The sequence below is a fragment of the Lemur catta genome, chromosome 3, assembly GCF_020740605.2.
Source record: "Lemur catta isolate mLemCat1 chromosome 3, mLemCat1.pri, whole genome shotgun sequence".
Lineage (NCBI taxonomy): Eukaryota > Metazoa > Chordata > Mammalia > Primates > Lemuridae > Lemur > Lemur catta.
The window spans coordinates 15251264-15312211 of record NC_059130.1 but is presented as its reverse complement, the minus strand read 5'-3'; the positions used below and the strand labels follow the sequence as shown (position 1 = coordinate 15312211).

Sequence of the window (60948 nt, the reverse complement as noted above, 5' to 3'; positions counted from 1 at the left end):
ATGTCTCGAAATCCTGGCCTCAAGTGATCCTTCTGCCTTGGCCTACCAAAGTCGTAGGATTACAGGTGTGAACCACCATGCCTCGCTGCTTAATTTTAATATAATTTAATTTCTCAAATTTTTTTCCATTGGCTACTGCTTTGGCTAACTTAATAAATCCTTTCCTTCCCTAACCTAAATGCATGAATATATTCTGATCTATATTCTTTCCCCAAAGCTTTGTAAGTTTGTCTTTCCCATCTTAGTATTTAATCCACTTGGAATTGATTTGTGAATTGTTATAGTATGAGATAGGAATCAAAATTCATTCTTTTTACATAGAATGTCTGTTTTCCCAGAACCATTTGTGATAAAGATCATTCTTTTACCATCTCTGAAAGGTCATATCTAATATAATTCAAGTGTCATATTGGCATTTTTGAAGATAAACAAAGTTGGACACTAGTTAAAGCAGTAAAGACAAAGTTTATTCAGTAATAACTATTGCAATAGGGGATAGAACCCAATGTCACTTGAGCTCAACTTTGTTGAAACAAAAGGCAGGAGACTTTTTAAGGCCTGGGTATGCTAAAGGAAAGGCACTGAAGGGTGGTAAGGTGGGTTGCCCCATGTAGGTAGGCCATCTGGGTTTACTAATTGGCACATAACAGGAGGGAGGTGCAAGTTGAAGCAAGATGCCCCCTATAGTTAGGCCCTTATTCTCTCACAGAGATTGAGATCAAGAGTTATTTCCTTCAATGTTTGCATTTCAAAGAAATGGCTCTCAAATCCTTGAGGAGACAGTTCTGCATAGATTTACATCCCAAAGAGCAGAGAAAGGGTTTATAATTGCAAGCTTTTAAAGTCAATGCTCTAAGAGGAAGTTCTCATTATTCACCAATGTCATGATTGTGAAAAAAGAAAATCTGAAAGCATTTACAGATAAACCATAAAAATTAATAAGAAAGTTTGGCAATGTTGTTGGATACAAAATCAATATACTAAAATCAAGTGTATTTCTGTACACCAGAAACAGAAAATAAAAGATATACCATTTCTAATTGCATCAAAAATAAATCAAATACTTTAAAAAATAAATGTGACAAAAATTACCAATCACTAGGTCTTTGGACGAAACAAACAGAATTTTCCTGTCACACGTTCGTTGTTGAGCTTTCTTAGGCAGGTCTTTTAAGGTGATTGGAGTCATTTTAGGGGCATGGCTTTAGGCTGCTAGAAACCATGCTAGAGTTTGGTCGAGCCTCTCCGTGCAGGGATTTGGATTCAGTTGTTATATGCTGAAAGTTCTTTTGTGGTTTTCAGCAAGGATCTCTTTCTAAACTCTCTAATCTATTCTACTTGCCTGTTTATTTAGCTCTCCAATAATACAAACTATTATTATTGCTATAACTATTATAACATTACAATATGTGTCAATATTTACAAAGCAAGTTCTCCAACATTGTGCTTTTTCTTTAAGAGCATCTCAGGTGTTTTGTCCCTTTGTATTTCCATACAAATTTTAGAATCAGCTTGTTAAGTGCCACCAGAAAAAATCTGTTAGGATTTTTATTGGGATTTCATTGAATCTATAGCCCAATTTGGGAAGAATAGACATATATAAAATATTGATTCTTCCAATTAGTGACAATGATAGTTTCCTGTGGGTATATATCTTCATGATATATCTCTCTTCTTTAGCATTCCAATGAAATTTGAGTATTTTTTGTGTAAAGGTCTTATACATCTTTGTCAGGTTTATATTTCTAAGTATTTGATTTATTTTTTATGCAATTAGAAATGCTATTTCTTTTTAATTTTCTGTTTCTGGTAGGTAGGAATAGAGTTAATTTTAGTATATTGATGTTATATTCAACAACATTGCCAAACTTTCTTATTAATTATTAGTTTATCTGTAAATGCTTTCAGATTTTCTGTTTCCACAATAATGACATTGGTGAATAATGAGAATTTTTTTAAAAATCGTTTCCATTCTTCCTACCCGGTTTCCTTTTTTCAATTTGATTTATTGCACTTCTAGTAACTTTGGGAATAAATGGAAATCTTACTCCTGATCCTACAAGAAAGCCGTCAGTAAATCACTATTTGGCTTGATACTTGTTATATGGGTTTTAGAAATACATTTTATCAGATTTGTTTGTTTTGAGACAGGGTCTCACCCTGTCACCCAGGCTAAAGTGCAGTGGTGGGATCATAGCTCACTGCAGTCTCAAAATCCTGGGCTCAAAAGATCCTCCTGCCTTGGCATTCTGAGTAGCTAGGACTACAGACATAGGTCACCATGCCCAGGGAGTCAAGAGACCAAAGAATGACTCAGACAACGCTAGCTCAACAAGTTAGATGAGTTTATTAGAGGTTACTTGACAAAGGTGCTTGCTCCTGGGCGGCACAGGAATTTCTTCCACAGGAGTATTCTTGCATGCAAAATCCTCATCTGCCCACCTTATGGTGTTGCCTTAAATGTCTTCCTAGAGAGAACTCAGAGTAATGTAGAGTTTTTAACATAGTATTTTTGCTTGTTTGCAGTGAAACAAATCACAAAGGCACAGTACCATCACCATATGCTGTCATGCAACCCATGTTATGTTAGTGATATTACAGTTTTCCACTAGGTGGAGATTTTGGTATTACAGTTAGCTAAGGGGCACTATAGGACAGCTAAAGCAGTTCTAAAGCAGTCAGGGCTGCTTCAAAGCAAGAAAGCGCTGAGGTATCCAAGAAAGTGCTGGGCACTTTTCCCAGGCCCAGTAGTTATCTTGGTACCTGGCTAGTCTACTTTGTAACAATTTTGCTGAGCATTCCAGGCTGGCGGAGTATTTCTGTTATGTGGTGGGGAACCTGCATTTTTCCCTCAGTACTGTGGAGATGAAACCCAATATTTCATAATTGTTTTCCCCTTTGGACATTTGCCTATCTTGGATGCAGACTAGCAAGTTAGTATCTGGACAAAGAGCCCATGCAGACGGCCACTATCAAAAGGCAGAGAAATAGAAGAGCTTTTAGCAGTATCATGGAGCTAGAAAGACAAAAAATAGAGACTTGAGGGACAGAGAGTCCCAAGAAGAAGGGACAGATGGAGAAATGAGTCTGACTTTGAACTGGTTTTTCCTGTAAGCTGTTTGTTAAGTTCCAAAGCTATACAAAGCAAGGTACTATAACGTTTTAAAAGAAAAAAGAAAAAAAAAAAAAAGAACCTCTGAAAAGCACAGTAGAATTTCCCACAGCCTTGTGGTGCTAAAAAGAAAAGGATTTCAATTCTGGACTAGTCAGGAGGTGGGGTTCCAGGGAACACACCTGACTCTCAGGTGTGTGAACTCCTCCTGAGGATTATGATATAGCAATGGAGGTGAAACATATATAGTTAGAGCCTTACCAAAAGGTCCCCAAGTTGAGCCCATGATTAGATTAAGATGGTAGTCCTATTATAAATGTCCATTAGAGAAAAATGTTTCAGCCCCCTGTGAAGAAAAATAGCATGATATGGAGACTTCTCAATTTTTAATATATAATGTTTGGCATTTGTCTTCGTCTGTGTTGCATTGCTATAAAGGTATACCTAAGGTGAGGTAATTTATAAAGAAAGAGGTTTATTTGGTTCATGGTCCTACAGGCTGCACAAGAAGCATGGTACCAGCACCTGCCTCTGGCGAGAGCTTCAGGCAGCTTCCAGTCAAGATGGAAGGTGAATGGGGAGCAGGTGTGTCAGAGAAGCAGTAAGACGCAATGGGACGGGCACAAAGCTTTTAAACAACCAGTTCTCATGTGAACTAATAGAGCAAGAACTCACTCATTACTGTGAGGATAACACCAAGCCATTCATGAGGGATCTGCCCCTCATGACCCAAACACCTCCCACTAGGCCCTACCTCCAACCTCAAATTTCAGCATGAGATTTGGAGGGGAAAAATATACAAACTATATCAGTATATAAACAAAAAATCCTTGACATACCAAGATACACAGCCAAATGACCCAAAATCAAAGGAAAATACAGACAATAGAAATAGACCTAGAGGTTATCCTAATATTGGGTGTATCAGACAAGAACTTTATAATAACAATGTTGACTAAAATAGAGGAAAAGATGAAGAAAATAAATCAAAATCTGTCATTTTAAGCCACTGAGAATTTGCCTATTACTATAGCATTATCTAGCTTATTCTGGTAGATGATCCTCTTATTATCTGTTTAATGTCATCAGAGTATCTATAGTGATGTCCTTTTCACTCCTGCTATTTTCTATTCTTTCTGTTTCTCTCTCTCTCTTCCCCTCTCTCCTCCCCCTCCCCCTACCCAGTATCACCAGAGTTTTGTCAATTTTATTAACTTTTCAAAGAATAAACTTTGGGCTTTATCTAAGGTTGTTTTCTAGTTTTTTACTTCTTTTCTTTAATTTTTCTTCCTTCCATTTAAAAAAAAAAGTTTAGTTTTTTTTTCTGTTCTTTTTCTAACTTTTTGAGATGCTAACTCATTAATTTTTGGTCTTTCTTTTTTTCTAATATGTACATTTAAAGCTGTAAATTCTCTCAAAGATTTAACTGCTTCCCATAGATTGTGATATGTAGTATTTGTGTTATTATTCAGTTTAAAATATTTTCTAATTTCTATTATGACTTCTATGATCCATGGATTTTTAGGAAGCATATTTCTTAATTTCTAAATATATGCAGATATTTTTATTTTCATTTTTTGTAGATTTCTAACCTAAGTAAATTACGAACAAAAAATTTATTCTGTATATTTTAAGTCCTTTGAAATGCTATTTTATTTTATTTTTGTTTTGTTTTATTAGTGGGTCTGTGGAAGGAAATTTTAGATATCTCTCTTATAGTTGGACTTATTTTTTTAATGCAGTGTGACAATTTCTGTCTTTGATTAGTTCATATAGCCATTTACATTCAATTTAATTACTGATAAATTAGGATTTTTTTACCTTTTTATTTTCTTCTTTACATTTGTCAAATGTGTTAACTGTTTTCTCTCCTTAACTTTTCTTTAACTGAATAAATATTGTTTTATTATTATTCTATTAAAAGTTTTAAGCTTTTTTGTCTCTTCTTGTGGTGGCTACCATAGGAACATAGGAGACATATTCCAGGGTCTGCCTTAATGTGGGGACTATAAGAAGAGATCTTTTTAGGTCAGAGACTCCAAAGGGTTCTACTCTTAGTGTAAGAGTGAACTAGAAATACCACTCACTTTCACCAAACATTACATGAAAATCTGTCTGAAATTTGGCAGTTTAGCAGACGAAAGCAACATCCTTGAAAAGTTGAATCCATAATCTGGCTATCATGTAGACTTAAAGTGCAAAAGATGTAGATTTCCCTATAGACAACCACTGAAATGACCAATTTTCCTTAAAGGGAGGTGGGAGATCCTACACAAAACTTCAAGAATAGAAACCAGTTCTTCTTTATCCCTTCTGACTTCTCTATATTTGGCCCTGTATAAGTGTCCTTCTATGGGGGAAACTAGCTGCCATGTCATAAGGCAACCCTGTGGAAGGGCACATGTGGCAAAGATCTGAGGCCAACAGTCAGGTAAGAGAGCTTGAAAGTAGATCCTCTTCCAGTCGAGCCTTGAGATGACTGCAGCCTGGGCCAACATCTTGGTTGCAGTTATGTGAGAGACAGTGAACCAGAATGACCAAGCTAACATGCTCCCAGATTCCTGACCCACAAAAACTGTGAGATTATAAATGTTTGTTGTTCTCAGCCACTAAATTTTGGAGTAATTTTTATGCAGCAATAGATAAACCACCTGGTTTGCTGGCAGGGCAATCAAGCTGAGCCAAGGGAAGACTGTTTGGTACATAGGAATGAGAATGTTGTGATTGAGATCATAAGCTATTTTATTTATTGAAGAGTTAAAATTGTACATTACCAAAACCTTATCTGATAGAGATATAACACTAGACCTCTTCTTAATGTGATTATTAGCTAAGAGACTGGTTAAAGTCAGGATATGAACCACTAGATAGTTTTTTTCTAGAAAGACTTAAATCAATAAGACCTTTTCATAAGAAAATTGACATGAAACTTTGCCCTTTGTAAAAAATATACTCTGTCATTCTTATAGCCATAGCCCTAGTCAAAAAGAAACAGAGGGTTGTGACAATGATCTAGTGAGTCTTGACCCAGAACTCCCTTTAGTTTGTCTCTTGCTTGACTTTGGAGGGTATACTGGGCATGATTTAAAGGCTGGAGACTAATTTGGCAATGGGAAAATCCAAAAATTAATATCTCGGACCCACCCTTTGATCTTGAGCCATTAGTGTCACAGGTTCTCTTGGCCTCTCATGTCCAAAAAACACTCAGGTATTAATTTTACCACCTTGAGAGACATGGCTGCTGCCATCAGTGGGTAAAAGGTTGTCTTGCTGTGTAAGATGGGAAGTGCCTGGCCAACACCCTCTTCTCTGGTTGTATGTGACAGGGACCTAGGCAGGGAAGAGATGGAGGAGGGCAAAGATGCCAGTCCAGCAGGTGATCTTTTAAGACTTCATGCTAGAAATGGCTTTGGATTTCCAGAGATGAAACAAGTCTCTCCAGCACAGAGCAGTTGCAGGTCACAGCCCTAGGGCCTGGCTGGTTTTATCAATCTGGCAGTTCAGGGTCAGTGCAAAGGACATCCCCAATACCTGCAGAAAGAGTTGGGAAATGTGAAGTCTTTGTAAGAGAAGTCATTTTCCCATGACCCCTAAGATTGGCTCGCAAGAAAAAGAACATATCCATCACACTGAAATCACCCTTCCCACCATTACTTCCAATTTCCTCTCAGGCATTTTCTCCTATAGTTTTATAGCAGTGAAGAGAGAAATGGGGGCAATGATGGCAAGATAGTAGGATATTAAGTATTGGGACATCTTTTGTCTTCTTAGGAAGTCACAGAAACTCTGCTGCTAGTATAGCCAAGTTCTACTCACTGAACACTGTGCAGTGAGTCACCTCTGCCCATGTACTATGCTTCCTTGGTTTCCAAGCAGAGAAAAATCATTTTTCTCTGAGCTTCTTGATTGGGGTCTTAGCTAATCTGTGGTATACCAAACACTTGGATAGAAAAATGTTAGAAATACCACAAAATAAAAAAGGACACAAAACTACCCCCAATTCACCCTTCATTTGTCAAACTAAGCACAGAAATAAAAAGAAAATTGATTATATTTTCATCATCAACTCCTTAGCACACAAGGTCAACTTTTCAAGTGGAATGGTTCATCAATCACAGTCTTTTACAGACCAACTGAGTAAAGGATGTAAGTGGGGTTCTGTTTGGCAACTTTTAGTTTGACTATGAATCACTCATATCTTTGAGGAATAAATTGACCAGATAGACATTCTTAGCCTTAAATCAAATTGGTAATAACATCATTTGTTACTTGGCTCATATACTAATAAAAATAGCTAACATTATTGCCCACATGGTACTGTTCTAAAACCTTACATGATTTAACTCATTTAATTCTGACAGTAGTCCTACAGTAAAGCTCTTACCTGGATCACACATACACAGATGGTGATGATCCCGATATACAGGAAATTGGAGTGGAACCACTGTCTTGCTTTCACATAGCAACCCTAAAAAAAATTACAAGTACAAATGATCCCACTCTATAATTCAACTTTATCAGGAGGATTATTTGGAAGATACAGTAGTTTGTATTTTGCCTTATATAATACAAAGATACTTGGGTCAGGTATTGTACTTTTATTTTCTTTGCATGGATGAGGACACAGGCATGAAGTAGAGAACATTAAACTAAAGATTTTTCTAGTGTTGTTTTCATTACAGTGGCATCTAATGTAGAAGTCCTAGATCCTTACTCACTGAGTTAAACTAGCTCCCATTAGGCAGGACACAACAGATGTCCTGTGTTCCTTGAACACTCAGTGCTGACCTAAGATTCACAAATGAGAATACAGGCTAAGCAATCTTAAAATGGTGTGACTTTCAGTTTTTGCTTCAACAGTCAGTAAATCTATCACAGCCCTACCAAGCTGCAGGGCAGTTGTTGGTCAGTGGGTGTCCTAGTCTTTTTCCAAAGACCTGAAAAATTATGGAGATTTTCAAACAACCTCGGAAGTGGGTAAGATGGGGTGACAGAACTGTAGGGATTTGGTCTAGTTCTAGGTGGAAGATGATTTTGGCTTCTTCTTGGAGTCTATTGTTCAGGTCCAAATTAAGTGGTCAGGTTGTTTCAGCAGTTCCACCAACTCTTTCTCCTCCAACTCCTTACTCCTTCATTTATGATTCATTTCACTAAGGGGCTGGATCCTGCCATCTCCAAGGAGAGAGAACAGAGAAACAGGTGCAGGGAGAAGCTTTTCTATCTCAACCCTATAAATTTCACTTTCAAATACAAGGAGACCTACTTCTTGCTCTAGAAATATCTGAACACAACCCTCTGCCACTTTCACACGAACTGCCCTTCTCTAATGTAATCATTTAGTGTAGCAAGACTAATCACAGTGTCCCTAGTCTAAATGATTTGTTCCAAGTTTTTTTGTTTGTTAATTTTTTTAGTTAACTTTGTGTTGTCACCCTGCTCTCTCTTTTATTCAAGTTTCCCAATTTCTAGATAGGAGGTCTAGGTCCTCTATGACTGCAGTTTCCAAGGCAATTAAAAATTTAAACAAAGAAGCTAATAACAGAAAAGTTGACAACAAAATTACCTTCACTAGTGGATCTGAGGGGCAAGATGCTGGCGGGGCTCCGCTCCAATCACTCGTGCCATTTACACCACAGCATTGTAGCTAAAAGCCAAACCCCCAAAACCATGATGGTTAGAAAGTCAACAGAAAAAAAGATGTGGATGTTGGAGGAAAAGGTGGGCCCTTCACATCTGACTCCATGGCATAAAGTCCAGAATTGGCCTGACTACTATGGGCTCCTTAGAACAAAGTGCTTTCAAATGGTTATACCATTTCATTCATAGAAGACCCCTGTGAAGTAGAGAGGGCATGTTCAATTTATTCACATTTTATAGATCAAGAATAAGGCACCTAGGAGACTTTACAATGGAGGGATCAGGATGATCACACCTGGACCCACCAACCAGTCTTAAGATCACAGAAAGCAGGACCATCAGACATCATGTGCCTGCTTACGTGATGCAACAGGAATTACCAGCTATGGTAGCCTTACCACAAAACAGAAACTACATCAAGCTTCTAGATTCATGGAGCATATGGGAGGCAATGACTCTCTGACACCAAAATACTTTGAGGAAGCCATTAGCCAGATCTATAAAGTGGGGAATTCTATAGGACCTAATTTCTTTCCACAAACAAATTGCATGACAAAGAGGGATCCTACTACAGATTAGAAGAGAATTAGAGAGACATATCTTTCAAATGTAACATCTAGACCTTGTTTACATCTTGACTTTAACAAATCAACTAAAAATTTTTTGAGAAAAATAGAGAAATTAAATTATAGACTCTATTAGTGATATTGAGGAATTATTAAATGTTAGGTTATTAAAAAGAAGTTCTTATTTTTCTATTTAATGAGTAAAATGATAAAATGTCTCATATTTGTTTTAAAATATTATAGCAAAAAAAAATAGGGGATTAGATGAGATGATGCTAGCGAAAGGTTAACTGTTGAAGCTGGGTTTTGTGTACCCAGAGATCAATTTTTCTATTTTTCTCTTCACTTTTGTATAGGTCTGAAAATTATATAATAAAATGGTTTCTAAACTGAATTTTAAAAAGCAAAGAGGTGGGGATCTAGAGAGGTTAAGTGACTTTCACACAGCCACCTAATTCTGGTCTCCAGGATGTAACTCCTGTGCCATTTCTTCTACTCCACACTAGGCCAGCATGTAGTCATAGTGGTATTGTTGAAGACACAGATTATGCTGGTTCAAGGCTCCCTGACCCTTCTTTTTCCCCCAACACATCAAGGCAGGAGTGCAGAGCTAATATATTTGTTTGTGGGTAGAGAAGGGGCATGAAAAATAGGGTGCTGGGGGGCTAGGTAACAAGCCCAATTTGGGCAACTCAGGAATTCAATAGCAATTTTTTTTGTTTTTTTGAGACAGAGTCTCACTCTGTCACCCTGGGTAGAGTGCCGTGGCATCAGCCTAGCTCACAGCAACCTCAAACTCCTGAGCTCAAGTGATCAATCCTCTTGCTTCAGCTTCCCGAGTAGCTGGGACTACAGATGTGCACAACCACACCCGGCTACTATTTCACTATTTTTAGTAGAGACGGGGTCTCACTCTTGCACAGGCTGGTCTTGAACACCTGAGCTCAAGCAATCCTCCCGCCTTGGCCTCCCAGAGTGCTAGGATTATAGGTGTGAGCCACTGCACCTGGCCTAAATTTCTGATATTATATAATTACTGTTTTCAGTAAAATTTTGGAAAATATATAAACTAATACAGTGTGATGTGTTTGGGTCTTCTTCACATCCTAGTAGGGCTTGAACAATGGACCTATTTGAGTTGGTAAAGGGTGAAAGAGAGAACTAGACTGTACCAATCAGACTGATTACTGGGCTCCCCTGTTTGTGATAGCCAAGGCTTTATTCTGGACCTGAAGGCTGTGGACCTTAGATTCTGAAGCTTCCAGGAAAGGAACTAGCCCCCAGGGACTGAAGCTAGAAAATGAAGTCTGGGCTGATATGAAAAGGATTCCATCTGTACTCACAAATAACTGGATGGAGTCCCACGCTGCCTTCGTGCTGTTGTCTGAGTGGTAACGTTGGATGCTGTCCATCAGGCCCTCAGCCACATACTCATTCAGCTGGGCAGGGCACAGTCCAGCAGAGGAGACATTGTAAAAAGCATGTAGGTTCGAAGGAATAAAGAATTTCTAGTATAGGCTAGTGATTACACTTGCTGCTCCCTTCCAGAACTAGGGAGGCAGAAAGGGTGTTTATCTATGGGCAGAAGTGCTGAGGGTGAGAAGGCCTTGGAGGAAGAGTTATACAGTAGGTTCTTGTCCTTCCACAGGTCTGGCTTTACAAAGGAAAAAAAAGGGCAATTCAAGGAAGGGCTATCCTTGGCACTGAGACATACATTCTCTACTGCCAAACACACAGAGGCAATTAAGTAGGAGGAAGATATACTTGTTTTACTGTTTTCCAGTCATCCTTCAAGGCACCACTCAAATACAGTCTTCTTCATGAAATTTTTTTCTCTCCTCAATGACAATTAATCTCTCCTTCCTCCATCCTTCCACTTCATTTCTAACTCTATTATAGGACTTATTTTGTGCCAACTTTTTCACGGCATTCTCTCCACATTCAGCAATAAGACAATGAGTCATGTTCTTTACAACTTACCTTCTGTTCATACACAAAGAGCAGGATGGCCAAGATCACCTCAGCAACGAGAATAATCAGCAACAGGACGAAGAACTGGGGCGAAGCAGAGACAAGCTTACAGCACTGATACCCATTCTCGCCCCACTCCCACTCTGCCCTAGAAACATCCAGGTGGGTGTCTGCACAGGTGCAAACGTTCCTGTTTCTGCCTCCTCATTCCTTGCTAAGCCTTCTCTTATTTTGAGGAATATGTGTTCTTTTTTTGCAGCCAGACTCTAGAGGGCAGGTCACTGTCTTCTAACTTTGTTCTCTCCTACCTATTGTGACTGTCAGAGCACCATGCACACAATACATGTACAACATTATCTGTTGAATAAAGTAGGCAGTTTTGGCATGAGCCTACTGAAGCAGTTGAGCAAAAGGCCACTAAACTAAACTATGTGTCTTCAGAGTTTGGGGCCTGGTCCTTTCTACAGATCAGGGCTATCTTGAGGTGGAGGACGGGTGGTGGTGAAGGCAGAGAGGAGCCCCGTGCAGATGGAGAAGAGGGACTCTAACATGGCTCTGACTTATATTTGTTCCCAACTCTAGATGCTTACTCCTTTTATGCTAGTCACACGCAACAGAAAACATGCTTCCACTTATTCTTTCTCTTTTACCTTTTTTACCCCAACTCTAATGTTGGTTGATTGCTTAAAACGTTGACTCTACATCTGTTATCTCCCATCTTTTGCCATTAGTCTGAGAACAGGGACTGTTTTATTATTATTATTATTATTATTATTATTATTCTTTCTCTTGGCTCCAGTTTAAGAGTTGACCCATGAGGGAAAGAAGATTAACTGAATGACTTAAGGAGGAACAAAGGTGGTTAGAAACCCACACCTATGGATAGAGTGGCACAGTTACACCAAGCTCTGTTCTGGGCACTCTGGAGAAATGTAGAGCTCCCTTTTCACAGTGCTTACAGGCAAAACCTAAGCCTGTAAGCTTAGGCTTTATGCCTCAGGATGGTTAACCAACAGGGAACAACTGAAAAGCTCTAGCGTCTCTCACATTATACCTCAATGGCTGCACCGAGGTCCTCACATAAGTTGGGCAACTCACACTATGGAATATCCTGTACATATATGAGTTAAGGAGCCATCCTTTGACATTTTGGGAGGATTTTTTCCATCAGCTGGTGACTCTAAGTCAGATCCTAAAAGTGCTTACTAACATGAGGAGGGTTTAGGCAGATGGATGACTTGATTTCAACCAGACATAAAGAAAAAATAAAAGGCTAAGAAGGGGGATTTTAATGACAGAGGTCATTATTAACAGTGTAAACTGGATACCAAGGAGGAAAGCAATGCACTCTCCCACCTGTCCCTGGGACCTCAGTCAGAAATAAAATACCAGTTTTCTGGACAGACTTGAGTGATCGATCTGAGGTACCAATCCTGTGTTCATGTGATTTCCCTGTGCCTATAGGTGATCTACCAAGAAACATCTTGCCTGGGACTTAAGGCATCATCTCCCCCCGCTTTGTGGACCACATCTGTTATAAGGACTCACCGACATAAGCAGGCACTTGTTTTCCTTAATAGAGCCCATGCAGCCCAGGAAGGCAACCACCATGATAATGGAGCCCACGATGATGAGCACATTGCCCAGAGTGAGGGAGGGCAGGTTATGGAAGAGCACTCCAAAGTTGTTGTGGATCAGGAGGTAGATCCCAAAGCCCAAAATGCAGCAGCCACAGAACTGAAAGGAAGAATTCCACAATATTGAGAGACAAAAGGTGGTTCTTGAGTACCTCTTTATGTTCTTACTTCCTTGAGATCAGAATCACCTTTTTTCATTGGTTCATTCAAGAGTCTCATGAACAACCTCTTTGCCCAGCTTCCCCGTGCTCCTCAAATGGGGGCAATCCCAACTTCCTCATGTGGAGTCCCACTCACACCTCTTCTCACCCACTTCCAGATACCGAGGAAAGATCACTCCTAGGCGGGGCGCGGTGGCTCACACCTGTAATCCTAGCACTCTGGGAGGCCGAGGCCGGTGGATCGTTTGAGCTCAGGAGTTCGTGACCAGCCTGAGCAAGAGTAAGACCCTGTTTCTACTAAAAATAGAAAGAAATTAGCTGGACAACTAAAAAATACATAGCAAAAATTAGCCGGGCATGGTGGCGCATGCCTGTAGTCCCAGCTACTCAGGAGGCTGAGGCAGAAGGTTTGCTTGAGCCCAGGAGTTTGAGTTTGCTGTGAGCTAAGCTGATACCATGGCACTCTAGCCCAGGCAACAGAGACTCGGTCTCAAAAAAAAAAAAGAAAGAAAGATCACTCCTAGGAGCCATGAAATATCTTCACCATATACAAGCCTAATTTCATGCCTCAGATACCCTATTCTTTGTCTTCTCAATTGCCCACACATGGCCTGCCCTTTGGAAACCATGACCACATAGAGAAGATGCCCTGCTTGAGGAAGCTTATCTTGCTAGGCAGAAAACTAGAGAAGCCAAACTCATAGAAATCTTCTCATAGATACATGTGTACCAAGCCATCCTATATCTGAAATTCAATTGCTGAATTTGTTACAGTGAAACCTCCCCCCAAAAGAGTGACTTCCATTTCAATCAGCTATTCTTCCAAGGGGCCCAGAAAAATAAAAAGACAAGAAGAAAAGAAGGCCGGGTGCAGTGGCTCACACCTGTAATCCTAGCACTCTGGGAGGCCGAGGTGGGTGGATCGCTTGAGCTCAGGAGTTCGAGACCAGCCTGAGCAAGAGCGAGACCCCGTCTCTACTAAAAAATAGAAAGAAATTAGCTGGGCAACTAAAAATATATACAGAAAAAATTAGCCAGGCATGGTGGCGCATGCCTGTAGTCCCAGCTACTTGGGAGGCTGAGACAGGAGGATTGCTTAAGCCCAGGAGTTTGAGGTTGCTGTGAGCTAGGCTGACGCCGCAGCACTCACTCTAGCCCGGGCAACACAGCGAGACTCTGTCTTAAAAAAAAAAAAAAGAAGAAGAAGAAGAAGAAAAGAAGCACTCAATACCCAGAATGCAGAGTCTTGGGTTTCTCATCTATAGACGCTGTCTGTGAGCAGTAGTGGCCTAAAGCCCTCAGAGAGAAATGACACCTCTGTTAACAACTGCATTGGTACCTTTCAATTTTGCAGGCTTATAATATGGCAGGATAAGAAGAGAGGAGGAAATTATCACTCCTTTGTGCCTAGGCTGGTTGTGCTGAACATGACCCAGACATGTATGGATTGTATTCCACGCCAGCCTCTTCAGTAGAGGAGAGAGAAGCAGAGTTCAGCTGGGGGAAGGTGAGCTTAGCCATGCTCAGAAGAGACAAACTTACCCAAAAGAGTAAGTTGAAGAAAAACAGGACGTACTTCAGCAATTTCAAGCTACTCATGCCCATGCTGGGATGTTCTTAACCTGAAAGGCAGAGGGAGGAAGAGAGGAGGTAAGTGACCTGGCTCTGCAAAGTGGCACCAGAGAATCAGAGGGCACAAATGTTCAGGGTTCAAGGATCTCCAGCATCACCTTAGGGTTGAGTTATGGCTCTCCTCTGGAAAGTTTCCCCAAACTCTTTGCTCTCTTAATTTCTGAACTGTGCTACTAATTGATCTTAGACATTAACTTTTGCTCCAATTCAGCAAACCGATGATGTTTAACATTGAATTAAGCACTGTAGAAGAAAACAATACAGCCATTCTTAGAAGAGGATGACTCACAGTGACACAGACCAATCCAGCGCTGGGTCCATGTGCAGCATTAGTGCCTAGTGCCTGGGCACTTAAGAAGGCAACCCTCAGGGTCAGGGATGGACTGGTAAATCATGGAGAAAGCCAGTGGCTTGCTCAGCCAGTTCCTTAAATGCCCTGAGAGTCATATACATATTACATTTGGTCTGTAAACCTCTCCACATGAAAGTGGGGGTGGAGGGAAAATAGCTATGCATCATTCAATCTTTTGTTGCAGAAATATTTATGGTGTTTTCTGTTGGATGTTGTGGAAGCAGCAACCCTGACTAAGCAGTAGGTACCCTCCAGAAGATGTCAATCTCACAGCAGAAAAAAAACAAGCCAACGAATGTGCAATGAAGAAGTGAAAAGAGATAGCAATACAAGCTTGAGTTTTTCAAACAGAATATTATTTTCTCAGTAAGGACATCAATACCTGTGGGGTCTGGTCCTCAGTTCTGGAGATGTAGATAATTTTGAATTTTCTCTCAGAGGTAATGAGATTCTATAAAATGACTCATATTTAAATACTGTTCACCAGGCTGATATATAAAGCAAAATGTCTATTTATTGGATTTTCGTTTCCCATTGAAACTATGCCTTTCCCAGTGCATGGGTTGCTTATGTAATCCATAGTACCTTCTCTGCAGTGTCAGGGTATTTAGGACCCACCTGGTCTAGAGGGATAGTTCATCCAGGTTGTAGATAAGCCTGATGAGCTACTTCTATTCCACAATACACTTCTCTGTTGAAAACATCAAATGCTCATATCTATCTCATACCCTTTTCCTTTACTTTTTCCCCCTCTTTTCTATTTTTCTTCTTGCCTTGCTCCTCAGGATTATTCTTAAATCTGCATCACTGCTTTAATCAAGATAAAATTAATGAGACTATAAATGTATTTAAATATATTTGGGAGGTTAAAAAAAGGTATGATGATTTTGAGGTCAAACTTGAATTCAACTCTCACATATGCCACTAAACAGCTATGTAAGAATTGGAAACCAATTAATGTTTCTAGTCACAGTTTCTACCTCTGTAAAATGGAGCAACACTTAAGCCTCATAGCGTGGATGTGAAGATTACATGATCTTACCACAAAGACTGGCATGTGACATGACCAGCACTCAATAAATTGAACCCATGACTGTTTAGTCTTAAAGGACCACTCTTTATTAGGAGAGGATAATGAATTTGAGTGTTTCCCAGGCCTTTATCAGCATCACATTGACAAAATATCTCATAGACTAAGACACATCTATGGATAGATAATTGTGTTCATTTTATCTAGAATTTTAAACACTAATTTAACTCATAGAATGTGCCATTTACCAGTCCTCATTTCCAAATTCTCGAGAATCCTTATGGTTGCCCTTTGTAAAAGCTATATCGAGCAATAAGAGAAAAAACATGTCAAGTCCCAAACAACAGTAGCAAATGCTATGGAAATTCAAAGACTTTCAGCTGGGCTGATCAAGGAATATTTTATGGAGGAGGTAACGTTCAAGCTGACACATTCGAATGAGTATAGTCCCCTTGGGCAGCTAAACATCAGCTCTCATGATTCACTATACCGTAGACCTATGCTCTTTTAAAATATCAATAAAACTTATAAACTTCTACATAGATCATAAATTAAAAATAAAGAACAAAACTTATCAACATTAGGAATGAGAGGTAACAACACTACAAAATCTACAGATATAGAAAGTATAATATGGAAATATGATGAACAACTTATGCGAATAATTTGACAACTTAGATGAAATGGATAAATTGCTTGAAAGGCACAAATTACCAAACATTAATATCACTCAAGAAATAGATAATCTGAGTAGTCCTATATCTAATAGGAAATTGAATTTGGAGTTTAACAAAATTTTCTGTACAGAAAACTGCTAGTCCAGGTGCCTTATTGATGATTTCCACTAAACATGCAAGGAAGAAATAATACCAATTCTGTTCAAAATCTTCCAGAGAATAGAAAAGGAGGCTATACTCCCTAATTCAACCAGTGAGTCCAGAATTATCAGATACTAAAACCAGAGAAAGATATGTATATATTTTTTTTAAGACAGAGTCTCACTCTTGCCTGGGCTAGAGTGCCATGGCATCAGCCTAGCTCACAGCAACCTCAAACTCCTGGGCTCAAGCAATCCTACAGCCTCAGCCTCCTGAGTAGCTGGGACTACAGGCATGCGCCACCATGCCCAGCTAATTTTTTCTCTATATTTTTAGTTGTCCAGTTAATTTCTTTCTATTTTTTTAGTATAGACAGGGGTCTCACTCTTGCTCAGGCTGGTCTCGAACTCCTGACCTCAAGAGATCCTCCCACCTCGGCCTCCCAGAGTGCTAGGATTACAGGTGCGCCTAGCCCCAGAGAAAGGTATTACAAGAAATAAAACTATTGACCAATGTTCCTCAAGAAGATAGATGCAAAAATTATAGACAAAATATTAATAAAATCAATATGCCAAGGTAGAAAAAGGATAAGAAATCATGACCAAATACGGTTAATCCCAGGAATGCAAGGTTATTTTAACATTTAAAAAATCTAGGCCGGGTGCAGTGGCTCACGCCTGTAATCCTAGCACTCTGGGAGGCCGAGGCAGGCGGATCGTTTGAGCTCAGGAGTTCGAAACCAGCCTGAGCAAGAGCAAGACCCCGTCTCTACTAAAAAATAAAAAGAAATTAGCTGGACAACTAAAAATATATAGAAAAAATTAGCCGGTCATGATGGCGCATGCCTGTAGTCCCAGTTACTTGGGAGGCTGAGGCAGACGGATTGCTTGAGCCCAGGAGTTTGAGGTTGCTGTGAGCTAGGTTAATGCCACAGCACTCTAGCCAGGGAGACAGAGCAGGACTCTGCCTCAAAAAATAAATAAATAATCTATTTAATTTAATAATCTATTTAATCTATAAATAAACAATTTAATCAACCATATTAACAATCTAAAAAAAAAACCCAAATGATCATCTCAGTAGATGCAGAAAATTCATTTGACAAAATTCTGTGTCTATTTCTGATTTAAAAAGTCTCAACAAATTAGGAATAAAAAGACACTTAATCAATCTTATAAAGGGCATCTCTGAAAGGTAACATCATACTTAATGGTAAAAGACCAAATGTATTTCCCTTATATTAGGAAGGAGACAGATCTGTCTACTCTTAACACGCTTTCCAGCATTGTACTGGAGTTTCTAGCCAGTGGAATGAAGCGTGAAAGGAATTGTATCCAAATTGGAAAGAAAAAAAGTAAAACTAGCTTTATTCACAGATGGCATGATTGTCTTTGTAAAAAATCTGAAGAAATCTACATCAATTCTATTAGAACTAACAAGTGAGGGTATCAAATTTACCAGATATAAGATTCAATCTACAAAAATCAATAGTATGTTTATACACTAGTAACAATCAGAAATCAAATATTTTTAAAGTATGATTTACAATAGTATTAAATATGAAATACTTAGGGATAAATCTGACAAGAGATGTGAAAGACCTGTACATGGAAAACTTAAGAAAAAAAAAATTGCTGAGATAAATTTAAAAGAGTAAATAAATGGAAAGATACATCATGTTCATGAGTTGAGAGACAATATTGTTAAGATATCCATTCTTCCCAGATTTATCTATAGATTGTAATTTCAATCAATATCACAGCAGACTTTTCTGTAGACCTTGAGAAATTGATTCTAAAATTCATTTGGCAATGCAAAGGACTTAGAATAGCAAAAATAAATGAATTTGATAAAGAACAAAGTTGGAGGACAAACACCACCTGATTTCATTACTTTTTATAAAGCTGCAATAAAGACAACGTAGCATTAGTGTTAAGATAAACAGATAGATCAAGGAAACAGAATAGAAGGTACAGGTATATAAGGACAACTGATTTTCAACAAAGATGAAAAATTAATTCATTAGAGAATGAAGAATACTTTTTTAAACAAATGATGCTGGAACAATTGGATATCGATATGCAAAAAAATGAACTTAGATCTACACCTCTCACCATATCAAATTATAACTAAAAATGTATTATAGATCTAAATGTAAAACCTAAAACTATAATACTCCAGAAGAAAATATAGGAGAAAATATTCACAACCTTGGTTAGGCAGAGTTCTTAGATAAAACACCAAAAGCGCAACCCATGAAAGAACTGATAAATTGTACTTCTTCAAAATTAAAAACTCTGTTCTTCAAAAGACACTGTTAAGAAAACAAAAAGACAAACCACAAAACGGGAAAAATATTTCCAAATCACACATGAGATAAAAGGCTTATAACTCTCAAAACTCAGTGGTAAGAAAATAATGCAATTTAAAAATGGGCAAAAGACCTAGACAAAAGACACTTCACCAAACACAATACTACGTGGATGGCAAATAAGCACATGAAAAAATTCTCTACTTCATTAGTCGTTAGGGAAATGCAAATTAAAATCAGTCAGATCCCACTACACACCTCCTAGAATGGCTAAAATGTTTTTAAAAACTAACCATACCAAGTGCTGGCAAGGATGTGGTATAACTGGAACTCTCATACAGTGTTGTAGGGAATGTAAACATGGTATATCCATGTTGAAAAACAGTTTGCTGCTTTTGCAAAAAGTCAAAAACATACACTTATCATATGATTCAGCCATTCCACTCCTAGATATATACCCAAAAGAAATGAAAGCACATGTCCATATAAGGACTTGTGAAGAAATGTTCATGGTGGTTTCATATATTATAGTCCCAAACTGGAAGCAACCCAAATGTCCATTGACAGGTGAATAAATGATGGCATAACTGTATAAGGAAATACTACTCAGTAATAAAAAGGAATGAACTATTGATGTGCACTACAGCATATGTGAATCCCAAAATAATTATGGTGAGTGAAAGAAAGTAGATAAAAAGAGTACATTCTGTATGATTCCAATTATGTAACATTTTAGAAAATGAAAACTAATCTATAGCAACAGACAGCAAATCAATGATTGCCTGTGGACATGGGTGGGGAGGGCAGGATATGAGTAGAGGATCAGGGAATGGATTACAGAAGGCCAGGGAAATCTTTTGTGAATGATGAATATGCTCTTTGTGTTGACTGTGGCGATGGGTTTATGCATGCTTACATATGTCAAAGGCCCCTCCTGACTTACATCGCTCTAAACTCATGGCTACACTCCCTGTATTATATTTTAAAATTTAGCAGGCAACATAGAATATTTGTCTCAATGACCCCTTCCTTACTTTTGCTCATTTGTTTCTTTGCTAAAATTTGCCCTTTTCTCTCCCTTTGACCATTTAATCTGATTAGTTACAAATCATCCTGATGACTGGGCTCAAGTGTCACTTTTACATGAAGGCTTCTCTGATTGTGTCTAATTCTTCACGCCCACCTCTCCTTCCACCCAGAGAGTGCCTGTAATACTTGTGCATCTCTGCCATTGGACTAACCACTTTGTTTTTTAAGTATCTCTTCCCTCGATAGAATGTGAGCTCCTTGATCATACTGAAAAAAAATAAGATTGTTGAATGAAGAAATAAATGGGTCTTAGCTCACTAACTCCAAATAATTGGATGCAGTAGAATGGACATGATAGTGAAGAGTCAGGAGCATTGGGCTTGAGTTTTTATTATGCTAACAAACTGATGTTTTGGACAGACAAATAAGTAACTTACTCATCAGTAACAGGAAGAGATTGAGCAAGATGCCTCCTAAAATCACGTCAGCCCTAACATCCTGGGATCCTATGACAGCTGCTTCAGGCCCCTGTGACCTAATTGCCCACAGAGCACCACCTGGTGAGGTGCCCACAAATCTAGGGATGTCCCCACTGTAAGGAAGAACCTTAGGCTCATGCCAAATCGAAGGAGAAAAGCTGCCCACTTGGTGAAGATCATTGCTAGTTTTACTCCATACACCAATGGCCCCCATTTATATATAAATGCAGAGAGAACGCTACTCCACTTCCTCTTTCCTTTCTTCACTGTCACTGCCCAGTGATTGAGCCTCCCACCCCAGTGGGTTCCTCCCACTGTCTAGAGGAACTGACACCCTCCCGCAGTCAAAGTCTACAATCCATGGCTCTGTGACTCATGGCTCTGTAGAAAGCCCTAAGTTTCCAGCAAACTTTCTTAATCAAACTGCACTTGGCTATGACTACTTCCTATGGCCCAACATGGAGGCCAGGGATGAACTTCACCCTTTAGTTTTCTCCGATGAGCCTGGGCTGGTAAACTGTTCTGTGGATTTCTAATTCTATCCCTGTCTTTTCTTTGACATGTACTTGCACCATCTGATCTACTCTTGAATTTAATGAAGCTTAGAAGTGGCTAAGCCTGGATGGAAGCTTCAAGAGCCTCTATCAGTTCTTGATCAGCCTTATCTGATCCAATTTTTGAGGCCAATCTGGAGACATAGCAAAATATCTTTGATGTTACACAGACCATTATGATTACAAGTGTTCCTCAAACAAAAACAAAAACAAAGCAGTGTAAGGAAAAAAGGAACTGAGAAGAATTCAGGGTCAAGTAATTTTGAAAGTAAATAGGATTAAGTAAAAATAAAACAAAAATTAATTAGCAGGGTTTTTTTATTTTTAAAATATTTTATTTATTTTTTCCATCTCCATAGAACCTTTATTAAACCGCCCATTTCAAATATTCTTTTTTCCTTCTAAATTCCATAGTATTTTATTCTGATTTTCTTTTATGGTGCTTCTTTCTTTTTTTAAGTTTATTCTCTTAATTTTTAAAAAGTTCAAGCGTGTCCATCTGACTTGGGAAGGATGGGGGGGTGGGGGGCGGGGATGGGTGTATACCTACATGATGAGTGCGATGTGCACTGTCTAGGGAACGGAAGCTCAGACTTGGGGGGATGGGGGAGGCATGGGCAATATATATAACCTGAACTTTTGTACCCCCATAATAAGCTGAAATAAAAAAAATTTTTCAATAGATTTAGGAGGTGCAAGCATTTTTTGGTTATACGGATGAATTGTATAATGCTGAAGTGAGGGCTTTTGGTGTATCTGTCACCAGAATAGTGCACATTGTACCCAACAGGGAGATTTTTATCCTCACCCCCTACCACTCTCCCTGGTTTTTTAAATGAATACCTTCTGAGAAACTTGTTATAGGCTGATGTACATTGTGGGTCTCTAAGAGAAAAATACACATATAACTTCAAACAGATTCTTATATTGAAGATTACTTATTAATAGCTCAAAGAATATAGTGTTTCATGGAACACAGTTTGATAAACACTAACTTTGGAATCAGACAGGCCTAATTTTGAATTCTGTTAGTACCACTTACTAGAAGTGTACCCTTGGGCAACTTGCTTAACCTGTCTAACTTTCACAATTTCCTTATGTTTAAAATGGGGGTATTCATACTTACCTCATAGGTTGTCTGAGGGCTAAATGAGATAATATTTCCTGGATGTCTCAGTACCTGAGGACATGGTTCAGTGAACACTGACTAAAAGATCAATTTCAGAGCTTACCTACCAGTCCTTTCCTAAGGGTGACTGTGAGTTTCTCATTGATTTTTAGGATAAAATACAACAGAAGCCAGAAGGCTTTTAATCCTTTGTTTCATTTCTTGGAAATACCTTTTTAAAAAAGGTATTTTTTCATGTGCCCTTGTAAAACAATTCAAACAATAAAGAAAAATACAAAGAAGAAAGCACAAAATCTTCTGAAACTCCGCCTCCCAGAGATAACTATCATTAATATTTTTGGTGAACATCTTCCCAGACATTTCTCTATACACATTTCTCTGTATACAGATCTATTCGCTAATTGACATACAAGAGCATGGCTTCCCACCGCTTTCTACACAGAGCATGTGGAGGTCTTTATTTCTTCAGCAAAGAAATTTGAGGCTGTGATTAACAAAAGTTTTTTCTAAATAGGAGGGTAAGTCTGTTCTCCATGAGGGCCCCCAAATTAAGATCCTGTTGCCCAAATAAATTTAAATAGATAATGGGGATAGTTCACTGAACATCACAAAGTGCTGAATTCCTCATAAAAAATGTAATATCTTATTTATAATCCTCATATCAAGTCAAAGTGTCAATTTTTTTTTGATACAGTGTTTCACTCTGTTGCCCGAGCTAGAGTGCTGTGGCATCAGCCTAGCTCACAGCAACCTCAAACTCCTGAGCTCAAGCGACCCTCTTGCCTCAGCCTCCTGAGGAGCTGGGACTACAGGTTGACACCACCAAACCGGCTAATTTTTTCTATTTTTAGTAGAGAGAGGGTCTCACTCTCCCTCAGGCTGGTCTCGAACTCCTGACCTCAAGCGATCTTCCTGCCTCAGCCTCCCAGAGTGCTAGGATTACAGGCACGCGTCACCACGCCTGGCCAAAGCATCAACTATTGTGCATTAGTTTCCTTTCGTTTCTCTACCAATTTATCAAGGGATGTGTCTGTCACCTTACTCCTCCTTGAAACTATGGTTTTGTAAAAAATTTTTCCCTTCCAGGCTGCTGTCAGGGGAGAGAATTTGGTGATTTGAAGAAGCGAGAAATAAGGAAGAAGAAAGGAGGAGAGAAAAAGTGAGGAAAGACAAATCCAGATGATCTTGGAGGCTCACTTCTTCCTATTTGGGAGTTAGCAAGATGCTACTAGTAGCTGAGCCAGGACAGAGACCTTTATGATAAGGCCACTCCCTAAATTAGCAACAGTTACCTAGAACAGTTATCACTGCTACAAAGTCAAGAGACTAGAGGTTATCTTTCCTTCTTATCCTAAAAATATATAGAACTTTGCCGTAGAGGGTCCATGGTGTCTGCAGGCCAGCTATGCTATTTCTAGCAAAAGTTTAAATACCCTAAATATAATCATGAGGAAACATCAGACAAACCCAAACGGAGAAATGTTATAAAAATGAACTGGCTTATACTTTTCAAGAGTATCATTGTCATGAAACACACAAAAAAACTTAGTAACTGCTCCAGACTAAAGGAGGCTAAAGAGACACAGCAGTTGAAGGCAACACATGATCAGAGATTTCCTTTTGCTATAAAGAATGTTAATGGGCCGGGCGCGGTGGCTCACGCCTGTAATCCTAGCACTCTGGGAGGCCAAGGCGGGTGGATTGCTCGAGGTCAGGAGTTCAAGACCAGCCTGAGCAAGAGCGAGACCCCGTCTCTACTAAAAAAATAGAAAGAAATTATCTGGCCAACTAAAAATATATAGAGAAAAAATTAGCCGGGCATGGTGGCGCATGCCTGTAGTCCCAGCTACTCGGGAGGCTGAGGCAGTAGGATCGCTTAAGCCCAGGAATTTGAGGTTGCTGTGAGCTAGGCTGATGCCACGGCACTCACTCTAGCCCGGGCAACAAAGTGAGACTCTGTCTCAAAAAAACAAAACAAAAAAAACTATAGATTGTTAATAATACTGCTATCAGCATTAGTTTCCTGATTTTGATTATCATAAAGTGGTTATGTAAGAGAATGTTTTTGTTTATAGGACTATACACTAAAGCATTTAGGGAAAAGGACATCATGTCACCAATTACTCTCAAATGAAAAAGCCAGGGAAGGATAAAGCAAATGTGGTAAAATGTTAGTATTTGAGAAATCTGGGTAAAAGGGGTTTAGAAATTCTTCATGCCATTTCATCAATTTTTCTGTAATTTTTGTCAAAAATTTTTAAAAGAGTTGAAAATGAGTAAATGATCTAAAGGATTCTGACCTCAAAATCATTACAACTTAAGTCCCCAATAGTATAAATACTGACATGCTACAATAGCTATTTTTAAAAGAATGAACCATGGGATAATTCCTTAATGCCTCTATTTGCTCCTGATATAAAGTAAATATTAAGCTACGAATTCAAATTTACTTGAACAAGTTTTAAAAGATGTGAGGCATCAAAATCTTTTTCCACCTCATTCCTCAATCTAGTTTTCCTGAAATAGAAAATGTCAAACAAAATTTGGCAAATTAAAAGTATATTAAATATTTAACTTGCAGCATATTGGTTTCAGATCAATTGGATCTACACTTAAGTTATAGTTTTATGTTTGCATATATTAAAATACTCTGAAAATGTCTTTTTGTAAACAAAGAACACAGTCTAATAATGCCTATTTAAAAAGGAATTTCTAAGAAAAGGAAATATAATATGGTATGGAGATAGAGCATTCCATAGAGAATCAAGAGACAGTCTAACTTAAGTAATTTTATAATTTTACCTGAAAAATAAGCACATTGGAGAATTACAAAAGTTCACATTTATTGGGCTCTTCCTATGAGTTATATACTTTACTTGAACCTAAATAATCTCTAACTTCCCTTTAAGCAGCAACATTCTAACATTGGAACACAGCACTCTCATTTTAAAAGATTACAGAAATGAATCCTCCTGGTATCTTTTTTTTTACAACAAGTCTTGGCCATAGCTATTATATATTGATGCTGCTTGGGAAGAAACTACGATGTGCTCGTGAAGTGGAAAATGAATAGAGAAGACTCACCTCTATTTCCTAACATAGACAGCCATGGTCTCCACTCTGGGTGCTCATCCTCTGGCTTTGGAAATGCATATCTTTCTCTTTTCTAAAACCTACTTCCAGACAAGACTTCCCTAACTGACCACCCCACCTCCAGCTCAATCCTCCCCCTCTGCCCCAGCATCCACCCAGAGTCCAGCCCTACATGGCAGTCTTGTTCCTCTGGGCTCATTTGCTTCAGCGCTCTGCACCTGCAGTGGCAGCTGGGTCCTGGGAGCTTCCTGAGGGCAGGTGCCCAGTCTCTAGGGCCCAGGGTCATCTACACACAGTGGATGCCCGTTGGGTACAAGAAGTGCTGTGGGGTGACTAATCTAGGAGCACAAACCAAACCTTTGTAATTGAATCAACATGGTATTTCCTGGAACGGAAGCTGAGCAAAAAATAATGGCTGTAACCTTACAAAAAGCTCCACCCTTCCTTCTGATCTAGGGAAAAAATCTAGGTTGAGGAGGAAGAAACCTGCCTCTTCTCCCTCATTTCAAGCCAAATCCCCTCAATTCTGCCATGTGGACATGGGCATAGCCCTACCCAGAGGTAGGCCCATGACCTGTCTGGTCCAGTGATTTTGCCCTCCACTTTCAGGAGCCAAGTAGGAGTAAGGGCTTCCCACTTCTGTGGTCCTGCAATACTGCTTTGCTATACTCAGTCTCACTTGCTTACTCTCACTCCTAACATGCGTGGGGGTGCACACTTCTGTGGCTTCGCATATATGGTGCCCTTGGTCTAGAATGGAGATCCCCCCCAGTCTTCACAGAAAACCCATACTTCTTTGAAAGTGAACTCAAGTAATCATCTCCCCTCCCAAGGAGTCTTTGGCACACTGCTAAACTCCTCCTACATTTTGTGCACATTATCCCTCTGTTACAGAAAAGAGCAAGTTGCTCTATATTGCTGTGTCTATCCTCCACTCTGAACTCTACAACTTCTTTGAGACTGATAACCATTGTAGTTATCCTTGTGTTCCTAGCACTGGGCACCATGCCTGACCGCTAGTATGTTGCAGGATAGGAGTAGGGAAGAAAAGGAGACTGAGGGCCTCTGGGCTATCAGGGATCAGCCAGAGGGCACAAGAAACCAAGAACCAACAGAGTTTGTCCTTTCCAGTTTGTGCCTCTTGTCAATAAACAAAATAAAGATGCTGAAATTAAAAAAAAAAAGAAAAGAAAAGCTAAATACTCTTAACTGGCCCACACAGGAAACATCACAGGAAATTATGTTTCAGTTCAGCCTCTGCTCTCATTCAACCACAATTTCAAAACAGTACAGATTCCCCCCCAGATTGAGAAAGCAAAACTTCTTTGTTCATCCAGCAGCTAAGATTCTATTTTTGCTCAGCTCTCTTCCAAAGTCCCTCATAGTATGTTATCTCTTATCTCCCATGGAGGCATCCAATACTAGAGTATTAAGTGAACTCATTATTCACTATTAAGTGCTCTGTATTTTTAAATTGAAGGCCCCTAAGGTGCTTTGGAAATCTAGAGCCCTCTGACCCATCCCACCCCACATCCTTAGGTGGGTATGTGTGGTTACAGGGAACTTTCCTCCCGCCCCTCCAGGGCATAATCAAGTGAAATTCTCCCAGGTCTTAGAAGAAAGCTCTGAGTTTGCTGTGGTAAACAGCAACTACTATAGTGGTCACAATAAGTCAGGACCAAAGCTTGGCTATCACTCTGTGAGTCCTTGCAATTTCAATCATTAGTTACAACACATGAATTGGAAATATCTAGTTTTGTGAGTTGCCTATAAAAGGCATTTCATATTATATTTAACAATATTCATGTTTTGTACACCAGGGATAAGTGAATTGGTGGGAGCTCTGAATATCAAAATGTTCTTCCTACTCTTTAAAAGCCAATAATCTAAGCATCCTTTAGAGGTGTCTAGCCTTCACCTCTTAAAATACACTGAACACATCATGGTGCTGCGACTTTTAGCCAGGCTTCTATTCAGTGGCTCTGAGGAATCACAGTGGGAATCACTCACTTTACTTTTGAAAATTTCTCAAAAGAAGACCCACATCTCCCAGCTGCCTTTCTAAATGGCCCTAGCTCTGAGTTCTCTCCTTATTTTAAAAATTACGTGACCTATTTTCTAAGGGCCAGAGCACATAGAAAATCTCCCCAACTTCATTTCACACAGAAAGCTCCAGGCATCAAAAATTACTACTCACAGTAATGTAAGTTCTGTATCAATTCAAGCACATGAATGCCCTAACTCTGCGGTCCCCAACCCCCCGGGGCCACGGCCTGGTGTCAGTCCAAGGCCTGTTCGGAAAGGGGCTGCACATCACTTCCTGAGCTTCACACCACACCCCCCACAGCCCCCCCTGCCCCGCCTCCATACCTGGTGCGTGGAAAAATTGTCTTCCATGAAACTGGTCCCTGGTGCCAAAAAGGTTGGGGACCGCTGAATGTGAACCTAGTTAAGTATAAAAGTATCTCTGGCCTGACTGCCTTTGGGGATGTAACTAGGATCTAGCTGATATTTTTTTACTTCCTGCACTATGTGTGAAACAGAAGTTGCAGGAGATTTTACAGGTGCTAGAGAGTTATGGAGACTTCTAAGACGGTATCCTAGCCCACAGAAGGCGGCAAGCCAGGTTACAATGGCATCGGTCTTACCTTTTCAGTCCTTTAGTCAGAATTTGGTGATTATCCTTGTGGTGGCTGAGGCAAGGTCGGTAACACGGATGTCCGGGGCTATTTGTGTAAAAGGAGAAGTGAACGGAGAAAAAATATGATCGCAATGTGACGACAGGAAGCCCAGATGAGAAGAGAGAGGAAGTGAGGCTGAGTCCGCCCCCTTAGCCTCAGAGATTCAATCCTTCCCCAGGGGCTTTTTAGAAGCTTCCTTCCACAGCCCACCCTAAACTGATTTCTGTGAAACAAAGAAAAACCTGAAGACCAAGTTGGTTCAGGCACTAATCTGTGAGCACTGGTGGATTCTAGGGTGATTTTGGTGATAATTTCTGCTTAGAAAAGAACAATGCTTCTCAATCAAGGTGATACCTCAGAATTAACTGTGAATCTGTTAAAAAATAAGTATGCTTGGTCCTACCATTGGAGTTTCCCATTCAGGAATACTGAGACTCAAGCGGAACACAGGAGCCAACATTTTTCAAAGTTTTCTAGGACTGAGACTTCGGAATGTCTCTCTGAAGATACTCTGCCCTCCCTTCACTCTGCCTCCAGCTGGCTTTGGCAGGTCTCTAGACTCCAGTGTGATTGGGAACTATTTTCAGACTTCTCTGTCTCAAAAGCAAGATTGTCCTTATGCGAGGGCATTGTCAGGGGGTAGTCCCAAATGTGTGATCCCCAGGGCACTGGTAGAAATGATTTAGTTAATTAAGGCAGCATTAGATTTAGAGTCCAAAGATCTGGATTTTAGTCCCAGCTTTATCTCTGTTAGCTGTGAGATCTTGAGCAAATCTCAACCCCTCAGCTTCAGTTTATTGATGGTAACAGCTAATAATAATCCTGTTAGTTACTGTTGTATCCTCGTTTGTAGATGAGAAGGAAACAGAGGCTCAGAGAGGTTAGAAAATTTGCCCTACATCACACAGCTAAGAAATGGCAGCACTAGGACTCAAATTCAAGGTCCCAGAGAATGCTGTTTGAGAAATACTATGACCAGTATATTTTGAAAACTGTTTCCAGTTTCACTCTGCTGCATCTACTGGAATTTTCTTAGATTGAAAGGGTCAAGGGATTAGGTGACATCCAGAATATATCATTAACCATCTGTGAAATTTGGAACCCAACCACTGAGCCCCAGTTTCTTCATCTGATAAATGAAGAGATGGATGACATTCTCTCAGGGCTTGACTTGGAAACATGCATGGGGAAAGCTAGCGCTCTACCCTGAGGCATTCAGATTCTGGATCTGGCTTCTGGGGAAAATTGAGTTAATCAAAGATGAAATGGCTCTTTCCTGCAGAAACTGTCAGTCCTTAATATTCTCTAAACAGGGGATATAATATGCAGATTTCCGCAAACTCATTTACCAGGGAACAATGTGTGTGTGTGTGTGTGTGTGTGTGTGTGTGTGTGTGTGTGTGGTTTTCTCAGGGAACAATTTTTCTGTGAAACTGCACTTTAGGAAATGCTTCTATAAACTCTCCTCTCCTCAGCTGGAATCACTGCCCCTCACTCAGAGCTGCTGCTACACTGACAGGTCCCTGAAGCTGCAGGGCTGAGGACAGGTTTTCCGCTGCACTCAAACATTTTCTGTTACTTCACCCATTCTGATGGCTTCCATTACGATCTCTGTTCCAAAAAGTCACAAATCTACGTGCACTACTCATTTGAGCTCCACACATATCTACTTAGCTGTCTCTCAGACACCTCAAAACCAGTATCCTCAGCATCCCTGCTCTCAACCCTGCCCCTCCCCAAGTGTCCATCTTCTCAGGGAAAGGCCTGACTGGCCTCCCGGCCGCCTGAGTCAGAACCCAGGTGTTCTCTCAAGCTACTCATTCCCCCACACCAATACCTGTTATCAACCACCAAGTCCTATAAATTATTCCTTTGCCTAAATATTTCTCAAATCAGGCCACTTCTCTCCAACCCCGTAGACATTACAATAATTCTTACCTCTCACCTGGGTTACAGGATCCTAGTTTCCTTCAATACCAGCTTAGATGTTTCTTCACTCTGCTCCCAGGTGGAGAGGAGAGCCTTCTAAAACAAAAATTTAATTACACCATTCCCCAGCTTAAAACTCTCCCCTGGCCACTCCCTCCCCACCCCTATCCCCAGGGTCCCCTCCCCAACTGGATAACGCTGGATATGGAATTCCTTTGAGTAGCTTGAACAAATCAACCTAGTTTTCTCTCTCTCTCTCTCTCTCTCTCTCTCTCTCTCTCTCTCTCTCTCTCTCTCTCTCTCTCTTCCCCTCTCTCCCTCTCCCCCTTCATCCTCTCTCCTCCCCATATCCTCTAATCTCTTCACCTGACTAATTCCTGTCCATCCTCCAGACAGGACCAGTGGCTCCTGCTCCACACTCCTATTGCCCACAAAGCATCTCTCCACCTCCTATCATTCCTTGTTTTTAACTGTTTTCTCAAGTAGACTCAAAGCTCTGTAGGTTCTGCATTCCTCTGTGTATGTTGAATGATCTTGTTTATCATTGTATTTTTAGTGCCTAGTATTGTGTCTGGCATATAAGAGGTGCTCTAAAAACATTTTAATAGCTTCAGGAAATGTGAAGCCTGAAAGTTAGGATGGGAAAAGAGAGTAAGAGGAAGAAAGAGATGAGTAGAGTGAACATCTCCAGAGGGAGAAGTGGTTTTTAAGGGGGGTTCCTAAGAATATCAGGAAGAATATCTCAAGACAAGAGTTGCTCATAACAAAAATGGACGATCATTTTAATGAAGAAAATTTTCCCTTTAATGTGCCTCTCTCCATCATCCCACTGAAAAGGGCTGATCCAAGTGCTCGACAACGAGAGGTAGCTGTGGCCTGGGAGTGATGGTGGGGTAGAGAGCTGTATGCCCATTTATACCCAAACCTATAAGATTTTATTGCGAATTAATTCTGATATTGACCATCAGATGTTTACGATCCATTTGGAAGGACAAAAACAAAAACACACGGAGAGCAAGACAATGTCAGGGCCCCCCATGTTGTTGAATGTTCAAAACTTTTATTATTTATTTCTTTATTTATTTATTTTGAGACAGAGTCTCACTCTGTTGCCCAGGCTAGAATGCCATGGCATCAGCCTAGCTCACAGCAACCTCAAACTCCTGAGCTCAAGCAATCCTCCTGCCTCAGCCTCCCGAGTAGCTGGGACTACAGGCATGCACCACCATGCCCGGCTAATTTTTTCTATATATATATTTTTGGTTGTCCATATAATTTCTTTCTATTTTTAGTAGAGACAGGGTCTCACTCTTGCTCAGGCTGGTCTCGAACTCCTGACCTTGAGCAATCCTCCCGCCTTGGCCTCCCAGAGTGGTAGGATTACAGGCATGAGCCACCATGCCCAGCCCAAAACTTTTAAAAAACTAAATTAGAAAAGGGATTTAGCAGAAGCTCAGGTTCATGGTTTGGTCTTCTCAATTCATGGTATATTGATCAACCACCACAGGTGATAATGGAACCTGGGAGTTAGGAAATTTGAACTTGGCCGAAGAGTGAGAATACAGGTTACTGATGCTCCACTATCATGCAATAGTACTTGCCAAAATATATCCTGAATAGACAAAACTTCATATGAACATGGCAAGATCATTGGGTCCCCATTTAGGCCTTCTTTTTTTTTTTTTAAAGTCTTCTAAGTGAATGAGTCTAACCGTTTTGATTATTGGAAAATAATCATTATTGAAATATGAGAAAAATACAAATAGAACTCCTAAGCTTATTTCAGCAAGTGACTCAAGAAATAAGGATATTAGAGATTGGAAGACATAGATTCTTGTGAGAATTACAAGATTGGAAACTTCAAATGGGAGATTAAAGATAACTAGTGGCACCTTGGATTTTGCTTATGGACTCTAAGGTTCAAGTTGTGAAGACAGTACAATAGAACATTGTTTTTTTTAAGAGAAAATTCTTCATACAGTTTGAATGCTATTATAAGGTATATCTTAGAAATAAATATTAGTGCTTAAAAATTCTAACATTTGGCTTCATATCATCTGGGTATTTCTAGAGTTTCAAAAAAAACCCATTCATGTTGAGAAATGAATTAAAATCTGGGTTTTAGAAATTGGGCATATATTTGCAAGGGCCCATATCATTCCTAGAGCCTAATTTAAGGATCCATATAACATATCGCAGACTACCTAAAAAGCACTGAGCTGTTTGGCAGTGTGGCATCTGGGACAATGGCAGCAGCAGGGCCTGCCGTGGATGCAAGCTTGCCAATCACATCACGTGGGATTGAGCCCCAAACACAAGGAAGTGTCATAGTTGGTTATTACCACTGTAACTTTTTAAAAAATACCCAGAAGAGAAATACTGAATTATGAAATCTTAGAGCTAGGAGTATGACGTAATGGAAATAACAAAGGGTTGGAAAGCGGAAGCCATTCACAGAAAAACTTTCTGAAAGTCATTTAGCATCTTTGAGTCAATTTCTTCATCTGTACCAAGAGGATGATTTCTACTTTATAGCTGAATGAGGACCAAATGGGAAACTGTGTTGAAAAGTTTTGTAAAGTTTAAAGTACAGTATGAATGTTAGTTATTCTCAGTATAGTATTATTCCTTAGAAAACACGTAGCCAATCTTCCTGATTTTTCAGATTCAGACCCTGAGACCTAAATCTGTAAAGAGACAGACCCCAGGTATCTCAGCTACATAAGAAATATCACAACCCTGACTCACCCGGTGGTTAGGGGGACAGGCAAACCCCAGGAAAATGTAGAAAATGTGGTTCCCTGGTGATGCTCACTCTTGATTTCAGCATAAAAATTGTGACTCTTTTTAAGGTCTCATCTTCTTTGAGCTTAAGTGAGTATAGATAGTGAGCAACCATCAAGACTGGATGATACTGTAGTCCAGACTGGATGGGTTTTCTTGCCCTCTGCCTGAATTCAGAGAGAGCAGGGTGACAAGTTTCTCAGTAAACACAGCTACTCCCTGTGTTGACAGCAGTGGCTATGATACCCCCTGCCTACCACTTGACACATGTTGAGTCACTGTGGCTCTGTCAGTGAAAACTTCCCTTGGGTAGATGCCCAGTAATGGGATTGCTGGATCGAATGGTAGGTCTACTTGAATCTGTTTAAGGTATCTCCATAATGCTTTCCACAGGGGTTGCACTAGTTGCGTTGCACACTGTCTGGGGAATGGACACGCTTGAAGCTCTGACTCGGGGAGATGGGCGGTACATGGGCAATATATATAACCTGAACTTTTGTACCCCCATAATAAGCTGAAATAAAAAATAAATAAAAAAAAACTTCCCCACACTTACCATATTCAGTGGGCTAGAAGTCACTTAGATTCAGGAGGCTTTAAAATACACAGTTCTGAGGCTGGGCGCAGTGGCTCATACCTGTAATCCTAGCACTCTGGGAGGCCAAGGTGGGAGGATCGCTTGCAGTCAGGAGTTTGAGACCAGCCTGAGCAACATAGCGAGACTCTGTCTCTACAAAACACAGAAAAATTAGCCAGATGTGGTGGTGTGTGCCCATAGTCCTAGCTTCTCGGCAGGCTGAGGCAGGCAGATCACTTGAGTCCAGGAGTCTGAGGTTGTAGTGAGCTGTGATGACAACACAGCACTCAACCCTGGGCAGTAGAATGAGAACCATTTAAAAAAAAAAAAATACAGTGCTGGTAACTGTGATATAAAAAATCATCTACAGAAGCTGGTCATCCTAGGAGCTGTATCCTTCTCCAAATCCTCTCTCCTTTTTCTTCTCTCAGCCAGGGCCCACCAACTTCTCCCAGACAGGACATTAAGCCAAACATGACCCCTGTGTTTTTGTGTATTTTTTCCAGCAAAGAAATAACAGAAACTATAAAGAATGGAAAGACCTATTTAAAAAAAAATGTGTATGTATGTGTATATGTGCATAAATAGCAGCAAAAGTCTTTATTCAAATGAAGTTTTAAATGGAACAGCAATAAATAAAACAGATAAAAGCAGAACTGCTCAAGGAGCACAGGGGTGGGGCTATGAGACTGCTCACCCTCTTTCCTTTTTTGGTAGCTTCTTAGATGCCTTTGCCCAACTCTAAAGATAGAAAACCTCTGGTCCAGTTGGTCAGTCTTCTGGGGTCCTTGCTAGTGTTGGGGTTTATTTTCAGCTGTGAGACCAGGGGTATGGCTCCTCTGATCCCACAGCCCTTGCTGACTTGGAATGTGACTCCCCCAGCTTTGTGCTTCATTATCATGTCTCAGTGGAAGTAGGAAGCCAGTTCTATACCCAACATCTCCCCGTCCCTATTTAGGAGGCTGAGAGTTGTGGCTTCCTGCAGAAGGAACAGTAGGGAAATGTTTCTCCCAGCTGATAGGGGTTTGCTGAACCCTGAAGCTGATTCAAGGCTCTGACATTATAGAAGGTACAATCTGGGGCTCAGTGCTGGTGGGGGATGTCAGTGGCTCTGGCGTGTGCTATGATACACCACACTCTGTCCATGCCAAATATCCTAGAGGCAGTTCTGGCATATGCAACAGTCCCACCTTATCCATGGGACATACATTCCAAGATCCCCAGTGGATGCCTGAAACTGCAGATAGTACTGGGTCCTATACACACTATGTTTTTTCCTGTACATACATATCTATGATAAAGTTTATAAATTAGGCACAGTAAGAGATTAACAACAATAATAATACAATAGAACAATTATAACAATATACCATCACTGCTCTTGAGCTTTGGGACCATTATTCAGTAAAATAAGGGTTACCTGAACACAAGCACTGCAATACTGGGACAGGCAATGTGATGACTGAAAGTGCTACTAAGTGACTAATAGGCAGGTATACAGCGTGGATATGCTGGACAAAGGGATGATTCACATCCCAGGTGGGGACAGAGCAGGACAGCATGAGATTTTGTCATGCTGCTCAGAATGGTGTGCAATTTAAAACATATGAACTGTTTATTTCTATAATTTTCCACTTAATATTTTTGGAGCACTGTTGATCAAGGGTAACTGAAACCGTAGAAAGCAAAATCACAAATAAGGGGGACTACTCTACAAGGGGAGTTCTTTATGTGTCCCTGGGCAAGAAAGAAGCCATTGAGATAGTAGGTGATGTGGTATTTATTTGAAATGGAGTCTTGCTATGTTGCCCAAGTTGGTCTTAAACTCCTGGGTTCAAGAAATCCTCCTACCTTGGCCTCCTGAGTAGCTGGGATTCCAGGAATGCACCACTGCACCCAGCTTGGTGATGTGGTATTGGGGAGAGAGGATTCAACTCAGAAACAGAGGTGCTAGATTCTAGCCTTTGCTCTATAGTTACCCAGCGAAAGTCTACCTAATCCCCTAGCTGTGGTCCCCAACCCCCGGGCTGCAGACCAGTTCCAGTCCCATGCCCCATTAGGGACAGCCACTCCTTCACATCCCCTGTGGAAAAACTGTCTTCCATGAAACTTAAGAACGTGGGGGTAGGGGAGGGGAGAGCACAACAGAAGGTGAGCTATGGACAGTCAAGCAAAGCTTCATTTGTATTTACAGCTGCTAGATCACAGCTTTGGTTAGGATTTGATGAGGAAGGTAGAACCTAGAAGAAGAGTTATAAGAGCTCTTCATTTACTGAACTCATCCTGTGGGCCAGAATGCACTGGATGTGTTCCCACTTGGCAGCAATATGAGATAGGCATGGAATTTCCTTCTTTACAGACAAGAAAGGCTACAATTAGTGATGTTAGGTGACTTATCCAAAGCCACACTGCTATTATGGAAGGTGACAATGCTTGAATTCAAACCTTGCCCATGATGCAAAAAACGTCGCTCTTATCCAGCCATCCAGCTTCCCCCAAAGCTAATCTCACATTGAAACTTGCTGCAGATAATTAAGAGCCGGCAACTTTTACTTTTACTAGGTGTACCCTAAGATGATCTCAACAATATTCTAGTTTACAAGAGGATGAAAAAGAGGGCAATTCTCTCTTCATAAAGCAAAGCCTGAGAACATTTTCAGACACCCAGGGCAGTCTTGTATGTGCTGTTTCCCAGTCCCAGTCTATGAATGGTGAACACAGTCTTTTTGTTTAACTCAAAGATAGGAAAGTTTAGGCAAGAGGTAATCCTGTACTCAGCACTGGGGGAGCATACTTTGTAGGAGCCAGACAAGGAGGCAGGCAGCACGTGAGTGTGCAATGGTGACCTCAGCTTTTCTTTTTTTTTTTTAAATTTCAGCATATTATGGGGGTTCAAAAGTTTAGGTTACACATGTTGCCCCTGCCCCTTGCCCCGAGTCAGAGCTTCAAGTGTGTCCATCCCCTAGACGCTGCGCATTGCACTCATTATGTATGTATACACCCATCCCCTCCCCACTGACCTCAGCTTTTCTAATATGAAGTCAAGTCAGCTCTTTAGATTGCTTAGAGCTAAGAACAAACATATGCCCACCACACCCTATGTTCTAGCTACTGAGAGCTTGTGCCAACAGGAAGGGGAGTGAGGAGAGACAAGAGCCTGGCAGAAGGCCTGGCAGGAAGAGGTGGCACTCAATAAATATGAAGGCCTAACTTCCAGCTGAGCCTACCCCTGTGGCAGCAGAGGAGATGGAACACTGGAGATACTGTTGTGGGGCCTTTGACTAGCCTCGTTTCCCCAAATTATTTTCCCGCTTCCAAGTCTTAGAGTGCAAAGGATTAGAAAATGCTTTTCGTAGGCCAAATCTACTCAGAGAAAGGGACTGAAGTTCTACATTCTTCATATAAAATTAGCATCACATAATATAATAATTATTATTATTACATAGATTATTTTTAGAGCAGTTTTAGTGTCACAGTAAAATCGAGTGGAAAGTACAGAGTTTCCACATATCCTCCTGCATCCACCTTCCCCACACAGCCTTCCCTACTGTCAATATCCCACACCTGAGTGGTACATTTGTTATAATCAATGAACCTACAGTGACGCATCATTATCACTAAAGTTCATAATTTACATTAGGGATCACTCTTGGTGTTGCACATCCTATGGGTTTGGACAAATGTATAATAACATGTGTCCACGCTATAGTATTATACAGAGTAGTTTCACTGCCCTAAAATTCTATGTTCTGCTTATTCATCCCTCTCTCTCTTCCCTCTCCCCTAATGCCTGGCAACCACCGATCTTTTTTACTGTCTCTATAATTTTATCTTTTCAAGAATTTCATATAGTTGGACTTATATAGTTTGTAGCCATCTCGGATTGGCTTCTTTCAAGCTGGGCATGGTGGCTCACGCCTGTAATCCTAGCATTGTGGAGGCTGACGCAGGTGGATTGTTTGAGCTCAGGAGTTCGAGACCAGCCTGAGGAAAGGCGAGACCCTGTCTCTACTAAAAATAGAAAGAAATTATATGGACAGCTAAAAATATATAGAGAAAAATTAGCCGGGCATGGTGGCACATGCCTGTAGTCCCAGCTACTTGGGAGGCTGAGGCAGGAGGATCACCTGAGCCCAGGAGTTTGATGTTGCTGTGAGCTAGGCTGATGCCACAGCACTCTAGCTTGGGCAACAGAGTGAGACTCTGTCTCAAAAAAAAAAAAAAAAGATTGGCTTCTTTCATTTAGTAATATGAATTTAAGGTTCCTTCATGTCTTTTCATGGCTTGATAGTTCATTTCTTTTTAGCACTACATAACATTCCATTGTCTGGCTGTAGCACAGTTTGTTTATACATTCACTTACTGAAGGACTTACTGGTTGCTTCCAAGTTTTGGCAATTATTAATAAAGCTGCTATAAACATCCATGTGTAGGTTTTTCTGTGGACATAAGTTTTCAAATAATTTGGGTAAATACCAGTGGGTATGATTGCTGAATCACATTGTAAAAGTATGTTTAGTTTTGTGAGACACTGTCAAATTGTCTTTCAGCATTAATGTACCATTCTGCATTCCCACCAGCAGTGAATGAGAGTTCCTGTTGCTCCACATGCTCATCAGCATTTGATGTTGTCACTGTTTTGGATTTTGGTCATTCTAATAAGTATGTAATAATCATCTTATTATTTTAAATTTTGAATCACAAGTGTAATTTTATATTTATATGTGTGTCTTTATGTTATTTATTTGATCAATGTCAGAGCAGGGACTGCCTCTGTTTTTGTCCATCATTTTAATACTTATGTCCAGCACCCTGATTTGGACATAGTAGACCCTTGACTATTTCTTTTTTTTTTTTTAAATCCTCCCCAAGCCCCTCCTCCCCAAAGGGATCGACCCTTGACTATTTCAATGAGTGAGTAAACAGCCTTACCAGCTCACTTTGGATATGGGCTTTTACACCAAGAATCCAAATCTATTGGAGATGATGGGGCAGAGTGTGACCTGCTCACATCATACCCTGGGACAGCATATTCTGAGGCTCTCAGAACTCAGAGGCATCTGGGTCATCGCACTTAGGTAGCTCCTGGTTTAGGTAGTTACCTTTTATGTAGAATTTACATGACTCAATCCAGTTCATCAGCCCTTGAACAAATATAGCTCTTTCCTTTTTTGTATCATCTGAGGAAACCTGACTTCTTACTCAAGCACTTCATCAGAGCTTCATGGATGTCTCTGTTTCTTAGGCTGTAAATAACGGGGTTAAATGTGGGTGTCAGGATGGTGTACAGCAGAGAGAATCCTTTGCACAAGAGTTGGGAAGGGTTGGCTGAGGGCACAAGGTATGGGGCAATCAGTGTCCCATAAAACACTGACCACAGTGAAGTGGGAGGAGCAGGTAGAGAAGGCCTTTCCGTGGCCTGTGCCAGATGGGATTCTTAAGATAGCAGCAAGGATGCAGGAGTAGGAGGCCATGATAAGGAGAAACGGGACCAGAGTCATTGCAGAAGAGGTGGCAAAGGCATAGTCTCAGTCAGTGAGGTGTCCATGCAGATGAGCTAACCACAGCGGTGAAGTTACAAAAGAGGTGATCAATTTCATTGGGTCCACAGAAAGTTAGTCTACACCGCAGGACTGCAGTAATTGCTGTGAGGAGGAAGCAGAAGAACCAAGAGCTGGCAGCCAGCCTGACGCAGAGGGAGCCAGTCAAGAGGACGGGGTATCAAGGAGGCAGATGGCCAGGTAGTGGTCATAGGACATCACAATGAGCAAGAGGAACTCTGTTGCAGCCACGGATCCAAAGTAGAACTGTGCCAAGCAGCCAGCCATGGAGATCATCATCTTGGGGATGATGTTGTTGGGGGTATACCAGATCTCCAGAAAGGACAAGTTCACCAGGAAGAAGTACATGGGGGTATGGAAGTGATTGTTGAACAAAACTAAGAGGACAATGAGGATGTTTCCAGAAACAGTTAAGATGTAGAAAACCAAAAATATCATAAAAAGGGAGATATTTGACTGTTGGATGGAGAAGAATCCTTGAAGTACAAATTCCTCTATCATTTTTTTGGTTTTCCCAGGATGGGATCACTTCACCTCAGCTTCCCTAGAAACAGAACACCCAGTGGTAAGACTCACAAAATGCAGAAAGTTCTAGCTTACACAAATAACATAGAGAGTGAATGATTTTTATTCCCTACTCAGGTTTTTGGAAGGTTTTTTTTTATTATTATTTGAATGGAGAGAGAGCATCTTTTTTGTTTCAAGGTCTAAAATGGGAAAGAGAAGAATTTAGAATAAGAACCTGGGACTTCAACCTCCCCTTCTTCTCCTGCCTTAAATCTTCACTTCATCAGGAGCAATGTCAGGCTTCAGAGAAAGTGGAACCAGAAGAAAGGGGAAGAGGAATACAGAAGGAGAGAAGACAGAGAAAGGGAAGAAGAATCATCTACTAAATGCCTTCCTGAATGCACTATGGAAACCTGGAGAGTTATGGAAAGGAAAGAAGACCTAACAAGGAGGGGGGACAGAGAGGAGGGTGTGGAGCACATTGGATTCCAGAGAGTTTGCGAACTCTCAGAAAGGACCTACAGAGTTCAAGACAAAGAACTCCTCCCCTCCCGCCTCCAGCACTATTTAGAGGAATGGCCCAATCATATCAATTATGTATTCCTCTCCTTTCAGTTTCTTAGTGAGTTTGGAGGGAAGTTTCTTAATTCTGTTTTGGTTTCCAGGGCACAATCAAGAGAAAATCATGTAAGTGTGAGGTTTGAGATTCTTTGATTCTGAGGTAAGTGTTAATGCTGCTGAAACCTAGGGCAGGAATGCTTTCACTCACAGTTTTAGATAGACAAAATCAGACCATTAGAAATATTTTATCTAGGGCTGCAATAAATGGGAAGAGAAGATTCAGAATCAGGTAGCCTAAGAAACTGTGCAGCCAACTGATTGGGTATAAGATAGCCTTGGGATCCATTGAGTGAGTTAAGGAAGCCCAAGTCTCTTCAATTCTACCTTGGTCAAAGCCATACACCCCAACACAAAGCTCAGAGTAGGTAGAGAATCTGCCCCCCACCCCACAAAAATATCACTTCCAGGGCCACAGGCAGGGTCTGAGGATGAGCCCACTTTTCTATTCTTAACCCACCTTGTCCTGGATCTGCATCTCCTTGAGGTAGTTATGGAGGGACCAGGTAGCTTCAGGTTAAGCAAATAGAGATGGGACAACCTACACGCAGGCACAGAAAGCACTGTGTGGGCGTAATGAGGCAGTTACCACAAGTAGCCGGAGGACTCTAAACAAAGCCAGGAGCTCTGCTTTATGCATCAGACTTGAGCAAGTTCTTTAACTTCCCTGAGTCACAGGTTGGCGTCTGTAAAATGGGATACAGGATTGGAGAAGAAATTAACATAAGCCTAGCATGTACAAAAGCATATAAATGAAAAGACTGGGAAATCACTGGCTATTCAGGGCTACAGATATTATTTAATTTTACCAAGGAATTGCACTTTCTTTGGAGGGGGCATTAGCAACAAATCTCAGTCTCCTTTGCAATAGCCTGTGCTGTGTGTATACATGTAACTGTGTGAGTAATTAAGCTGTTCCTGCTTAATTATGATAATCCCTTATCATACCAACAGCCTTTGGAAATATACTGATCTCATTTTAAAATTGATACAGTGTTGGCTGGCCGTGGTGGCTCACGCCTATAATCCTAGCTCTCTGGGAGGCCAAGGTGGGTGGATTGTTTGAGCTCAGGAGTTCGAGACCAGCCTGAGCAAGAGCGAGATCCCTGTCTCTACTAAAAAAATAGAAAGAAATTAGCTGGACAACTAAAAAAAAAATATGTATATATATATATATATATATAAAATTAGCCGGCCATGGTGGCGCCTGTAGTCCTAGCTACTTGGGAGGCTGAGGCAGGAGGATCGCTTGAGCCCAGGAGTTTGAGGTTGCTGTGAGCTAGGCTGATGCCAGGGCATTCTAGCCTGGGCAACAGAGTGAGACTGTGTCTCAACAACAAAAAAAAAAAATTGATACAGTGTCCTAGGGACCATCTGGTGGAGCACTAGCTCCAGTTTTCCAAGTGGCTTATAGAACTCACCTGGAATCTGTGCTGCCCTGTAGTCCTGGTACCCAGAGGATGCCCAGCAACTGTTCATTTATTGAGTGGAGCGTGTGGAAGGTGCAAAGAGAGAACTTCCCTCCACCCTCTGCAAAGCACCAGTGATGACCTGAGAGTTCAGAAAGAGGGCTTCAGTTCTGACAGAACTTAGCAGGACTCCTGAATGCTGCTGCTGTTGCTGCTAATGATGGTGATATTACTCTATCCCAGGCACTGTTCTAAGTGCTGAAAATGTAGAACTCATTTAATCATCACAATAACCCTATGTGGTAGGTACTTTTACTATCCTCACTTTACAGCTGGAGGCATACCTTACATGGAGGCACAGAGACATTAAATAAGTTACCCATGATCACCATCTAAAAAATGGCAGAGATGAAATTTAGACTCACTCCAGATCTCTTGCACTGAACCAGTAACGCTGTTTCTCGTGAGGCTTGGGTACATAGGCTAGTTTGCATCATCTTACAGAGGCAGGAAGAGGAAAGGGTCCACAGGGCAGCCTTTCATCCTGGTTTTAACTTCAGGGAAAGTGAGGCCAGCTCTGTTGGTTGGTGAGGGTACAATCTCATAAAGAGTCACACTCTGACAACCTTCTATATACTCTCTGCTGGACTTGCTGTCAGGCAGCTACTTTTATAATCTTAAAAAAAAAAAAATCCGGGAAATCTATTACCTTAAAAAATATAAGAACCTCTTTTGAGAATGTGCACAGGGAATTACCACGTCTTTTTTTTTTTTCGGGCACAAATGTATATTTAAAATTTCCTAGTAAACAAATAATGCTTCTATTAATATGTGAATAATCTCCCATATTTCCATATAATGTTGAACAGACCTTATAATGAATTTTACATTTGATCTCTTTTTTGTAAATATGATTGTGAAAATTGAGTTATATATTCTTCTTTTTAAAAATTCTCCCCTTAACACACACGTGTCAAGACGGTTTGGCACACTGAGCAACACCGGGAAGATACCGGGGAAGACAGACGTGCCCTCCCCACTTCTTCCCCTGCTTTTACTGTGGGGTTTTAACATCAAAATATAAACTCTTGGAAGGCCTTAATCTTTTCACAAAATAAGACAGCTTTATGCTGTAAAAACATTAGTTCTTTGTCGAAGGTTATGTTCTTCCATCCTCATCTGTCACCAGCTGTCAGTGTCTTCTTCAGAGACCAGTCTGTTCTTCGGAACGACACATGCACGCAGCTCGCTGACCGTCCAGGCACGTCCTAGATACACTTAGGTATCTCACCGCGAAACCAGAGCTCCGCTGGCTTTTCACACGGCTGCACGTGCTGCGCCAGCCCCAGCGTTCTCTGCACGTCGCGGCGGATCCCGGCCAGGCAATGCTGGAACTCCTGTCGCGGTCATTCTTGCTTCTGCCGCGGGTCTCGTAGCACCTGTCCTGCTGGTGGCAGCACTTGGCCAGGGAAGGGATGTCAGTGTTGAGATAAACACCAAACAGTGGGGAGCCACATCCATTCGGCGGGGACCCGCGGGAGCCCGGCCATCCGCGCAGCGCCAGGCCTCGGGCCCCACCGAGCCGCGGCGGCGGGCGCGCCCCCTCGGAGCCCCCGGGCTGTCCCCAGGCAGCCGCGCGGGTCCCGGGCTGTGCGGCCACCGCCGGCTCCACGCCCACGCCTCCGTCCCAGCCCGCCGCACCCTCGCTGCCCTCACAGACCCGCCTCCGGGAATTACCTCTCCTATCAGACAGTGACATTTCGCTGCGGGGCTGCTTCACCGCCTGGCTGCCACGCAGAGATCTGTATCATGGAGAATGGAAAGCTTGGGGAAAGGGAGGAGAGAACTAACTGGAAAGACAGTGAAGCCTGGTTAAAAGCACAGGCTCTAAAACGGAAGCTAAGTTCAAATCCCTGCTCAACCACAAAGACACGTGAGCATGCAAGTTTGTTAACCTCCAGGGGAAGAGCAGTTCTGTTGTCGCCAGGTGTGTGCACGTGAGGCTTTCAAGGGCAGCAGAGGTCGATGATGCCAACCTCCCCGCCCTAGAGGCAGCCACTATCTCCTTGGCAGAAATGAGGAAATCACAAAATGGTATTATTGAAAAAGCTATTGGTGTGGACTGCTAGTATGTTCCTGTCCTAATTCTGGTACACACGCTGCTCAACTCCAAAGCCATCAGCCCAACAGATTACACAATATATCTGTAAATCACAGGACTGAGCCCAGAGAAGGTACTCAGTCAGTAAGCGGTAGTGCTTTCTCCTCCTCCTTTACTCATTGTGACTTTCTCCGTCACTCCTTCCTTTCCTCCCAGTTATCTCCAGCACAGTTAGTGTTGTCTAGAGGTAGAGGGACCCTTTTAGGGAGAAACCTGCTACCCTTCACTGGAGATGTTCAACAAGAAAGAACAACGTGTGAAGACAAAGGAGCCTAAAGCACTAGAGAATTGTTTGGATTTGATGATTTTTAACATTCTTTCCAAACTTGAGATTTTTTTTTTTTCTAATTGGGAAGCATTTCATTGCCCCAGGGCACACACATAAAGCAAATTTGTGGGAAAGATACGGGACTCATCACAAAGCAAAGTAAAAAAGAAATGCAAATAGTCAGCCAATTATCATAGGTTTTGTCCCTTCCACTAACAACAACAACAAAGCAGAGGAAGACTCTCTTAGCTACCTGAAGTGGTCAATGAACTAACCAATCAATTCAGCCAACATCCAGCTGATAATAAGTACAGTTTTGTTTTGTTTTGTTTTGTTTTTTTGAGCCACAGTCTCACTCTGTTGCCCAGGCTAGAGTGCTGTAGCATCAGCCTAGCTCACAGCAACCTTAAACTCCTGCTCAAGCGATCCTACTGCCTCAGCCTCCCGAATAGCTGGGACTACAGGCATGTGCCACCATGCCCAGCTAATTTTTTTCTATATATGTTTAGTTGTCCATATAATTTCTTTCTATTTTTAGTAGATACAGGGTCTCACTCTTGCTCAGGCTGGTCTCAAACTCCTGAGCTCAAATGATCCTCCTGTCTTGGCCTCCCAGATTGCTAGGATTACAGGCGTGAGCCACCGCGCCCGGCCCCGACAAGTACAGTTGACTCATGCCAGGTGTGGTCAACTCAGGTGAACAATTAGTCAACCAGGTAGACAAATAATTTGATTTTGCCATTAAACTGATACAGAGTAGTTGGTTTGGTACACTGGGAATTGTACTCTCAGCCTCATCTAGCAAAGGACAGACTCAGAGTAGGAAAAACCCACATGCACACCAGCAGAATAGATGAGCTTTGCCCATCAGTGCCTTGGAGGGGTCTACTCTTACTGTGCACAGCCAGGTCACAAACACTAGAGGGTGTCCACCTCCCCTGGATTCAGAGACCTGGGCCAGACATCTAGAATCCTGCTTTTATCCACAAATACACCTTCCTGTACACTTGACAAAAACCAAGTCAGGGCTGTCTCTCCCCATGAACCTAGGTGCTCAGTTGTTCTGGCGTCATTTCTCAAACTCCTTTTTCCATGTAAATTTGAGTTGCTCTGTGGGCAAATCAACCACCTCCACTAATACTGGTGCTCATGGGCATTTCCCAAATGGCTCTGATGGGGAATTACTGTTTATCTTGCAAATTGTATGGAACCAAGTGACCTTCACTTTAGAGGAAATCTTTTTTCCCTTGCTTTATGTTAAGCTTCTACTTTGATAATGACTTTTTATATGACCTTTATAAAGAGCTTTAATTGAAAATGCATGATTATGTTATGCTGTAGGGGAATGGATTAAAATAATATTTTGAAGGAAATACTCAAGTTGTTGCTATTTTCTGGAAGAAAAATTACTATGCATCTCCTTTTTATAGTAGGTTTGGTAGGGAATTGAAACAAGTATCTGTAATAGTCACAAAATAGTCAACATTTATTGTCAAAGCCATCACTTAGGATTCTAAAGAAGTCATGTTCCCCTAGATTCTTGTCATTGATAAAAACAGTAACTGAGGCTAGTGCTGTTCTAGAAAATGTAAGTTTGTGAGTGAAAACCTTATGTATTAAAGCTATCATTTACTGATAGGCATTAACAAACTGGAGAAACATTTGCTCAAACTAACAAATTAATACAGCTCTCCAGTAAGTGTAACAAATGAATCAATGATAAAATAATCAATTAAAACTACTTCATGTGTTCTTTAGAACTGAAGTATTTTCTCTATGATATAGTACCCAAACTTTCAGTAGTGTTGTCCTTATTAATACTTATTTACTAAGTATCTGACTTATGGCATGCATTGGGCTAAGCCTAACTATCTGAAATTCTTACAACCCGCCTCCATATTACCACTAAATGACTCATTCAAAATTGCCCAGGCAGAAGAATGTGAGGGAGCTGGGATCAAACTGAATGCTCCATGAAGACAGAGTGGGTCTGTTTAGTCACTACTCTGTACTTAGCTCCTACCTCAGAGCCTGTCACACAGCAAGGATTCCAATAAATATTTATCAGTCAAAGGAATGAACAAAAATATGAGCAAATCCAGTATTCTTTCCATTTTAGCAACGTCTTCTTTGACCTTCACAAAAGGATACCGTTACCATAATCAAGTTAGAGGAAGGGCTCTAGAACCTGAATTGAGGCTGCATAGGTGGTAGAAGCAGTTACTGATGTTAAAATTTTGAAAAATGGCAAATTATACTTTTGAAAAGCTAAAGGCCACTGATAAAAAGAGCAAATTTTATTTTATTTTTTTTTTAATTTTTTTTTGAGACAGAGTGTCGCTTTGTTGCCCAGGCTAGAGTGAGTGCCGTGGCGTCAGCCTAGCTCACAGCAACCTCAAACTCCTGGGCTTAAGCGATCCTACTGCCTCAGCCTCCCGAGTAGCTGGGACTACAGGCATGCACCACCATGCCCGGCTAATTTTTTTTTTTATATATATATTTTTAGTTGGCCAGATAATTTGTTTCTATTTTTAGTAGAGACAAGGTCTCACTCTTGCTCAGGCTGGTCTCGAACTCCTGACCTTGAGCGATCCACCCGCCTCGGCCTCCCAGAGTGCTAGGATTACAGGCGTGCGCCACCACACCCGGCCAATTTTATTTAGAGCAAGACCATATTAGAGAAGCTTGCTTCAGTCTTTACGCCATTTACTTATTTTGCAGAAAGGCTGTTTTGCAATTTCTAGGAGATCATGAAGTCATTTTTTACCTCTTAGAAAGAAAAGATATTTATTTTTTGGAAATCAAGCCACTAATACAGATTTATTCAGGAATAGAAGCTTCAAATAGATTCTGCAGTGGGTATAGATTCAGGTAAATATTTCAGACTCATATAGCACAGTACAAGAAGCGATTATAATTCTGATCCTTTGACTTCGAGAAGAATTTAAATTATAATCTCTATAATGTAAATCTTTAAGAGGTCAAAAATTGTAAAAAGAAAAAAAAAAACTATAACAAAGAATATTTGAGCCTGATGTGTCAACTTGAGTTATTCACATGATTGGGAATTTGACTTTGTGGGTATATGGAAAGTTAACTATCTTTTTGACTGCCTATTACTTTTCCTTTTTTTTTTTCCCCCCTCCTTTTTCCCCATCTTGTAAGAACACAAAGTCCCCTTTTATCTCAGAGAATTTGTAATTGTTGACTCTGCCTAGAACACTCCTTGCTTTTATTTCTTTGTGATGGATATCATTATTTCAAAGCATTTTTGATTATTGACTATTTCTACTGCTAGGCTATAATCCCACGAGAGCAGGAAACTTTTCTGTTTTGTCTGATACTGTATCCCAGTGCTGAGAACAGTATCTGGCACATAATAGATAATTACTTGCAAGAGATAATGGTAACAGAAATCTATAGTATTACAGTGAAGTTTGCAGTTATCTTTAAGAATTGAGTTCCCAAAACCAACTGTCCAGAGGTTGATTATTTTCCTTAGGGACTTTGCCCTCAGGGGAAAATTATGTTTGTATGACTGACCCCTCAAGCTGTCTGCTCATGCAGATTGCAGACAGAGGAAGTGTGGACCACACGGAACCCTGCTCCTTAGCTTTTCTAGAAAGCATTACTTTAAAATAGTTATGTGGGCTGGGCGCAGTGGCTCACACCTGTAATCCTAGCACTCTGGGAAGCCCAGGTGGGAGGATCGCTCAAGGTCAGGAGTTCGAGACCAGCCTGAGCAAGAGCAAGACCCCATCTCTACTAAAAATAGAAAGAAATGATCTGGACAGCTAAAAATATATATAGAAAAAATTAGCCTGGCATGGTGGCACATCCCTGTAGTCCCAGCTACTCAGGAGGCTGAGGCAGAAGGACTGCTTGAACCCAGGAGTTTGAGGTTGCTGTGAGCTAGGCTGATGCCACGGCACTCTAGCCCGGGCAACAGAGTGAGACTCTGTCTCAAAATAAAATAAAATAAAATAGATATGTGAATATTAAATAAATAAACTACCTGCATTGTACAAAATTTAAGTAAAGGTAAATATTTTAAAATAGTGTATATGAACACCAGCTATAGATTAGTTCCTCACAGGTTACTTTAGTTACTGTCTGGGCCTCAGCAGCAAAGTTAACATGACTCTTTGCTTAGGGCCAGAGCACTGTGGGCAATATGGACTGTTCTAGTACTTGGGCTTCAGACTCCCTTCGTAAGTGGTGCTAGTCTACTGTCATGTTCCTGTTTTATCTCGTGGGGGAGAAGATACTAATTTATATCCCAAGGACTGTTAGTTGACTTGTAAGCGCTGCCCTACCCAAAGGTTAAAAGACGAGGTGGGAGGGGAATCTCCTCTTGCTTTGTAAGTCTTCAATATCTTTTTGCTTTGTAAGACTTTATTTCAAATTTTGTCTTAATCTTTATTTCTTGCTATTTTCCTTGTAAAAAAAGGAAAAGGGAAAAGAACTATTTCTTGATGTGACTCCTTGAACATGCATAAATTGGTGGGGCACTTCCAATCAGAAGAGACTTTCTTGGCAACGATGGCACTAACTCACTCATTCCATACTTATCTTCGTAAACCTGTTCTCCAGACATCGTGCTTGAGAGTTCTAAGGGCAAGGACGCAATTATCTGCATAATTTGTAGGCTTCAGGGTTCCGTTTGGTTTACATCTTCATTTGTTTATTGACTAGGTACACTTTGCTTATTTGGTACTGCAGACAGAAAATTATGAAGGTACACTCTTTGCCCTCCCCCTATTTATAGCCCAGTTAGGGAAGGTGATGTACAAACACATAATAAAATTAGAGGTTGGTACAACTGTTTTAAAAATAAAACTGGGCCGGGCGCAGTGGCTCATGCCTGTAATCCTAGCACCCTGGGAGGCCGAGGCGGGCAGATCGTTTGAGCTCAGGAGTTCGAAACCAGCCTGAGCAAGAGCGTGACCCCATCTCTATTAAAAAATAAAAAGAAATTAACTGGACAACTAAAAATACATAGAAAAAATTAGCCGGGCATAGTGGCACATGCCTGTAGTCCCAGCTACTCGGGAGGCTGAGGCAGAAGGGTTGCTTGAGCCCAGGAGTTTGAGGTTGCTGTGAGCTAGGCTGACGCCACCGCACTCTAGGCAGGGTGACAGAGTGGGACTCTGCCTCAAAAAAAAAAAAAAAGAAAAATATAAAAAGAAAATAAAAATAAAACTGAAACTTAAAGAATTAAAAAAACAAACAAACAACTTGTCTTAGATTACTATTTCAGCAGCAGCAGAGCTGCAGAACCCAGTTCTGACTCTAGCTTTTGTATGCTGGACACAAAATTACAAATAACCAAGGAATGACTATCCTTTTTATAAACCTTTGTCATCATTTTCTTTCTTTTCCCAGAAGTTGTAGAAAGCTTTGCCACAGAGAAATTGTAAAACACTCTCGCTTTCCTGGTTGCTCCTGTTTGGTAGCCACATGCAGAAAGCAAAGTGGAAACAGACAGAGCCCGAGAGCGTCCTCACACTATCACCACCTCTAGATCTTGACCGCTGTGCCATGACAGGACCATGGGGCCACTATGTGGTTGCCTTCGCTAGCTCAGTCTTTCATCCTCAAAGTTAACATCAGTTGGGAAAGACTTCAGCAGAGAAGCAAATTAGATTTCTTTTTATTATATATATATTTTTTAAAAAATAGAATGCCCATACTACTCAAAGTGATCTATAGATTCAAAGCAATCCCTGTCAAAATACCAATGACATTTTGCACAGAAATAGAAAAAGACAATCATAAAATTTATATGAGACCATAAAAGACTCCAAGTAGCCAAAGCAATCCTAAGCAAAAATATTATAATAAAACCTGGGGCATCACACTACCTGACTTTAAAATATACTATTATACAAAGCAGTAGTAACCAAAACAACATAATACTGGCATAAAAACAGACATGTAGGAAAATGGAACACAACAGAGAACCCAGAAATAAATCTAGGCATTTACAGTCAACTCATTTTTAACAAAGGTGACAAGAACACACATTGACAGAAAGTACAGTCTTCAAGAAATGGTGCTGGGGAAACTGGATATCCACATGCAGAAGAATAAAACTAGACCCCTATCTTTCACTGACTGCAAAAACCAACTTAAAATGGATGAGAAACTTAAATGTAAGACCCTAAACTATGAAATTACTAGAAGAAAACATGACATTGTTCTGGGAAAGAATTTTTAAAATAAGACCTCAAAAGCACAAAAGCAAAGACAAAAATAGACAAATGGGATTACATCAAACGAAAAAATTTCTGCACAGCAAAGGATGAGGAGGCAACCTGGAAAATATTTTCCAACTATGCATCTGACCAGAATATAAGGAACTCAACCAATTCAATGACAAAAACAACAAATAAATCAACTTTTAAAATGGGCAGAAGAGCTAAGCAGACATTTCTCAAAAGGAGACACATAAGTGGCCAACAGGTATATGAAAAATACTCAACATCACTAATCACTGGGGAAATGCTAGTCAACACCACCACATCACCTCACCCCAGTTAGAATGACTATATTCAAAAAGACAAAAAAAAAAATAACAAATGTTGATAAGAATATGGAGAAAGGGGAATCCTTATACACTGTTGGTGGGAATGTAAATTGGTACAGCCATTATGGACAACAATGTGGAGGTTCCTCAAAAAATAAAATAGAACTGCCATACAATCCCACTAATGGGTGTGTATCTAAGGGAGATGAAATTGGTATGTCAAAGAGATATCTGCACTCCCGTGTTTATTGCAGCACTATTCACAGTAGCAGAGATATGGAATCAACTTAAGTGCCCATCAATAAATAAATAGATAAGGAAAGTGTGGTATATATATATACAATGGAATACTATTCAGCCATGAAAAGGAGGGAATCCTGTTGTTTGTGACAACATGGATGAACCTAGAGGACATTATGGTAAGTGAAATAAGCCAAGCACAGAAGGACAAATACTACATGATCTCACTCATATGTGGAATCAAAAAAGGTTCATCTCACAGAAGTAGAGTGTAGAATAATGGTTACCAGAGGCTGGGGAGAGTAGGAAGGAGAGAGGATGGAGAGAAGTTGGTCAGTGAGTACAAAGTTACTGTTATCTAACCGTATATAATAAGTTCTGATGTTCTATTGCATAATAGGGTGATTATAGTCAACAATAATGTAAATATATTGTATACTTCAAAATAGCTCAGAGAGGATTTTGAAAGTTCTTACCACAAAGAAATGGCAAGTGTTTGAGGTAATGGATATAGTAATTACCCTTATTTGATTATTAGAAATGTATATATGTATGGAAACATCACACTGTACCCCACAAATTTGTACACTCATTATGTGTCTGTTAAAAACAAAATAAAACTTACAAAAATAACTTTCTATATGGATTACATGATGAAATGCTAATATTTTGGTTATACTGAGTTAAATAAAATATATTATTAAAACTTTTTGAAGTTCATTTATCTTGAAGTAATTGTAGATTACATGCGGTTGTAAAAAATAATATAGAGAGATGTACACATGTACCCTTTCCCCAATTTCCTCCCAGTGAACACATTTTGCAAAAGTATAGCACAATATTACAACTATGATATTGTCATTGATAAAAGCAAGAGAAGGAATATTGACATCACTGCAAAGATCCTTCATGTCGCCTTTGTATAGCCATCCCCACATCTCTAACACCTCCACCCCTCATTAATTCCTGGTAACCACCAACCTGCTCTACAATTTTATAATTTTATCTCCGTTTCCACAATTTCAAGAATGTTATGGAATCATACAGTACTTTGGGATTGGCTTTTTTCACTAGGCATAGTTTTCTGGAGATTCATCCATAGAGGAATTCATCCAGAGATATTGCATATACCAATAGCTGATTCCATTTTTTGCTGAGAAGTAGTCTATGGTATGGATGAAGCAGTTTGTTGACATCTGGATTTTTACCAGTTTTTGGCTATAGCTATAAAGCTACCATAAATATTTTTGTAGAGGTTTTTGTGTAAACATAAGTTTTCATTTTTCTGGGGTAAATTCCCAGGAGTGTAATTGCTGGGTTGAATGGTGGTAGCATGCTTAGTGTTTTAAGAAATTGCAAAACTGTTTTTCTGAAGTGGCTATATCATTTTAAATTTCCATCAGTAATGTATGAGTAATCCAGTTTCTCTGCATCCTTACCAGCATTTAGTGTTATCACTTAAAAAATTATTTTAATCAAGATAAAATTCACATAACAAAAATGTCACCGTTTTAACCATTTCAAACTGTAAAGTTCAGTAGCTTTTAATACATTCATGATGTTGTGCGACTATCACCACTATCTAATCCCAGAACATTTTCATTACCCCAAAAGGAAACTCCATACCTATTAAGCAGTCATTGTCCATTGCCTCCCTACTACTGGCCCCTGCAACCACTGATCTACTTTCTGTTTCCATGGATTTGCCCATTCTGGACGTTTTGTATAAATGGAATTATGTAATATGTGACTTTGGGGCCTGGCTTCTTTCATGTAGCATAATGTTTTAAAGGTTCATCACATTGTAGCATATATCAGTACTTCATTCTTTTTATGGTTGAATAATAATCCATTGCATGGATATACCACAATTTGCTTATTCACTCATCAGTTGATGGAAATTTGGGTTGCTTGAATTTTTTTGGCTTTTATGAAAAATGCTGCTATGAACATTCATGTACACATTTTTGTTTGAACACCTGTTTTCAATTCTTTGAAATTGCTGGGTAGTATGATAATTCTGTTTAACACTTTGAGAAACTGCTAACCTCTTTCTGACAACATCTGTACCATTTTACATTCTCAGTAGTAATATGTGAGAGTTACAATTTCTCCATGTCCTCACCCATACTTTTTATTTTCCTTTTAAAATTATTAGAGCCATCCTAGTGGGTGTGAAGTGGTATATCACTATAGTTTTGATTTGAAATTCCCTAATGACTGATGGTACTGAGCATTTTTTCACAAGCTTATTGGCATTTGTATACCTTCTTTGGAGAAATGTCTATTCAAATCCTTTGTTCGTTTTTTAAATTGGGTTGTCTTCTTATTGTTGATGTTTAAGAGTTTTTTATATATTCTAAATACTAGAGCTTTATCAGATATATGACATATATGCAAATATTTTCTCCTATTCGTGAATTTTTTTCATTTTCTTGATATGTTTCAATGGAGAAAAGTTTTAAATTTTTATGAAGCTCAACTTATCTTTTTTTTCTTTTGTATCTTGTGCTTTTGGTGTCATATACTACAATCCGTTGCAAAATCCAAGGTTATGAAGAATTACCCCTATATTTTCTTCTAAGAGTTTTATAGTGTTAACGTTTACATTTAGATCTTTGAATCATTCTGAATCATTTTTTTTGTATATGATGTGAGTTAATGACAAAGGAAAGTGACTCCCAATGCTGGCAGCCCCTTGAATTCCAAGTGGGCCCTTGGCTTCGTGCAAGAAAGAATTCCGGAGTAAACCGACAGTATAAAGTGAAAGCGAGATTTATTCAGAAACTATAGAAAGCCTACTCCACAGACAGAGCAGAGGCTAGCTCTCCCTGCAGTAGAGAACTGGGCTATGGTTCCTGTTGCCCTTCTATTTAAGCAATGGCTTAATTATAGGCAAAACAAGGGGAGGAATAATCATGGTAGGGGCTGTGTTTTCCTGGAATTAGGGTGATACCCTCCTTTTGAATGATCAAGCAAGAAGTGTCATGGTGTCAGGTGATGATGAGAGCATAGTTTTTCTTAGAAAATCTTATGGTAATGAAGTGCATAATAAAGCTGTAAGGTCAAGAGGTGGTCAGTTTCTCTACCATCTTGGTTCTAAGCAGTTGGAACTTGCCCTGCCTCCATCCTGTTTTGATAAGGGTAGTTGGAAACCTTATCATGAGACTTCCTGACTCAGGCAATGCTGCAGCAATGCCCAAAACAATGCCCAAAGCAGTACCCAAAACAATGCCCAAAGCAATACCTGTCAGTTCCCTGTCTCAGTAAGAGCCTACATTCTTTTGTATGTAAATATCCACGTGGTCCTAGTATCATTATTGAAAAGACTATTTCTTTCTATAGTGAATAGTCTTGGCACCCTTGTCAAAAATTGACCATAGATGTAAGGGTTTATATTTGCATTCTCAGTTCTATCCTATTGGTTTATATGTCTGTCCGTATGCCAATACCACACTGTTTTGGGTTACTGTTGCTTTGTAAGAAGTTTTGGAATTGGGAATGTGAGTACTTCAACTTATTCTTCTTTTTCAAAATTATTAGACTATTCAGGATCTCTTGTAATTCTATATGAATTTTCAGCAACCTCAAACTCCTGGGCTCAAACAATCCTTCTGTCTCAGCCTCCCGAGTAGCTGGGACTACAAGCATGCGCCACCATGCCCAGCTAATTTTTTCTATATATATTTTTAGTTGGCCAGATAATTTCTTTCTATTTTTAGTAGAGACGGGGTCTCACTCTTGCTCAGGCTGGTCTCGAACTCCTGACCTCAAGCGACCCACTCACCTCGGCCTCCCAGAGTGCTAGGATTACAGGCGTGAGCCACTGCGCCTGGCCTGTTCATGTCTTTTGCCCACTTTTTCACAGGGTTGTTTGTTTCCTGCTGATTTCCTTGAGTTTCTTTGTAAATTCTGGTTATTAGGCTTTTATCAGATGTGTAGCTTGCAAATGTCTTCTCCCATTCTGCAGATTGTCTATGTGATCTGTTGATTGTTTTCTTAGCTTTGTAGAAAGTTTTTAGTTTATTCAAGTCCCACTTATCAATTTTTGTTGTTGCCATGATTGCCTTTGTGGTCTTTTTCATAAATTCTTTGCCTAGGCCAATATCTACAAGAGTTTTACCTACATTTTCCTCTAGAATTCTTATAGTTTCATTCTGTAGATCTAAGTCTTTATCCATCTTAAATTAATTTTTTTGAAAGGTAGGGGTTGTGTTTCATTATTCTGCATATGGCTATCCAATTTTCCCAGCACCGTTTATTGAATAGGGCTTCATTTCCCCAGTGTACATTATTGTCTGCTTTGTCAAAGATCAGTTGGTTGTAGATAGATGATTTTATATCTGAGTTTTCTATTCTGTTCCATTGGCCTATGTCTCCATTTTTGTACCAATACCATGCTGTTTGGGTTACTATAGTCTTGTGGTATTGTTAGAAGTCTGGTAACATGATGCCTCCAGATTTGTTCTATTTACTTAAGGTTGCTTTGGCTATTCAGGATCTTTTCTGGTTCCATAAAAAGCATAGAATTGTTTTTTTCTATATCTGTGAAGTATGACTTTGGTAACTTGATGGGGATTGCATTGAATTTGTAAATCACTATGGGTAGTATGAACATTTTAACAATGTTGATTCTACCTATACATGAGCATGATATGTTTTTCCATTTGTTTGTATCCTCTGCAATTTCTTTCTTCAGAGCTTCATAGCTCTCCTTGTATAGATCTTTCACCTCCTTGGTTAAGTATATTCTTAGGCATTTTATTTTCTTTGTAGCTATTGTGAATGGTATTGAGTCTTTGATTTGACTTCCGACTATCAGTATATAGAAACGGTACTGATTTATGTACATTGATTTTGTATCCTGAGATTTTGCTGAATTTATCAATTCCAGGAGACACTTGGTGGAATCTTTGGGGATTTCTACATACAAGATTATATCATCAGCAAAAAGCAATATTTTGACCTCTTCTTTCCCGATTTGGATATCCTTAATATTTTTCTCTGGCCTGATTGTCCTGGCTAGGACTTCCAGAACTATGTTGAATAGGAATGGTGACAGTGGACATGCTTATCTTGTTCTAGCTCTTAGAGGGGATGTTTTCAACTTTTCCCCATTCAGTATGATGTTGGCTGTGGGTTTGCTGTGCATGGTTTTTATTGTTCTGAGATATGTCTACTTTGTTGAGTGTTTTTATCATGAAAGGGGGCTGGATTTTGTCAAATGCTTTTTCTGCACTTATTGAGATGATTATATGGCCTTTGTTTTTCCTTTTGTTTATGTGGTGAATCATAATTATTGATTTTAGTATGTTGAACCATCCTTGCATCCATGGGGTGAAGTCGACTTGGTCCTGGTAGATTATTTTTTTGATGTGTTGTTGAATTTGCTTTGCCAGTATTTTATTGAAGATTTTTTCATCTACATCCATAAGGAATATTGGTCTATGGTTTTCTTTTTTTGTTGTGTCCTTTCCTGGCTTTGGTATCAAGGTGATACTGACTTCATAGAATGGGTTGAGAAGGATTCCCTCCTTCTTGATATTATAGAATAATTTCTGTATTATAGGTACAAGGTCCTCTTTGTAAGTGTGATAGAATTTGGCTGTGAATCCATCTGGTCCAGGGCTTTTTCTAGTTGGGAGGGGTTTTATTACTGTTTTAATCTTACTGATGATTAATGGTGTGTTCTGGAGTTTTATTTCTTCCTGGTTGAGTCTTGGTAGGTTGTGTGCTTCCAGGAGCTTGTTCCTCTACATTCTCTAGTTTATGCACATAGAGATTTACGTAGTATTCATGGATAATGTTTTGTACAAAACATTATCGGTTGTAATGTCACCATTTCATTTCTTTTTTTTTTTTTCATTTTTATTTTTTCATTTTCATTTCTGATTGAGCTTATTTGGGTCTTTCCTCTTCTGCTCTTAGTTAACCTAGGAATAGGTCTGTCAATTTTGTTTATCTTTTCAAAGAACCAACTTTTTGTTTCACTAATCCTTTATTTTTGTTGTTCTGCTATTCATTTAGTTCTTATTTTATTTTTATTTCAGCATCTTATGGGGGTACAAATGTTTAGGTTATGTATATTGCTTTTGGCCCACCTGAGTCAGAGCTTCAAGCATGTCCATCCCCCAGACAGTGTGCACTGCACCCATTAGGTGTGTATATACCCATTGCCTCCTCTCCCCGCCCATCTGCCTAACACCCAATGAATGTTATTACTATATGTGCACTTAAGTGTCAGTCTGTTAGTACCAATTTGATGATGAGTACATGTGGTGCATGTTTTTCCATCCTTATGATATGATACTTCACTTTGAAAGATGGGCTCAATCTCTATCCAGGATAATATAAAAGGTGCTAGATCACCATTGTTTTTTATAGTTGAGTAGTACTCCACGGTGTGTATATATATATATATATATATATATATATATATATATATATACATACCACATTTTATTAATACACTCATGTATTGATGGGGCACTTGGGTTGTTTCCACATCTTTGCAATTGTGAATTGTGCTGCTATAAACATTTGAGTGTGGATGTCTTTATTATAGAACGTCTTTTTTTCCTTTAGATAGGTGCCTAGTAGTGGGATTGCTGGATCAAATGGTATTTGTATTTTTTAGCTCTTTGAGGTATCTCCATATTACTTTCCACAGAGGTTGTACTAATTTGCAGTCCCACCAGCAGTGTCAGAGTGTTCCAATCTCTCCACATCCTTGCCAGCATTTCTTGTTTTGGGACTTTTTGATAAGGGCCATTCTCACTGGAGTTAGGTAATATCTCATTGTAGTTTTGATTTGCATTTCCCTAATGATTGGAGATGTTGAGCACCTTTTTATATGTTTGCTGGCCATGAGTCTGTCTTCTTTTGAAAAGTTTCTGTTCATGTCCTTTGCCAACTTATTGATGGGGTTGTTTGATTTTTTCTGGTTGATTTTCTTAAGTTCTATATAGATTCTTGTTATCAGCCCTTTGTCAGATGTGTAGAAAGCAAATATTTTCTCCTATTCTGTCTGTTGTCTATTCACTCTAATGATAGTTTCCTTGGCTGTGCAGAAGCTTTTTAATTTGATCAGGTCCCATTTGTTTATTTTTGTTGCTGCTATGATTGTTTTGGAGATCTTCCTCATAAATTCTTTGCCTAGGCCAATGTCTTAAAGAGCCTTCCTGACATTTTCTTCCAGAATTCTTAAGGTTTCACAGCTTAGTTTTAAGTCTGTTATCCATCATGAGTTGATTTTTGTGAGAGGTGAGAGGTGGGGTTCTAGTTTCAGTCTTCTGCATGTGGATATCCAGTTTTGCCAAAACCACTATTGAATAGAGATTCTTTTCCCCAGTGTATATTTTTGTCTGCTTTGTCGAAGATTAGATGACCATATGAGTATGGTTTTATATCTGGGATCTCCATCCTATTCCAAAGGTCTACATCTCTGTTCTTGTGCCAGTACAATGCTGTTTTGGTTGTTATAGCCTTGTAGTAAAGATTGAAATCTGGCAGACTGATGCCTCCTAATTTGTTCTTTTTGCTTAAGATTGCTTTGGCTATACAAGATATTCTCTGTGAACCTAGATATTATTTGTACTTGTTTGGAGCTAATGAGTTTATGGGTAATTTTCTTTTTTTACTCTTATTATCAAAAGACGTACTTTACCTTTAAAAAGTAGAATTCAATACTGTCTTCACAGCATAACTAGGATGAACATAAAGATGGAAGAGTTTGCTCTACTGGATCAAAAAGAACTGAAGGCAGAGGAGGTTCAGTACCCTGGATAGTACACCAGACACACAGGTGTTCTGGTTCTGTTTGTGGCAAAAAGCTTTCATCCTGAGAACATGAGATTTATGTAGCTGGCTATCTCTAACTAAAACAATCTTATTATCAGAGCATCCTCACCTATTTTTTGCCAACTTTTCCCCTTGAAGCTATGGAATCAACCTCGTAGTTTCAAGTTTTTCTTTGAAACAGGGAACCACATTGTGTAATCTAAAGGTCAGTGGCAGGGATATTAAACCAAAGAAAGATGTTAGTAAACATCAATCAACATCTTAGGGTAATTGTTGGAAGAATTTATCCCATTTGACTTAGCCCAAACACAAGCTTCAGATTTGCCGTTTTTAACCAGAGACTGTTCTAGATGTCATTAGCTAGTAAATTTAACATCTTAGAATGTTATTCAGACTTCAATAGTAACTTTGATAGCCAACTATTTTTTCTTTCTTTCCTCCTTTCTTTTTTCTTTTATAGTTGCTTTCCCCTCTCTGAGATCATGGTGAGAAAAATACTGATAAAGCAGAGAAAGTTGAAATTTCTATGGATTTAGAATTAAACTTCCCTAATGATGATGTTATGTGCAATCATACTAAAAAAGACCAAGATAAACAAAAATAGCGTTTTGCATTACCTAGAGTTTTAAAAGACTAAAACTTTTATGGGAACCAGGGGTCCATATGAATAGTTTCTCTTTCTAAATTAGGTTGGATAATCACCATTAACAAGAGAGAAACACTCAGGAACTCTAAAAAACAATCTATAATGGCCTATCCATCCCCTCAAGCCATCTTGCCATGAGGAGAAGAACCTCATGCTATGTTTAGTGGATCAGAAAGACACAAAGGAGACTGGGTCCTTGTGCCATCTTTGGTTTATGGTATTACCCCAGGACTTCTTACTTCTGTACTTCTCATTCTTTTAGGAAAAATAAACCTAGAAATTTATAAAGAAAGTTTACAGAGCTTCTCCAACTAACTACTAAACATGTTCTTCTTAAGAATTTGGGGGTAGTAACTACTGGAAAGCATTGCTCTTTCTGAAATATTGTATTAATTGGGTTCCTTAAGTACTTAATATTTTTTATGTACTTACTATATGCTAGGCACTGTGTGACACCCTACAGATACAAAGAAGATTGTTCTAAGCTGTGTGAAATGCACCTGCCTTTCCTCTTCAACATTTGGGAGTGCTATAGTTTGGATATGGTTTGCCCCCACAAAAACTTATATTGAAATTTTATTCCCAATAAGACAGTGTTGGGATGTAGGGCCTAATGACAGGTGTTTAGATCATAGGGGCACCATCCTCATGAATAGATTAATGCCATCTCACAGGAGGGATGGAGTACTCACTCTCGCAGGAATGGATTAGTTTCCAAGAGAGCAGGCGTTAGAAGCAACACCGTCCTCTCCTGCATGTCCCTTTGCATGTGCCTGTTTCCCCTGCCACTTTCCAGCATGAATTAAAGCAGCACAAGCCCCTCACCAGATAGGCTACCTGATCTTGGACTTCCCAGCCTCCAGTACTGTTAACCAAATGAATGTCTTTTCTTTATAAATTACCCAGTCTCGGGTACTCTGTTATAGTAACATGGAATTGACTAAGATAGGAAAGTTGTAATGGAATAGGTATTCCTACATATTAATCAGTCTTCATAGGTTGAAGAGCAACAGCAGAGTACTGCAGGCTTGGGAATTATTTTAAAGAGCAGATGCTGACTCTGATAACAATAATTTCTCGGTCAAATAATAGGAAATTGATATGACGGAGTGGTTAGAGGTATGGACTCTGGAGTCAGGACAAGAAGCTCAAATGATGGCTCTATTACATACTAGTCATAAAACCTCGAATCAGTAACTTGATCCACTAAACCTCAGTTTTCTTCATCTGTAAAATGAGAATAACAGCATCTACCTTACAGAACTACTGTGTAGATTAGATGATCTAACATACATAAAGCACTTAGCAGAGGCCCTCTCAGGTGCTAAGTGCTTAAAATGGGAGGTATTATTATTATCACTATTTAAATGGAAACATGAATATATAGTTATTGCCTAAGTGCATTACGGAAAGAGATGAATCGTGGATTATTCTGGAGGATAAGGAACAGATGGAGTGGATCAGGGGAGACTTCATGGAACAGCTGTACTTTAAGCAGAACCAATCTGATATTGGGCCAATTTCAAGTGAGTTTCCCTAAAAAGACTGTCAACATCAGCAATCTAAACAAATGCCTATTTAGCTACTTTGTGTTCTAGCCATCAACTGAGTTATTGGCTGCAGTGAGTGATGCATGTCCTGGAGAACTGGAGACCAGCCTGAGACTCATGATCTAATGACCTCATTGCCATCTGGATCAGCATCAGAGGAATCAGAGCCTGCTGCCA

At 39.9% G+C, this 60948-nt stretch overlaps 1 protein-coding gene and 1 pseudogene across 2 annotated transcripts; both read right to left on the bottom strand.

Annotated features, from left to right (window-relative positions):
• Positions 1–5836: 5836 nt before the first annotated feature.
• Positions 5837–28312, bottom strand: CD53 (CD53 molecule). Of its 2 annotated transcripts, XM_045546767.1 has the most exons (8): positions 28160–28312; positions 14627–14706; positions 12835–13023; positions 11296–11370; positions 10659–10754; positions 8676–8756; positions 7497–7580; positions 5837–6643 (listed from the first exon to the last, which is right to left on the bottom strand). In XM_045546767.1, the coding sequence occupies exons 2-8, from the start codon at positions 14687–14689 to the stop codon at positions 6572–6574; spliced, it is 660 nt and encodes a 219-aa protein (XP_045402723.1). In that variant the 5' UTR covers positions 14690–14706; positions 28160–28312; the 3' UTR covers positions 5837–6571. The 2 variants fall into 2 exon arrangements, with proteins under 2 accessions (XP_045402723.1, XP_045402724.1); XM_045546768.1 differs by lacking the exon at positions 28160–28312 and having other exon boundaries at positions 14627–14708.
• A 10346-nt stretch (positions 28313–38658) lies between these two features.
• On the bottom strand, positions 38659–39929 carry LOC123634756 (annotated as a pseudogene).
• Positions 39930–60948: the final 21019 nt, after the last annotated feature.

Coding starts and splice junctions, on each gene's coding strand:
- CD53 (XM_045546767.1), bottom strand. CDS start 14,689: ATGGGCATGAGTAGCTTGAAATTGCTGAAGTACGTCCTGTTTTTCTTC. Junction 11,371..12,834: donor ACAAGTGCCTGCTTATGTCG/GTGAGTCCTTAT, acceptor GCTTCGCCCCAG/TTCTTCGTCCTGTTGCTGAT. Junction 8,757..10,658: donor GGGACTCCATCCAGTTATTT/GTGAGTACAGAT, acceptor TTTGGCTTTTAG/CTACAATGCTGTGGTGTAAA.